Genomic DNA, 72089 nt, shown 5'->3' with positions numbered 1-72089 from the left:
TCCTCTTCTGCACATCTTCCAGAGCCCTTCCACCCTTGGCTCCCGCTGAATGCCTTCTTCTCTGTATTAAACACTCACCATGCTGAATCACTACCATTTATTTTTCTTCTCCTTCTTTCCTGCTAGATCAATTTTGGGGGAAAGAAATGGGCCTCATTCTTTCAACACTTGGCATGGGGCCTGTGCAGCACACAGTAGGCGTGCTAGGGAATCAGTTGTGTGGATCACATAGAGAGTAAAAGGAATGCAAGAAATTGACCTCAGTCCTACAGCTTCAGTAAAGAGAATGCTAGTTTCTGCAATATATGTGACTATTGGAAAATGATTATGCAAGAGGTTTCGTGTTTTTTTTTAAGAGGGTGATGAGAACTTGCAAATGAGAGAGCTTTCTTTCAAGTTCACACTTAGGGTGCTAAACACTCATTGCAAGAGAGAGAGAGAGCCAGAAGACTGCTGAGTCTTAGGCAAATTCTGCAGGACTTGCACACACTGTTTTCACAGATCCTGAAACCCCTAGCTTTTGTTGAAGACAAAATCCTAAATCCTATTTTGGGGACTTCGGTAGTAAGTGCTCAATAAATGCTGATCTGATTTGCAGTGGATTCTGGATAGCAAAATGCATCTCACATTTTAGACTAATTGAGCTGAATGACTGATCATACTTAAACTAATAGCTCTAGAGCTAAAGGAAATCGATGGGTGGAAAGCAGCCGAGTGCACATTCCAGACCTTGTTCCACCCTCCCTGCCGGCCTGCTTCTGGGTCCTTCCCAGCTTTGGGGTATGTCCACGGTCTTTGGACCCTCAGAATGTAGACGGGGGACCGGTTGAGGATTATTCCCCTCCTCCTGTGTCTTACAAACGTCTGCACGGTCATGAGAAGGCTGGAAAGAAGAAGCGAGAGCCAGGACGCAGTCCCAGCCTCTCATCTCCATTTGTGGCAAATTATGACATTACGTTACCCAAGGGAGCCAAGAAACTTTTATTGTTCTTAATACACCAAGATTTAAAAAAAAAAAAATACTAAAAATGAAAAGGCCTTAGCAGTGGACAAGTATCAGCTCGCCCCGGCTCCATACAAGAAAACAGAAGAGCGAGCACAGGAAAAGATCACGCGTGGGGGGGGGGGGGGGTAAAGCAAACGCCCTGGGGAACAACTCGCTCACTCAGAGTCAAAGCCAGGTACCTGGGTAACCAGCGAGGCTCGGGCGGGGGCCGGGGTCGGGTGGGTCGGGTGGCCCAGGTCCCGGCCCCCCTCCAGGACTTGCCGGAACCGGCCCCGCGGGCTCCTGCCCACTCCACTTTTCAAACTTGCGGTTATTTTTAGATGACCCAAGCCGGAGCCTTCCCAGCCCAGGGCCGGAGCTCGGGCTTGACACCAAAGGGGGATGGGGTCGGTGTTCGCCTGGGGGTCTCCAAGCCGCGGTCTTGGGGGGGGTGGAAGCGCCCTCCCGCAGGCACCTGCTGCCACTCCGACACCCCAACCTCGGCCCCTTTGGAAAGGGGAAGGGGCGTCCCCAGACCAGCACCTCCCACGGGGGGCGCAGAGGACCCGACTCCACGGCCGGCAGGAGCGCTGCCCGCGGCCTCCCGCCCCTGCCGCCCCAGCCCCGCCGCGGTCCCCAGCGCCCGCGCTCGGTCCGGGCGGGACGGGGTGCGGGCGCAGCGGGGCCCGGCACGGTTACGTAACTGACCTGCGGGGCGTCCGCCCGAGCCGAGCCGCGGAAGGAAGGCGGGATGGGGCGGAGGTGGAGGAGCGACCGGGAGTCCGGGGATCCGAGGGTCCGAGGCTCTGGGGGTCGGGCCGGCTCACCTGTCCGCGCGGGGCGGGCGCGGGCGCAGGGCGGGCGCGGGGCCCGCGGGCCCGGGCGTGGGGTGCGCCGCGCCCCGCCTCCGCTGCCCCGCTCGCCGGGCGGTGGTCGGAGGTCCGGGTGCGGCGGTCCGAGTTCCCTGCCCGCGGCTCTGCCACCTCCTCCACGCGGGACAAAGCGGCTCTGGGGAGGGGCCGAGCCCGGCTCGGAACCGCGGCGATGGGCGCGCCCCCGGCTCCGACTCACCGGCCAACCGCCAATCAGACCCTGGGAAACCCGGCCCGGCCCGCCGCGGCCCACCTCCTCCCCGCCGGCGCCCGCGGTCCCGGGGACCCCACCCTGGCCTCGCCCAGATGTCAGCCCCAGCTGGGGACCCCTGGGATTCTGGCCCCATCCCCCAGATGTCAGCACGGAGGGAGCTGGGGACCCCTGGGTCCCCACCCACACCCCAGATGTCAGCCCGGAGCTGGGGACCCCGGGATCCTGGCCCCACACCCCCAGATGTGAGCCCGGAGCTGGGGACCCCGGGATCCTGGCCCCATCCCCCAGATGTGAACCTGGAGCTGGGGACCCCGGGATCCTGGCCCTACACCCCCAGATGTGAGCCCGGACCTGGGGACCTCTGGGTCTCCCCCACACCCCTTTTGTCAGCCCGGAGCTGGGAATCCCCGTTGGGGACCAGGCACATAGGCCTGTCCACAGCAGCCACTGTCTCCTGCTGGAGAAATTCCGGGGTTCAGTTCTGGTGGGCGCTTTGGGGGAGGGGGGCTGGGCTAGGTAGGAAGCGGATCCTGAAGCGGGGCTGGGTGGGGAGCGCCCACAAACACTGTAAGAGCTGAGTCGGGCAGAGAAGCAAACCGTGGGTAGGGAACAGGCAGACCCGCCTCCTCCCAGGTGACGGCCCCCACCCGGCTCGGACCCTGGCAGGGGTGGTGTGCGGGCCTGGCATCGCTCTGTGGGCGCAGGGGTGGGGCGCTGGCGCCCTCCGCGTGGACCCCGTGCCCGGCTCTGCCGGGGCCGCAGGTGCCCGGCCGGGCTTAGCTAGGACTGGTTGGTGGCATGGGACGGGGCGGGATGGGGAGGGACGTGGCGTGGGGGTCTGGAGCCGCGTGAAGGATGGAGCAGGTACCTAGTGCATGGCTGAGTCTGTGGCTCCTGAACCTTAACCCGGGGCGCTGGCCTCGCGGGAGGGAAGGGCCCTGGCTCCCGGGTGGCACAGCGTGGACAGCGGGAGCCTCCTCGAAGGTCGAGGGAGGGGTGGGAGCCGCAGGGCCCCCGCGTGGCTCACACATCAATACTCAATTTGCGTGGAAACAACGTGAAGCACTAAGGTTATTCTTGATTTGCTCAGAGGAAATGCAAGTGCACACACGCGCGCACACACACGCACACACGCGCACAGGCCTTGGCTCTAATTAATTTGCATTAACACGCCCATGGGGTTAGATAATTTTCAAAGTTGAAAATTACTTTAAAGTTTCCTATTGATGCAGAAAGTCCCTAAGTATTTGTTGATTTAAGCGAATCAACTATTTGGGGTAGAATTGTTTAAAAGAGCATCCTTACATTAAGTGGTCTCTCTCTCTTTCTCTCTCTCTCGCTTCTCTCTCTCTCTCTCTCTCTCTCTCTCTCTCTCTCTCTCTCTCTCTCTCTCTCACACGCGACGCCAGTACTGGGACTTGAACTCAGGGCCTGGGTCCTGCACCTTAGCTTTTTTGCGCAAGAATGGTGCTCTGCCACTTGAGCCACAGCTTCACCTCTGGCTTTTTGGTGGTTAAGGAAGATAAGAGTCTTACTACTTTCCTGGTCAGACTGGCTTTGAACTGTGACCCTCGGATGAGAATATACAGGAAGTATCAGAAGAGGAAAAATGCCTAGATTGGGGTGGCAGGAAAATGACCACTAACACATGCAAACGACATGGTGTGTATGTGCCAGGCATTGTGCAAAGGGTTTTACATGTGTTACCTTGTTCCAGCCTCGTGTTAAACTGTATTTTTCCAAGCTTCCAAGACTTCCGCAATGACCGTACCACTTCTATAACCCCAAAATATTATTCTATGGAAATATAGATTCACAAAAGCCAGACTCTATTCAGATAAGAAAAATTTCAAGTTGGTGAAGATCCTAGAAACCATTGAAGTGAGATTTCATGTAAAGGATAGAGAGAGGAGACTGGACGAGCCACGCAAGATTGCTGTCTCCATACAGTAGGAGGTGGAGGGACAAGGAATGGAACTTGGTTTCTGGCTACGAGGGAAAAAGAACATAAATCCAAGTCAACAAAAAGATAGATGAGTTGTATTTTGTTTTGTCTGTTGTTTCTTGTTGTGCTGTGGTTGTCTAGAGTAGACATAAGGATTTTCTATAGCTCATAGTCTAGAAAATTAGACCACTAGGTAGATGGTTGAAGAGACAGAACATTCTAAATCTCCAAATGTTATTGCATGCTTTCTACAATAATAAATGAAAGCAAGATACATTTGAAGGGAGCCCTTGGGGACCAATTATAGGACCTTTAACAGCCAACAAGTAATTCCATGTGATGCAGAGACACGGGTCATGTGACGCAGACACAGGTCCCCCGGGGAGGAGGAGCCACCTCCAGAATCTACACCAAGTGACTGAACCCGTGGCACCTTCTAGTGAAGCCCATGACTCGTTGGTGTGGGTTTTAGAGGAGCACCAATTTCCTGGGACCATCACAATCTGCCAGATGGGAATGCAGATCTCTAAGGGTTTGACAAAGTGACAGAGATGCTGATAAACTGCTTCACGCTAAGGTGTGAATAGCTTCTCCACTGAAGTCTTCAGGCAACATCTCCGCTTGAGTTGAGCTGGGCTCTTCCTAGCTGGGAGCTGGGAGACTCCATCTATTCCTATCTATCCTCCAGTTTCTCTTCTTGGCTGGTGTGAGCCTCTGCTTTCAGTCTTGCTCACCACGCACAGGAAGATGGTCCCAAGAGTTAAGTTCTTGGTTCCTTTCTGTATCGATGACTGAGAAATCCTGGGTGTCACCTGGGAGATTCTGAGGCATGCCAGAGTTTGAGGCCAAGGAAAGTCCTCCGATTGTCCCCCATTTAACGGATGGGAAAACTGAGGCATGGAAAAGGTTAACCAACTCCTAAGCTGGTAAGGGGTAGCCTTGGACTTTGATAGAGGGTATCTATCTCCAGGGTACAGTAGCCAATATACTCCACTGCTTATCTCTCTGCTGCTTTGGTCTCTGGAGGCCCTGGTCATCCAAATCCATAAATATGCCAGGCAAGGTAAAGGTATTTTTCTACCACTTTCTTTTCTGATGACGCATACGTGTCTTATCTTTCTGTCCCTCATTTCCGCTGCCTACATAACAATGAGCAAACGTTGCTTCATGATGGAAGAATGATTGAACACATCGACCAGTGAATCATCAGTAAGTGTCTAGGATCAGAACTAACTTGACTAGAATTTTCTGGAGATCTTAATAAAAACAAAACTACAGATTTATGGAATCCTGTCCATCTAACTTAATGAAAGTCTCCAGGACAGCCATCTGGAAATCTATATTTTGAAAAGTGAAAACAGGAGTTAAGAACAGGGGTTTGACAAAAAAAAAAAAAAAATGGGTCCAACTTGACAGTTTCTATCCACATAGAAGACCTGCCTTTAAAAAAACGTTTAATTGGGCTGAGAAGGTGGCTCAGTGGTAGAGTGGTTGCCTTGCATGCATGAGGCCAGGGTTTGATTCCTCAGCACCACATAAGCAGAAAAAGCCAGAAGTGGTGCTGTGGCTCAAGTGGTAGAGCACTTGCCTTGAGCTAAAGAGCTGGGGGACAGCGCCCAGACCCACAGTTCAAGCCCCACGACCAACAAAAAAAGTGTTTAATTATTACTAAATAGTTGGGCAAGGGAGTTTCCATTCAACCTGTCAGTTTCTATCCTCAAATCCTGTCCATAGGGGAACTGTACAGCCAATCCTTCCCAGAAGAAAGCCTGGGTGCCCATCAGATTTCAGGTACATTATGGGATATTTTTGAATCAAATCAATGTAAGAAAGGCCTGCAGTTGGTCCCAGCAAGCAGTACATGGAAAGTATTTTCCTCTGAGCACAGGCAGTTCCTCAGCATGTAAGTGGGTCATATTCCAAAAATGCATTTGTAAGTTGAGTTGTTTGCAGCTCAGAAAACACTTTCCCACAGAAGTAATATTAGAAAAGAGGGTTCTATTTCTCTGCCAAAACACAAAACCTGATTTAGAACACTCCGAAATAGCCTTTCAGATGGGCTCCTCGGACATGCCTGGGAAATATGGCTGCAACCCACCCGACCAGGGGTTATGGGAGCCTGATGGGTTCCCAGTGAGGCCGGCCCAGGCTGGGCCGGGCTGGGCTGGGCTGGGCTGGGCCAGATCAGGGCTGTACTTGGCCCTCATCCCTTCATCCACACACTTGGGAGTGCTTCCAGCAGGGCTCATGTATACCATTCCCATTCTGCTCTTGTTGGATCAGGATGGTCTTTGTCTTATGATGCACCTAGTGAAAACCATTATTCAGGACTCAACTCCAGAATCACAAGGACTAGTTCTGTCTTTCTCTTCTCATTCCAAGGAGGATGATTCCATGGCTTCTCCACTGAAGATCAGGCTTGGTCTAAACTTCTTTGAGTAAAATCCATGGCAAGATAGATAGTGTGCAGACAAACCCATAACCTACATAGTGCTGACATGAAGGTTTCATAGTAATACTTTTCATTAATATGTGTTGGAGACTCAGGTATTTTCACCAGTACTCTTGCTCTATATCTCATGTATTGCTCATCGACAACTTGTACCATTAACTTAAGGAGCATTAAAAAGGTCATAACAGACAATCTTATGGCCCTGTACATAAATACTTCTTTCAGAAAAAGTAGGACACTAGCTTGATGAGCTTGCGTTGCCCCTGTCTTCTCCCCTGGACGCTGTGTCCAGGTGGTGAAGGAGTTTGGCACGCTTGGAGAATGCATAATGAATGCATACATGGATATTGTGTTGAGCTCTTTTGGCAAACTATTAGGCGCCACCTCTTAGTGCTCTGATGCCCTAGAAAAGCAAAGTCATCCAACAAAATGAGCCCCGGGAAACTGACACTGGAAAGGCATGGCAGAGGACATTAAGGGGATGGGTATACAGAGAAGAGAGGAAAGATGATATTCAAAGCATATCCAATGAAAGCAGGAAAGTGGAGGAGCGGATGGGGAAGAACCATGAAAGGAGAGACATCAATCTAGATGCATTGTTCTTGCAAACTGATTTGTTCAATGATAACCGCATTCAACAACTACTTAATGATAATAAAAACATCGTTGAAAGTGATCTGCAGAGAAGATCCTTGCTGAGGAAAACCAATAAACTCAGTCTCTAAATGTTTTAGCACATGAGTGGGGTTATGCACATGTCCATATTTACCAATAATCACAATGACAAACTTACAACAGTGAATCACTCTATGTTCTAACAGGAATTTCCAAATGAACACTGGTTCTGTAGACCGTGGCACTGAATGGTAAAAATGCGAGTTCAAAGAATCATAATTTGTATGGGGCATTTGGGGATGTTATCTGTTGTTGTTCATGGCTCGTATTTTTTTTTTTTTTGACATTTTCTCCATTGGTATCCCACAGGAGCCGGAGTGGCTGTGGCTGAAACATATCCAGGCCATACTTGTGCCGGGGACATGCCAACCTGCCATTCGAGCCTCTCTCTGGTTCTCTGCCAGTTCACCTTCACACTTTCTTTCACCACCTCTGCTCTTCTAGCATAAGACTCCTCGGGCAGAGGTATACTATGGGGAAAAATGATGACCAACCAGAGTCACTTATTTATATCCTGGACTTGGACCTGGTTCTCCAGTACATGAGAGAGGAAGGGAGTTGAGACTATGTGTGAGAACCTTCCATTCCAATTTAGCAGAAGCCACACAGCCTCCACACACTTCCCTTCTTCTATTCATAATGAGTGGATGGAAAAGTGCAAGCCCCTCCGAATAAGACTGGAAGGAATAGTAGATATTCTAGGCTGGACTTTCACCATGCCACATTAGTAAAACAGATCACCTACTAATCCTCCTGCAGCTTATCCTAAAGTATCATATTTACAGATAACATAGTGAAAGTCTGCCTGGGTTTAATCATGATTCTTCCCGGCTAAGTGGCCCCAACACCTCCGGCCTTGGTTTCCTGTGTATAAAATGGACCTAAAAATAGTTTCTACAAACTGGACCCTGGCGGCTCACGTCTGTAATCCTAGCGACTCAAGAGACTGAGATCTGAAGACTGTGGTTCAAAGCCAGTGTGAGCAGAAAGAATCTGGGCGACTCTTACCTCCAATTAACCACAAAAAGCCAGAAGTAGAGCTATGGCCCAACTGACAGAGCACCAGCCTTGAACAAAAGGGCTCCAAAAAAAGTACCTACCTCAGAAGAGCTTTCATAAGGACCAAATTGGGTAATAGATCAATATATATATATATATATATATATATATTATACATGATGGGATATATATATACATATATATATGAATCTGAAACAAAGTAAGTCCAGTAAATGTGACTGTTTGTAAGATGGTTGTTATATAAGAATATAATCATATTTTGTATACGATTCCTCTCCTACCACATTTAGACATATAAAGCAATAAGAGATCTTCTAAGTCGGCACTAAGTCAGCATGATGTTGTACCATCAATTGCATCCTGGAACACATAGTGGACACTCGGTTGCATCTGAAGAAAGCCTACAGTTTGGTTAATTCAGAACCCACAAAAGTTACATAAAAATGCTAAAGCTGGAAAAGCTGACCGAGGAGCTTTGAGGAACTCTCTGTACCATTTTGCAACTTTTTCAGCAAATCTTAAGATGATTCCAAACTTTTAAAAAAATGCTATTTTAAAAGTGCCACATGTCGTTCTTGAGCAGGAATGGATTACAAAGCCATGCTAGAGATCGTGGAAAACAAGAAGGAAGAAGAAATACATCTAACCGGAGATCAGAACACCGACTGACAGTAAACTGGCCAGAATCTAGTCCGCATCTCAACAGTGACGGAATAAACACTCCAGCCAGTCTTACATGAAGACCCGTGACAGCAATGTGTGTTCTTTTTCTCTGTGATTCAATCCTTTGGTTAGTTCACTTTCACATTTCCTGTCTCCTCAGATGCTCATTCCACCTGTTTGGTGGTGTAATTCCCTCCATCTTCAAGGAGTTGATTCCTGACTAAGGCAGATTAAACTTTCTTAAATTGTTATCAGGTTTTTTTTTCTTTGTTGGTCGTGGGGCTTGAACTATGGGCTTGGATGCTGTCCCTCAGCTCTTCAGCTCAAGGCAAGTGCTCTACCACTTGAGCTACAGCGCCACTTCCAGTTTTCTAGTGGTTTATTGGAGATAAGAGTCTCATGGATTTTCCTGCCAAGGCTGGCTTTGAACCAAGATGCTCAGATCTCAGCCTCCTGAGTAGCTAGGATTACAGGCGTGAACCACCGGTGCCCAGCTAGGGTTTTTTATTTTTTAAAATGAAAGCTGGTCTTAGGGCTTGAACTCAGGGTCTGAGTGCTATCCCTGAGCTTTTGTGCTCAAAGCTAGAGCTCTACTACTTGAGCCACAGCTTTACTTTCAGCTTTTTTGCAGGTTAATTGACCCTGGCTGGCTTCAGACCTAGACTAGTGAACATTTAGTCTATTGTAATAATAAAATAAGATGATGTCATAAGCACCCCTGGTTATAATGGGCAGATTTTATTACAGTTTTCAGGGGAAATTATTCATTACTTATATACAGTGGCAACCACAGACACTTCCTCAGTTCTCAGGTACTCATTTTGCTAGTCATTTTGGAGCTGTCAGGACTGTGTTTACCAAACAGAGAGGATATTTAGCATCCCCCCCCCCCCTCCCATGAGAGAAACTAGACCAGATGAGGGTTAACACACAGCGCCTGTGAAGCCAGCTTCCCTGCATTGACCTCCTGGCCCACCAGCTCCCTAATCAGTGAGATGCCAGGAAACAACCTGAACACTGCTCACTGCCTCTGTTCCCATCTGTAAACGTGAACAGCAGCACTGGCTCCCAGAGAGGTCGGCACATGCAAGTCACGAGCACTGCACTTGGCAATGAGCTGGCTGCAATAGACAAGAGCCAACACTTCTACAAGTGCCTATCTTCCCATTCAACTATTTTTTGTCCATCTAATTGTTTTTTTAAAAAACATATTAATTGGGCTGGGTGCCAGTGGCTCACGCCTGTCATCCTAGCTACTTGAGGCTGAGATCTGAGCATCATGGTTCAAAGCCAGCCCAGGCAGGAAAGTCCATGAGACTCTTACCTGCAATTAACCACCAGAAAACCAGAAGTGGCGCTGTGACTCAAGTGGTAGAACGCTTGCCCTGAGATGAAGAGCTGAGGGACAGCGCCCAGGCCCAGAGTTCAAGCCCTACCACCAACCCCCCCCCCAAAAAAAATATTCATTGGGTCTGCAAAACACCCTCACATAGCCTGTGGCACTGCTTGGCTTTAGGGCTAGGCAAAGCTGTGGCTGGGTAACTGTTTGGATGTTGGCACAGCAAGGTTGTACCCCTCTGTGTTCAGAAAAAGGTTGCCAGTAGATCACTTAGGAGAAAATCTCTAGTAAGGGAAAACAGCTCCAAGAAGGCTGAGTTGAGAATTCTGTTTCCCACATATTTGAAAAGTCACAAAGCATACAAGCTTTTAAATAATTAATTATTAAAATCCAATAGCACTCCAAAAAGATATTTGTTTGGGTGCCAACATGTCTTGAGAACAAAACAGGGTCAGATGGGAAAGAAGTTTCCCTGGGTAAAACCTCCCTCCCTGCCTTCCTCTTTTTATATTAAATATTTTAAAATTGTTATTATCAAGGTGAGGGAAGAGGGTTTATGGTTTCATAAGTCATGAGTCCATTTCTCTTTGGACAATGTCAACCCTTCTTTCCCCCCCCCCCCCACCCTGCTTTTTCCCTCCCATCCCGATCCACAAGTTGGATAGTTCATTTTCAACATAGGGTCTAGTGAGTACCACGGCTGCATTTGTTCACCCTTTGTCCCTCCATTTCTGTGCCACCTATATCCCCCAAAGAAAGATAAAAGCAAAAAGGAAAAGAAAAAAAAAACTCCCCCGGAGTCCTTCCTTCTTGAGGCCGGAGTGTTTCCTTGTGTCTCTGTCTTGCAGAATAGCAGAGATCTCCTGGCCTACTCACCACTTTTCATTTACTCATTTTCACACTCTTTTTTTATTTATTCTCATTCAATGAACATTTTAAAAATGGCTATTACATCCTAATGCAGTTGACACGGATAGTTTGAAGCATCTACTGATGATTAAAACCAAGTATAATGCTATCACACAGCGACAATTTCCTATAAGGTATTTGAACACACATCACGATTAATCTTATCATCTGTTTTATTTCACAGAAGTTTTATTTTCAACATTAGGGCTATGGAAAATAAATATCATAGAGGTCAAAGCAATTTTCCCCCAAGCTGATAGGGCTGGTTATGTGCTAGGTTTGAATGTGAATCATTCCAAGTACAAATACTGGGCACTTTGACATCTTGGGAGCAGGTTTTACATCCTGAGAGTAGGAAAAAGAGGCTGCAGTTTGAAACAGGTCTTATAGTAAATGCTAGTTTTGAAGTTGATAGACATAAAAACATAACTGAAGCAAGATTCTATGGTGGGAATGCAAACAATCTACAGAGAACAGGAAGAAGAAAAGTGAGCTGAGAAGGAAAAGGACAAGTCAGGAAACCACCGGAAAGGGGAGGATACCTACGCAAGGATCTCTGGAGTTATCTCAGGTCATCACACATTAGTATTGGTTGTTATGTAATATAAGAAACATGGGAGCCAGGTGTCGGTGGCTCACGCCTGTAATCCTTGCTTCTCAGGAGGCTGAGATCTGAGGATGGTGGTTCAAAGCCAGCTCTGGCAGTAAACTCCATGAGACTTATCACCAATTAACCACCAGAAATGGAGAGAAAACCACAGGTAAGATAGAAGGGTATATGCCAGAGGAACCACACTAGTAGGAACTCAAGGACCCAGGAATGTCCCAAGATGTGAATCTTCTGGCCAACGTAAATTGGATGCTTAATAAAATTCTGCCTCTACAATATTTCTTGGAGGGAAAAACATTTGTTTCCTATGTTTTAAAGCCTTCATGCTGAAAGAATAAGTACTCAGGAAGTGCATAATAACTGTCATCTCTAAGGGGCAATCAAAACTGCGTTGCTGCTGCTCAGTTCCCAGCCTCCTTCCACCCTTTATCACCCTTGATGGGACTCTGTTGGAATTTCAGCTTACCACTCTCAGTATTTCCTAAAGAATCAACTTCAGATCATACTACATAGAGGGATTATGGATGATTGTTTTAAAAAATGTTTACCTAATTACATCGTGAACCTCCTCTACTAGTTTTAGGTACTGTGTTTAAAGTGTAAGAAAATGTAGATGTTATTTGTAAAACGATCAATCCCAGAGATATGGAAGGAGGAGCTGTGGCCGGGCAGGAATCCTATGAAAAGATCTGGGGTTTTTGTTGAAGGCAGGCTCCATGTGAGCCAAGATCATGACATGGCATCCAGAAAACAAAACAAAACGAAATCCTAACAGATCGCTGGGGTCCAGGACCTCACAGTGCTCTGCATGGGTCAGGCCTCATCTGGGACACAAGCCACATTTTATGGGAGAAAATAATAAGCTAGAAAATCACCAAGATAGAGAAGTCTCCAGGTCCAGTTAATACGAAGAGCCACGGGGAGAAAACATCCACTTTAATCTGGACTTTAGAAAACCCAGAGTCCTGTGATTGCTCCCTACTGGGGTTGGAAAGATGGAATATGGTCAGGATGGTAGCAGCTTATCTAGCATGGGGCGGGGGGAGAAGTACCACTGAGAATGTCATGGAAGGGACCTCCTCTTTGACATAAAAGGGGGACTTGATACTGTCAGTTCATTCAAGAATGGGTTGCCTTGTGCATTGGATAGCTCTGGCAAGGACATCCCCCACGATAGCCCATCTCATGCGAAAGTGTGGGCCAGACAACCTCATTGCACCTCCCAGCTGGAGTCTCCTCTCTTCCCCTGACGAGGCTCAGAACTTTGGACAGCTTATCCAAGCAGAACTCGCTGCAGCAAGGACAGGAAAAGCGAATGCCAGTCAGCCCTCAGGAAGATAAGGAGCAGGACTGCCAAGGCGTGGGCCCAAGATGGTGGACAGTGCCCAGCACTCACCTCCTCCTCCACAAAGAAGAATCAGCAGTAACAATCAGCAAGCAGCGTGTAGCTTCACACTGGGGTGAGAAACAAGACAGGCCAGGACTTGTAAGATGCAGAGACCAGGGACAACAGCATGGAAAGAGGAAGGAAGGACACACTCCGGCATCTTCCACACCACACCACAACCTCGGGAGGAGGAGTCTGCAAGTTTCACAATGGCCCCTTTAGACCTGCAGCCTGTGGTCTGCACAGTAGCTCTGCTTGGGAAAGGATCACATCCGCTCATCTTTAGGCAGCAGCGAGGAAGCCGTGGCCAGACGCCATCTTGAGAAAGGAGGAAGTATCTGAGGCGTGGAATGCTCTCGGGGGAAGAAACCCCTGTATGGGGAGTAAAGGCATGTTCATTTCGTATTAGATGTTTTTATTGCCTTATGTTTGAATTAGCATATGTTTGTAATATGAAAGAAGTCTTATTGCGACATTTCAGTTCATGTACTCAGTGCAGTTTGAACAAAACAGACCTTCCTTGTTGACTCAGGTTTATAATAAATTTTAAAAAATTGGCTGGCTTATAGGGTTTGGTGTTTTTTTTTTTAACATTCTAAACTTCGTTTATACAGGGAAGGATTTTTCAAAGGTCAAATTTCTACTGTTGTAATCACCTTTATATATCTAAGATCAGTATTATTCCAGTTCCATAAACAAGCTTAAAATAGGAGTTGATAATACCATCAGATTTCAAAAGGGGAAGAGCTTCACATTTCTGTATGTGTACAGCCAAATGCATTTTTTCTCAAGCAAGGTCAGTAGTTTTGAAGATAAACTTTGGATAATACTTAGCATTTTATGGAATGGGATTAAGCAATTCACCAGGGATGGCTCTTCTTTTTGAGTTTTAAAAAATGAAGCTAGAAGTATACACATTTACAAGAAAACTAGCTTAGAAATATGAAGTAAAAATAGCATACTATCACATATTAAAATCCCATTATTAGATTAATGCATATTTTACATGTATGCCTAGGATATGATCTATATGTTTTTAGATAGTTTTCAAGAAGAATTCGATGTGTGTGCCCAGGTTGGCCGGAACCACAATCTCCCTGTTTATACTTTCCATGTGGCTAGGATGACAGGCATGCACCACCATACCCAGCCCTCACTGGGTCTCCCGCACTTTTTGCCTTGAACTGTGATACTCACCTGATCTTTGTTTTCTAAAAATCTAGGACTGCAGGCATGAGCTGCCATGCCAGGTCTATCATCGACTTCTTCCCATAGCTTTTTCATTCTTCCTGGAACAGAAAAGCCTTCTCAATAATAAACATCATGTTTTCTGGATTTCTTACTGTTCCAGTGGGGCCTGGCACATTTGCAGTCTACAGAGTATTGTAAGAGCCATTTTTCAGCTGATGTACTGATGAAAGAATAAACTTTGGGGGGAGGGAGGGTGGCAGAGGGGAGCAGCCAGGAACTGTATCTAATATAGTGTCAGCAGCAGGTATAGAAAAGACCAACCAGAAGAATCAGCGCTTCAACCTCATGATTTTTGTGACTCAAACAAGGGACTTTTGCCTCTACCTAGTTGTCCCTCTCCAAACCCTCCTGGAGGAATTTTGGAGAGACTACCATAATGAGTTTCTCACTAAAGACTTAAGAAAGCAAACTAACAAAGAAGTAGCATGGGAGTATGATACCTGAATGCCTTACAAAATCAGATAAGAGGGGAAAAAACATTATGGATTCTGGTCTATGAGAGTATCAGAAAACTGGATGATGGCTGGGCACCAGTGGCTCACACCTGTAATCCTAGCTACTCAGGAGGCTAAGATCTGAGGTTCAAGGTTCAAAGCCAGCCCGGGCAGGAAAGTCCTTGAGACTCTTATCTCCAATAAACCACTAGAAAACTGGAAGTGGTGCTCTGGCTCAAGAAGTAGAGTGCTCGCCTTGAGCTGAAGAACTGAGGAAAGCACCCAGGCCCAGAGTTCAAGCCTCACGACTGACCAAAAAACAAAACAAAACAAAACAAAACAAAACTGGATGATGTCTCAGAAACAATCTGTGGAGCCATCACTTTATAGAATTGATTTGCCCAAGGGGGATAAATGGCAGAAGACTGGGACTCCAGTCTCTGGACTCTTACATACAGAATTCTTCCTCTCCTGGTTGTCATTTGCCTTTTTCCCACTATTCCAATGAAATAGAATGCATGAAGTAATTGTCTATGTGTTCTATTAGAAAGCAAAGCATCCTGGAAGAAGCAAGCGTAAGGAATGGAATGCCATGCACCTCTAATTCCCATGGTGTACTGCATTCCCCTCTTCATGCCAGGAGTATGGCTCCACCTTTATATTCCACAGCACGAAAGTCAACATTGAGATGAAAGCTAAACAAATCAAACCAGGAGAACGGACCATGAATTCAACTTGGAGTTAGTATTAGGAATTACTCACAAGGCTTACAACACTGTGGCATGGTGTTACGCTGTACAAGAGGGCTTAAAATCCTTCCTGGATATTCTGTAAGGCCGAAAAGGTTATTTTGTGAAACAGTGTTCTGAAATGATGCTCTTAATCAGTTATTACTGAAGTTAGAGTGCTGCTTCATTGGATTGTGTGTGGTCCACTGGCAATAGTGTGATCATCTAAGACTCAGCCAGGCTGAATTTCCTTCAGGATGCTGTGGTGGAAACAGAAGTTGGAGGCGGGCCGCAGCTTTTATGATACAGCTGGTGTCATGAGTTCCACCATTATTCATTGAGATTTTCTATACCTTTTAGGGCATTTTAGGAAGCTAAGGAAAAGACTCTTTTACTAGCTAGAGACTGTTGTTAGCTTTGTAGGAGGAAGAACAACAAAGTTATCTCGAAAAGCCCTGCTCAGAATGTTGTAGCTCCTACACCCCACTGACTGAATAGCTCATTTCACACCCATATAACAGGACACTCATTTTACTTCTCCACTAATCGAGTCAATAAATCAGCACTTCATGAGTCATCATGTAGGAGAAAACAGCAAACATTCTGTTTTTTTCCTAGTCGCCACGGGGGACTGAGAAGATTTACGAGAAAGAACACTCAGTCCTCAAGTAAACATTGGAGAAAGGGCAAGAACGACACCCTCTTTCAGACCCTGTTCAGCGCCTGACTCTTCCCAAACCAGCAAGTGACGATTACTGTCCTCCTTTACAGAGGAGAGGGCTGACGTTGGGAGAGTTTGAGTAATTTGCTGAAAATCACCTCCATTAAGGGATGGAATCATATGAGTGAAGGTCATGTTCAAAGCTCTGAAGTTTATTCTACCGCTTATCTTACATCTGTGTCATATGTACACACACACACACACACACACACACAGTGGTCTGCTTGAATGTGCTCATGCTCACTAATTAAGACCAGCTATACCCCACTGTTACCACAGGACAAACCCCCCCAGTAATTGAAAAGATTATGAACTAGTTTCATCAGGTCAATGGGTTTGGTTAATGTGAGTAATGTGATTATATTTATATACAATTTTTATGTTTCTGGAAAGTTTGTATGAATACCTCATTTTGGAATTACAAGGCTGATGACCAAAATATTATCTTTTTCTTTTCCCCTTTGTACAAGGCTTCTTTGTTGCTCTCACAGTAGTTTCTAAGCTGTGTGTTGATGTTATTAACTATACACAGAGAGGGAAATAATAAACATAAAATACAAATTTAAAAATAACTCCAGAAAATAGGACAAATTCTTTAAGACATTTCTTGTTAAGTGCCAACAATAAAAAGCTGCCGTATTCATTTACTCGTTCACTTATTCTTCATATGGTAAATATGCATTGAATGAATGAAGTATCATTGTTACTTAGAATATGCACAACCAAGGTTACAGAAATAGCTTATGCAAGACATTTAATGAGAGAGATGGTTCCAAATATAAGCACAGTAGATCAGAAATCAAATTGTAAATCCTTTCCTACCACTCTTTTTGTCCACTTGTGATATTAATATCATCCAACCATTACTAATATAGGAAAAAGCCAAAAGCATCACAAAATGATTAAACCTCATGGGAACTTTGGGTCCAACTTTATAATTCTGTGAATTCTCTAAATGATTCTTTACCTTTCTGCCCTCTTCCCAAGCTCTGGGAAATGCGTGTCATTACCTCTGAAAGGCCTTATCGGGCTGTAAGCAGTTACCTGCCCATCTCCAACGCAGCCCACTTCTGTGTTCCTGACATCCACTGTTTCTGGTGAATGACTGTAAGTGGTATATTTCATTACAGGGATGCTGCAAAGAAGAGATAAAGCCAACAAAGGAGCCAAAGGAAATCAGAAAAGAAAAGAGGAAGATTAGAAAAATAGAAGCAAATTCAACATGAGCTAAACTTAGAAATCATTTGGAGTTTCATTGTTCAAGTTATAAAATATGGCTTCTGTACCAGGAGTAGAATTTCTGTCAACGAACCCGACGGGAGGTCACATCAAGTCTCTTCTGTCCTGTGTGTCAGGTGGTTGGCACTATGGAAGGGACAATCAGTCCTGGATTCCAACCCTGACTTATTTAATGTGAGATAATGAGCCCTGGCATATTGCTTGGAGATTTCTGCTCAAGTAAACAGAATGAGTGAATTGCTATTGCTTTGAATGTCACATCATGTACTGTCAAATGAAATCCTGATTGAATCAAGTGTGGTCTAGTCTTTGAAAATACATTTCAAAGAATTTCTTGGAAGCTGACCAAAACATTCCAAGAACTGAAAAAGTGACAGTCTGAGTATAGATGAGTAAAAGAATAAGAAGTAAGGAAGAGAGGAGGAGAAAGATAAGAGGAGAAAAGGTAATGAAGAGGAGGAGGAACAAGAGGAAGAGGAGAAGCAGGAAAAGGAGGAGAGAATTCTCCTAGGCAGCTTTCTGAGTGAATCTGAGTTAAAGAATGTGGTGGGAAGCAATAAACCAGAGTTCTTTTGAAAAGAGAAAAAGGAGGAGGAGAAAAAGAGACAACAATAACAGAAGTAACAATTATCAAAAGAACAAGAATGTCCCTTTCAATTTTAGACAGCTATTTACCTTAACTAGCATTCAAGTTACATTTGCAAAACTCTAGGCATTTATGGAAGTTTCCTTCCTCCTGAAATACAGTTTTTCCCCAAAGGTTTCATTATTACAACCCAGTATCATTCCCACCACAATCTGTAAAAATAAACTGTAAAGACCGGAGTCAGTATTATTTTTCTCTAAGATACTGAAATCAAGCCTGCAGCTTATTCAGTAACTACCTTTCATCATTTATTATTTATTATTCTTATATTTTGCCAAAGTTTGCAAGTAAGCCTTCATTTCAATCTCCTCATGGAGGCCAAGTTTAGCTACATCTGTATCTAACTTCATTTTTCTCTGCTCTCTGATCCTCTCATCTAGGGTAAATTGGCTCTATCACCAGGCTAACGGTCCAATCCTGCTGATGGTAAATCAGTGCGATGGAGTTGTGGTAGGATACTGGCTAGAACCGAAGAGAAGAATGTGATGCTCACCATGTCGATCCTGAGCTAGGGTATATCATTCTTTGGTCAATGAAACAGGAGAAAAATGAAACCCAAGAAATAAGAAAGCTTCTAGTCACCCTATCCTCTAGATTACAAAAGGATTCTAATTGGAAGGAGAGAAACTATGAAGGAGAAATGATCAAGAAAATGTAGAGGATGAAGAAGAAAGAGGTGGTCCCTGTCAGGGACCAGGGTTGTCTTAGGCCTTGGAAATTTTCCTGAGTGCACAGAATACAAGATTTCCCCTTCAGTGGCAGTCAGCACAGGGCCTGCTTATCAATCAGCAACTGTGACGTTCCTTTGTCTTTGCCCTGTGTTTTGACTTCTGCCAGGTATGCCCTGTCTTACATAAGCAATCCCCTACCCTTGTCTTGGATAAGCAACATTCCACCCCAGCATGTCTAGCAGTCACAGCTAAGAACTTGTCATACGTAGGGCACATGCAGTATGGTAACAGCATGGTAACAGATGCCTTCAGACTTGGGATTTGCGCAAATTAAATAGACTGAGATTGAGATTTGCCCTGAGCTGGCACCATGACCTAACAGATCTGTGCTGTGCATGAACTCACTTCTCCATGGCTCAATCTGTTGGTCCAACAGTTGACTTCAGGTTTCTGTTTTCAGTACTGGGTCATTGGCTTGGCTTGTAGCCCTAGCGCCTGATCTGAGTTCACCAAGGTCTTTCCTAGTGAAGCCACCTCAGTTTTGCTTCCGCAATCCTCATCCACCTGCCAGACTTCCACTTCAACAGATGAATATTTTTCTTAGCATGGATGTTAGGCGAAATTCACCAACCTTGAGGAATTTACAAGTTTGCTTTTGTACGTTCTTCACCAAAGCAGAAGCCAAAACAGAAAGGAACAGAAATGGAAGCTGTTGCAGTTTTACCATGTAAAACCTGTTTTTATCAAACTACAAGGCAGCAATTCCCATGCTTTCTCCCACCCCCATCCTGGCTTTGGCTTGAACTATTGCTTGTGTTATTACTAATATGCACCAAGTAGAAACCTGGCAACAATCAAACATGCTGTATTAAGTACAAAATTATTTTCTGAGGCTTGAGACAAAACTCTTAAAGAATCATAAATAAAACATAAAAATATGAGCGATATATAAAGATATTTCACTACATTCCACTTAGGGATGGATAAGCAACAGCAAATCATATCGAATACATTTGTAATCTGGTCTAAATTAATTTTGTTTCATTTCACTTGATGGTGGCATTTGCTCTTTAAACTGAGAAAGTTCCATTTATGTTTCTTCATGGCATGGTAACAGAAGGAATTTTCAAGTGACATTCAAGTTTATTTAAGCCCAACCCAAAGGACAACACAACATTTTAAGTTGGGTTACACGAGGTTCACATCTTCATGACAACGGTGTGAGAATGTATGGAGATGCTGCTGAGAGGGGCAGCCCTGCTCTGTAGTATATTAGGAACTAAAGCTTTGTCCACCTTGGCCTCTACCACCCTGCAGGGTCTCAGAGCCATTCCCTGAATTACCGAGTCCAATGGCAGAGGGAGGAAGAAGACAGACTGGTACAAAAGGCATTCTTTATGCTAGGCCTGGAAATCATTTGCATACTTTTTGTCCACCTTGCATTGACCAAAACCCAGTCACATGGCCACACAGAATCGCAAAGGACTCTGGGAAATGTTATGCCGCCATCTTGGTAAAAGGACAAGGGAATGGGTTTGGTGAAAAGCAATCCTTGCTCTGCAAAAGGAAATCAGAGACAGGAGTAAGAGTACGAAAGGAGAAGTGTACACAGGGTCTGCAATGCTCACTTTTGTCTTTCCAGACCTGAAGAAACATCTAAAGGAAATGAAGGTACGGCAGCATTTCCTCTGGGGCATGGAAGGAATGCACCTGGCTCTCTCCAGCTGCTCTTCGATTTTGACAGTAGCAGTTATTTCAGTATCTGTTGGTTTAATAATGTTCATGCTGCATTGTTTTCTTAATTTTTCATGTCAAAGTTTATGTATCTAACTGTACGATGAGGGGGAGACCATATTTCACAGTATCCCATGAACACGTGTGCATGTGTATGCGAGTGTGTGCTGATGAACACGTGTGCATGTGTGTGCGAGTATGTGCTGATGGAAATAATAGATGATTATTGAAGCAGAGGCAGGCCAAAACAGGGCTGAAATATTGCAGTAAGAGTAATCATTCATAGAAATTATTTGCCTGGAAGAGTTTATGGGAGGTTCAATGGACCACCTCTTCCCAACTGTCCTACCAGGGAGTCGGAACACTAGTGATTACCCACCCACTGGTGGCTGTTTTGTTGAAAAAACATCCAGATCTTGTAACGTGTGCTGTCCTGCATCTCTTACATATCATTTTGAAAATTGTTCCTGGGGGGGGGTGGCAAATGGGATGTTGATGAAATTCAGGAGATATTTTCTTTCTTTTATTGGGGGGGGGTCAGGTCGTGGGGCCTGAACTCTGGGCCTGGGCGCTGTCTCTCAGCTCTTCAGCTCAAGGCTAGCGCTCTACCACTGAGCCACCTTCTCAGCCCTCAGGAGATATTTTCAAAGTGAGATCACTGTAGAGTTTGAACAACACTACTAACAAGTTACACACAAAGTGAATGCTTTTCATTACAAACTCTCCTGGCTCTGATATTTTATTCCTCCCAATAAAGAAAGTGATAGGAAGTAAGGAAACATTTAGAGCAAAGAGATTCTAAAGTGAAAACTTAAAATGCACCCAGTCAGCCTCCTGGTGAATAGCACTGCTCCCATGATTTTGAGAAAGACTCAGATGTTGGAGTTTATGAATTACTGGTTGCCTACTTTGTGTTTGGAGCTTTGGTGTGACTTCCATTTCTTCTGATAGAGAAATGAATTGAAAAACTATATGGGGGGAGAGATGGGAGGGCAGGGATGGAGGCAACAATGCTTCATAAGAATGTACTCATGGGCTGGGAAGGTGGCTCAGTGGTAGAGCACTTGCCTTGCATGCCTGAGGCCCTGGGTTCGATTCCTCAGCACCACATAAGCAAAAAGAAAAAAGCCGGAAGTGGCGCTGTGGCTCAAGTGGTAGAGTGCTAGCCTTGAGCTGAAGAGCTGAGGGACAGCGCCCAGGCCCAGAGTTCAGGCCCCACAACCGGACCCAAAAAAAAAAAAAAAAAAAAAAGAATGTACTCATTACCTTGCTCATGTAATTGTAATCTTTCTGTACGGTATTTTCACAATAAGAAAACTTATTAATAAAAAAATTATATAGGCATTATAAAGCAAGAGTCCCTAGTTTCTTACCTAAAGCCATTCAACAAAACCTTGTAAACTATTTCAGAATGATTATCCTTATGACTCAATGTGTTACATTTCTTGGACCTGAGCACCTAAACCATTGTTTCCTTATTGAGTATGGTCCCTATCTGTTCTTGAAAGAAGAAAAGGGAAGCATGGAAAGTTTTTGCACTGTGACAAACACAAAGTAATGCTTAATATTAACTTATAATCATTATTATCTAACCCATGGCATCACTATATCCAGGCATGGTTACTTTCAGAATAGTCTAATATAGCAATTTAATTGTTATGTTTGTTCTTTCCTTTGCTGCTCTAGGAGAATGGAATGTAACTATTTCTATCATTTCCTGGAAATATTTTAGGTTTAAGCTATTTCTGACCTTATAATTTAGTTTGGATGGAGGCACTATGAGCCATTAGGACCATCTCTTAAAGAGCAAGGTGAATTGAGCATCACAAACACCACACTGAGGCTTTGTGAAGCAGAGAATGAAGAGAGGTTCTTCCCCCACCAGAAAGCCTAGCAAGTTCAGGGGGAAGTGGTTGAGCCCGGGAGACCTGAGGCCTGCAGGGTCTAGGAGATGCGAGGTGCAGGGAAATCTGCAAAGGAGGAAAGCAGGAAACCCAGTGTGGGCAGGCGTGCCGTGCCGAGGGAGGCCCAGCCACCACGGGGAGTCACAAGCAGCAAAAAGCCCAGGGGCCCATTCGGGACACCTCTCCCCTTTGCCAGGTACCAGATTCCATCCCTAATTCTATGCCGCAAAAGATGGGAGGGGTCCCTGGGGGTGAATTACACAGAGAATTTTCACCTGGCCCCTAAGAAGAGGCGCTTGGAATAAGTAATGGTGATGTTCTGTAGAGAACTCAGCAAGTTGTATTTTTTGCAGTTTATTCTGTCCCGTGTTCTAAGACTCCCATAACGCCACTTACTCTTCACAGTAGTGTGTTTAGCAGCTGTATTGATGTCTGTCTGGTTAACATGCCAAACACTTCAACCATTCAACAAGTAAGAAACAACTGACGCAATCATGATCACCCTGGATTTAAAACACTTGCAATCGTGAATTTCAAGTATTCAAATACGGTATTACTAACCACAGCTGCCATATGGGACATTGAACGTAGAACATATTCATCTTACCATTGACAGAAATTGTCCTTTGACAAACATGGCTCCACTTCCCCAAGCTCCTGGACCTGGACAACAGCAACCAGTATTCTCTGAGACTGCAAATGTTAAACCTTCTTCCCCAGGACCAATTTTCTTCCCCTCAGGCACCAAAACAGTAGGCAACTACATGAGACCCATTGAGTTGTGGTAATTCATCACAGCAAAAGGGGAAGCAAATATACACATTCGCTGTTCCCACAGCTACTTTGACAGTGAAAACGGATACCTCTCTGTTGCTGGGAATTCCACCAGACATGCTCCCCACCAAGGAACCACACTGCAAGTCTCCTGGGACCGCCCACAGGTCCTATGCCTATAGAAGGAAGGCATCAGCCTTCTTGGCTAGGAAAACTTCTGCATAATAGAAAATCGTGTATTGAAAATGGCAGCTGCACGAAATCCCTTCACAAATGTTCCCACAGCCTAACAGGTTTATTAAATAACTCATCATAGACAATTTGACTTGGATCGCTTGGAATTCATTCACATTGTGTATTATAACCGTCTCAGCACTATTTGATCCGTCTTTCATTCTGAAGCCACCTCTAAATTGACAAGAAAACTTTTAACAACACACCACAGACACACACACACACACACACACACACACACACACACACACACACACACACACACACACACTCCTCAAAACTTTCCTCATTAAAACCACCAAAGAGTAAGAGGACTCCACATGATTAGAATACATTATATGCATGCACAAAACATATCACACTGAGAACCCTTTGTGCAATTAAAATATGCTGAATTTTTAAGATCTTGGTTTCCTGGTTCCTTTATTACCTCTAGTCTTAATATCCACATACTGGTAAGAATTTTAAACTTTAGCAACTTTATTTTACTGAAAACCTAAATAGTAAGCAATTTTGAACTCTGCTGTTGGCATTTTTCATGTTTCCCAGAAGTGCTGACTTTGTAATTAACACACCCAACTCATTTAGCTACTTTATGCCATATAAATACAAGAGGTCAAAATACATAAACTCAATAAGCTTGAAAATTAGTCTAATAGTTTACGTTAGTTAGAAACGGGCCAGACATCTAATGAATATCTACTGTATAATTTCACATTAAGATCTCTTTGGCTGAAAGATTCTTGAAACAGAGTTCATTTACAAGTGTTTTATCTTTACCTAATTTACCTATTTTCAAACACTTATTTCTTTTCTTTTTGCAAACAACAGTGAGCTCAGTTTCTATTAAGCAGCCTAGTTCTTTTTATTTTTATTGAGCTCAGTACCTGCTACTTTTACTCACTGGCTAGTGCTCTACCAACCGAATCACACCTAAAACCCCTCAAGCAGCTTAATCTGAACTGGGGCTTCTGAGAGACTAGCCACAGGTCCTCCTCAGAACTCCCTGTCTGTTTTTCTCTAGGACTCTTGTGGGACCCAGAACAGATAGAAAGCATAGGGCCTGGCTTGGTCCCTGACTCACACAGCTGGTGCAAAGCCCAGGACAGAATAGGCAGCTGTGAAAATGATGCTTACAAGATCCAACCCTTTCCAGCGTGGTCAGCAGCCAGCTGGGTGAGAGAAGATACAGGGGTCTTAGCCAAGCAAGGCCCCTCCATAGCTAGGTGCCATAGCACAGGTGCCAAAAAAAACCATACCTGTCCTAGGCCTTGCTTTGTCCACCCACCCAGGCCCCAGAGCCTCAAAACCAAAGCTACAAACTCACTTGACTCATTCAGGGCTTGGCGAAGCTTCATCTCATAGACAAATCACGCAAATATCAAAAACATTACGGAGGTAAACTGACTAAAAAGCCAAAGCTGAAAGCCAAACACATTTCCCTTTCTCCATCTTTTCATCTCCTACCTGACAGGCACCAGAGAATTCCCTCTTGTTGTGCATTTCTGCTCCTAAGCTAGACCCCTGGTTTCACGGCATCCGAGGAGACAGGGAGCTCGTTTACATGGTAGATACAGGACGGAATAAAAGTTTGTGTTGTAATTAACAGCTGACTCAAGCATTTATATATACATTTTTAGTTTACTGGATTAAATTACTGGATGGCATAGGTTTCCTGGATCCACCTGTAGATAATCACCCAATTCTCATTAAGATTCTCCCTTCGTCATTTGTTTGTTGTTGTGTTTGTACTAAGTCCCCAAGAGTACAAAGCAATGGGGAAAGAGTATACAGTATCTGTGAATTTCCAAAAACAGTCATCACCAATTACAGCCTTCCTGCCCACCCAGTCAGGTGTCAGAGATGTGCAACCGGATCCAAATTCAGTTCCTTACCAGATGCAGTTGGATCCTGGTTCCATTCCAGGTTCTGCTAAGACTTGCGGTGGTCATAAGCTCTCGCCCCGTGCAATGAACCCTGGACTTGGGAAACCAGAAAGGTGAAAGATGAAAAGATCAGGTGAAAAGTGGGATGATGCAAAGCCCAGCCCTGCCAGGAGGAATGGTCCTCCAACCCTCTGCTCCAGGAAGGAGACAGAGGGACCCCCAAGGGAGGGGGTAGCGGTGCCCACTCTCTCCCTTCCCCAGGGGAGCCTGGGCTCATCTGCACTTTCTTTCCGGCCCCTTTCATACACTTGTTACAACTGTTAGAAGAAACAAAATTACAAACCCAATTTTATAGATCTTAATTGGCTTTCAGTGGCGGGGCTAGGATTGTGTGGCATTCTGACCCCAAAATACCCAGAATGCAGCACCTCCCCTCAGGGGCAGATTGTGTTTGTAGCCAAAAACAGAAAGAAAAAAACAAAGGAAAAAAGAAAGTGTCATAGAAAAAAATAGAAGTGAGGTGCTGGGCCTGATTGGTTACAGCTTGCACCTGTTTCATTTAAACATGGCTTAAATAATTGGCCTCTTACGGCTGGATGAATTTCAGCTTCTTGTTACAGGAGACTACAGGCAGTTTACCCACGTCAGGTTACAGTTCATTATGTGTGGAGAAACCTTGAAGGAACACTTAATATACACAGGAAGGCAGCTTTAGGCCACACTTCAGTCATGGCCGCCGCTTGCTTTGAAGACAGAATGAATCTGTGTATTTCTCTGTGGATCTGACCCCGAAGGGAGCCTGAGATGACGTGAGCAGAGCAAGGAAGGGGGGCAGATGGAACCCTGTGCCCCAGCCCCTCAGCCCACCCTCGGCCAGGGGACACAGCACATCCCGGCAGGCTCAGCCTCACCTCTCACTGACTGCTGTAGCTTCTCTGAGGATGGAAACCTGCTAGGTCCACACACATTTACCTGAGAAGTGCTGCGTGCATCTGCAGGTGGAATTCGCTGCTCAGTGGAGAACAGGAGCTTGTCAGCATGGGCTCAGCCACAGATGCTGCACATGATCAATGGCTGGAGGTCTGAAGATACCTTTCAGGTGGTGCCAGGCAAGTCGAAATAACATAATCTCTGGGGCTTATTTTCTCCTTCCTTCTCTCATTGCTGTGGCCTGGCGGTATCCACCAAAGAAGCTATCTATCTTTCTGTACACAAGTCTGTAGCAGGCTCTGCGTTCAGGAAATTCCAGTTAATACATGAGGATGTATTGTCTTATAGATGATATAGAGCCTCAGGCTAAGAAAATAAAAAGAATGTGGGACTTGCATGGATAGTGCTCAGAAGTATGTATCATTCCAAAGATCTACAGATCTCCTGTGTTTCCATTCTTTGTTAAAGTGTAGACTTGTCAGCTACCCTTCATCCTTACAAAGCAAGAAAAGGCAGGTAAACAGTAACTGCATAGCTGTAATCCCACTGAAGTGGATATTACATACAAACAGTGCTTCATGGTGGGCTCTGGCTGTCTGGGAAGTCACACCTTCCTTTGAATTATAGCTGCTGTATTTAGTAGGAGCTTTAGTGTGTTTTACAAATCTCAAAGCTGTTGGGGGCATTTTCTAAATTACTTTCTTAGTCCCCTTCAACAATGAGATCCCCAATCCTGCTAAGCTGAGCTATGAGCTATTAGCCAAGCAGCCAAGTCAATATATCATATGGAAAAGTTCAGAACCTTATGAGCACTTCATTTTCTCCTAGGGAGTCATTTGTATGTTGGTAGGAAAGAGATGACTCAAGTCCGGTCCTCTGAGATAAAAGCTCAGAGGACATCATGCATGTACCAGCTCACTGTGAATGAAGGAATATATTTCATAGTTGGAACTCTTAAGAGATTAAATTAAGTCATTTGCCTTGACCCTGTGTTATATAGTGTTTCTACACATTGGCAAAAATATTATTTCTGTCAAACTATAATTATAAATACTTTTGAGTTGAGAGCGTCTGCCTTAATTAAAATACAAATCAATATACCAATCAGCATACATTTATTAAATATTCTCTTTAGAGAAGAGGCTGTCCTGGTGGTAAGGAAGTGTGGGCACAAATGTCAGACATGATCTCTGGCCTTACAGGCCTTAGCAAATCATCATTTTATTCATGCTTTTAACATCAGACACGATTGCAATGAAACATTCTAGTAACAGAGACCAAGAACCCCAATCCCGAGTTGAAGAATCACATTTAAAATGTAGAAAACCATTAGAAATGATCATTTCATGTTTAGCATCTGAGATATTATGCTCTTTTCAAAACAATTTAATTACATTGCTTTTACAGTGAATTTGTGAACTAAGAATTTCACAGATAACCTGTTACAAGATGGTCTGGTCTAGCACAGTCCTGTATGAAACCAAATTTCACCTGCTTAACTTCTGCTTTATCCTGTAATCGGGCCTCTGCGTCAGTGGGTGTGATGATGGATTCCTGGTCTTGAAGCCATGAGGCACGTGGACCCCTTGGGTGTTTCAGGTCAGGGTGCTGCAGAGTTACAGGTGGCGCGGCATTGCTCCTCCAGAGGCCCAGGACCCCAGGACCCCAGTGACATCAGATCCTCTTCCTATACTCAATTCGACACTGCCCTTCAGGCTTGGGGACACCTACCAGATGGAGATCACTCTGGAAACAAGAAATGCAGAAGAAATATACAAATGAAGAGATGTAAGCCAAGAGCGTTAGACCTAACTAGCCTAGATTCTCTGAAAGGTGCAGATTGGGGGTTTTGAATGCTGGAATGTCCCACAACATTGAGAATCGACTTTAGTCCTGCACACAAAGAGCAGAAAAGGAGGGAAATGCATTGTTCTAACAACAATCTCCTTGCTACACCTCCCAAACCTATGGTCTGGCCTGCCTACTGTGCTTCACATTATCTGGCTAAAGACATTAAGTAAATCTCTTTCTACCTGTCTGAGACACACTTTTCATAATCAATTTTTTGTGGCGTTCTCAATGGTACATGTATGGTACAGATCTTAGATGCACTCAGCTATCACAATTACAAGGTACTTGTGGTCATGGTTTTCCAAAGTGACATTTTTGTGGATTCTTTATGTGGCTTATCTCCCTAATTAGGACAGGTCTGAACATTATGTGTGTGGATGAAGGGAGGTCAGCATATTGGTAAGAATACAGAAAGATTTCTGACACTTAGGGATTTCAAAAGGACAAGCAATCTATTCAAACAGCCTGAAGACCTGGAGTTAACGAGGAATCAGAAGGTAGATACAGTTTGGGTTTTGAAGTGTGGGCCCAGGAGGTCACTGAGTGTACTCCAGAGCAAAGAGATTCCTGAGGGTTTTGACAGAACGAATTGTAAGGTTCCTAGATCCTTTTAAAACTGTGCCCACTGGGGCTGGGAAGTTGGCTCAGTGGTAGAGCGCTTGCCTTGCACGCCTGAGGCCCTGGGTTCGATTCCTCAGCACCACATAAGTAAAAAGAAAAAAAGCCGGAAGTGGTGCTGTGGCTCAAGTGGTAGAGCACTAGCCTTGAGCTGAAGAGCTGAGGGACAGTGCTCAGGCGCAGAGTTCAGGCCCCATGACTGGACCCAAAAAAAAAAAAAAAAACAACCAAAAAACAAAAAAAACTGTGCCCATCACTTAAACCTCGGGGTTTAATGTGTCTTCAATATGGAAGTCATGCTGAGATCCAAAACTCTGAACTCACCTGTTTTGGTAATGGGTCCAGGAGATAACAGTCATATTTATATAGCATTAAAATAAGGCATATTTCAATCTCTAACAGAGCGAACCACCTGAAAGTAGACAATGTACAACATCAGAATATATCCAGAAAGTATACATACATCAGAGCAAATACGCTATTTCTCATAATCATTTACTATTAAAAAACCACAGGGTACGACATCACCATTTTCTTTCTTAATACCACATATTCCAGAGGGCCACTGTGATGGCTGGACTGCTTCAGATATCTAAAATGCTTAGCCAGGGAAAGCAGTCAAAACAAAAACAAAACCTGGAAGTTTAAGACCTGTGCTTTTGAACACTGTAGCTATCAGCTACATGTGGCTATTTCAACTCAAACCTTTAAAGAATTTTAAAAAATGAGAAAGTTCAATTTCTCAGTTACAGATTTCAAATGTCGGATAGTCCCACGTGGCTACCAGCTACCATAAAGAATGTATTTCAAGCATTTCCATGATTGCAGAAAGTTCTACTGAATCCGGCCCCAGTTCAGAAATACTTGTCTGTATGTTGTAGAAGCTCCGAATCCATTCTTTCCTGTCTCAGGAATCTCCATTCACACAGTGAGAACAAAAGAGGGTGTTCTTCGGAGAGGATGGCAAGGCCTCAATCGCCACGTGCACACGATCATATAAAATGATATGTATCAAAATGGACGCCAAGATATGGAAGCAAGACATTTTTTATTGTACCATCTGCAGTTCTTCTTTCTTCTCCTTTTTCTGTTTCTTTTGTTTACTCCTTTCTGTCACTGTTTTTAGTGTCTGTACCCTTTGTCTTGTATATAAGTTTATCTGATTTAGGGAGGGGAAGGGGAAGCACAGAAAATGTTGGGACAAGGATGAGCCAATTCAGCAGTGAAATCCACTAGACACTATGTTGGAAATTAACTATACAAACTCAGAGGGAGGGGTCTTAGGAGGGGAAAAACTGGGAGAGAATGAGGGAGGGAATGACACTGTTTAAAAGGAAATGTACGCATTATATGACTTATGTAACTGTAACCTTTCTGTACATCATCTTTACAATAAAATTTAAAAAAGAGATTTTCCAACCTTTTGAAATCATGTATTCCCTGCTGACGAAATATTTGCACACATCATACATACAATATGTTGATTTTTCATTTATTTGAAATTAGGTAAGCATATGTAAGTCTGTTCTCTTCTTTCTAAGATACAAATGGAAACTTACAAGAACTGAAAAAAAGGTGAATGTGATGACATTATCTTTCCTTTGATCACACTGGGCAGGCAAACCCTTTAGGGAATCATAGACCTTAATGAGTACAGTTAGTGCAATGGGCCAGAAAACTGGAAGTCATCACTGAGAGAATCCTGAGCACCTCCCTGTTTAAGTGGGCACCAAGTCTTCCATTAATATAAAATGTAGTCAGACATTTTATCAAATGTTATAAAACATTTTATACGCAGCCTAGGCAAAAAGTGAGACCAACCTCAATTTAAAAAAATGCTGGGGTGGGTGGGTGGGTGATGAGGTCCAGGCAGGCTCAGACAAAATCAAACCCAAACAACCCAAGCAGAAAGGACTGCGGGCATGTCTCTAGTAGAGCACTTGGTAGTCAACTAGGTGGCCCTGATTTCAAACCCCAGTATCACAAACAAATAAAACCTTTTATGCAGAAAAGTACATATTGAAAGAATCTCAGAGGAAAAACATTTCCATTACCAGATGGAATGCACATCTTCCTAATTTTAGGCTCTATAGTATTCTTGAAAAATGACAGAAATAGGAGCGAGGTGTGTGCACAGAGGGATGGAGAGCTTACCAAGCAAGCACCAGGCCCAGTGTCACCAGCCCCCCCAGGCACGCACACGCGTGCGCATGCACGCGCACGCACGCACACACACACGAGCACACACAAGACTCTCCTTAGAGATCAAGTTTAAAAGTCTGACTTTTCATCAATTAGTGAGCTTTTAATATTTTTCTTCTTCTATTTTTAATGCTATTTATTAAGTATATGTTTATTAAGTATATGCTAGGGTTAGTATTAACATGATGTTTTGGTATCTTAGATAAGGAGAAAAGATAAATTAATAATGCAGTAATAATAACATGCTAAAATCTTAGGGCCTCCCAACTCAAATATATGCATATTCTAGTAGAATTATCTCAATTATCCACAAAAGTTATTATTTTGGCAATGACAAAAGTAAAAATAGTTTGTTAAGCTTTTACTAGGTTGCCCAATTTTCTTCAAAAGCATAAAGTGCCAGAAATTGTTCATCTGTGACATTAAAAGCTCTAATGTCAAAGAAAAGTGCCTCATAAATCTGTATTTTTATAGAAGAGCTGCAGAAGCAAGCTGAGCTATGTTCATGCTAAGCATGTTTTTTAATGCTTCAAATATCAAAACAATGACAATAACAAGGCATGTTATTTCTAACAGATTTTTTACATTTACAAGAACAACATCCACACATAAAATTCACTGAACTATAAACACGTTGAAGATTTCTTAAGTCCTCAGAGCTCACATGTTTTCCCCTCTTGTAAATACTTATTAGAAGAACACTGGGCAGGCAATGAGAATCCAGAGTCCTGTAAAGCACTTGGCACGGAATGAACAAATGAGCCACTGAAGGTAAGAATATAAGGTACCGGGGGAAACAACACACAACAGAATTCTAGTCTGGAAAAAGCACAGTGACTGGACTGTGGGAAGGTGAAACTTGAGCTAGACCTCGAGGGAAGGGCAGGCTTTAAGCAGCCATGTTGAGGGAGGGGTGTGGACGCTCTAATTAGGGGGCAGTAGAGAACCCTGGAGGGAGGGCACTCCAGGGAGGGCATTCCGAGGTGTTGTAACAAGGTGAGCTGGAGTTTGGGGCTGAAGAGTTTGATGGGCAGGCGACAGTCATTTGTAAGAAGTGATTGTGGGCAAGGCCAACATGGGCTGGCACATTGCTCCTGTTTCCTAGAGCCAGAGCTCTGTAATGTATTCTTCTGGTTGCTATCTGCTGCAGCTTATGAAAACAGAACAATCCTGCTCTGGCATTTAGAGAAGGCTGCACACAGCACCGTGTCCCTGGGAACATGCATTGAAGTATGGCCATTCCTGCTCAAGAGAAGGCCCTTTCCCCACAGCCTCATCCTCCTAAGAAATCCTTTAAGAAGATAAAAACAATCAGGCAGCAGGAGGCAAAGCCATCTAGACCCACGGCAGCTCTGCAGCTTTAGTGTGCATCAGAATTCCCTGGAGGGCTTGGGACGGCGTACCTCCCTGAACCATGTCACCCGAGTTCTCTATGTGAGAGGCCTGGGCATAGAAGAATCGTGCAGGTGTGGTCACTTAAGTTTTATGGTTGAAGTAATTTTACTACCGTTAAATGATTTACCATAACGACAGAAAAGCATGCTGAGTTTAGTTACACATTTGGCTACATGTTGGCAGATATTTCCATTAAATGTGATACGGTCGAATGTGCTCACGTTTACAATTAGCATCCATTCACTTCTGCCTGAAGAACTCCAATTCAACATTTCTGGTCACATAGGTCTATAGTTGGTGAGCTCCCCCAGGTCTTCTTTGACTTTCAGAGGTGTGACCTCACCTCCATTTCTGAAGGACAGTCCCGGCAGGTAAAGTATTTCATTACTTTGAATCTGTCATCCTGTTCCCACCTAATGTCTGCAAGATGAGTGCTGAAAAAATATGCCACTGGTTCCCTTGTGTGGGACCTGACACTTTCCTTTCACACTATTAGATTTTGTGTCATTGCCATTTGATAATTTGGCTATACTATATCTTGGGGGGAAATCCTCTTTTGGTGAAACCATTTTATAGGCTTGGGTGTACACCTGTCCCCAAAGTTTGGGAAGTTTCCTTTAAATAACTGCCCCCCCATTCTCTCTACCTTCTCTTGTCACTATCAAATATATGCATATGTATGAAATATGTCTAGTATTTGTATGTATATATGCACATGTATCTACAAATGTATATACATACAGCATATACATATTTGCGTGGAAATTCTAGTATATACTAGATACATGTATTTAGAGATCTGTGTCTATAGAGACTATATCATATATGTGCATATATATGCATATCCACAATGCATATAAATGTACACACATATGGATAGATTAGGTAGGTAGATATATAGATATCTAATGTATAGTGGCCTTTGCATCTCGTGGGTTTTCTTTGTTCTTTCCTTTTTTCTCCTGAGACTAAACAGTTTCACAGGACCTGTTTTCTAGTTCACACCGGTTTTCCTGTTTGGCTAAATCCACTGTTGAGACTATTTTATTTCTCACTCCACATGTCCGTCTCTGTTAGTGTTCTCCTCCTAGTCAGGTAGTTACTCTGATTGGCGAGGCTGACTTGCCTTTGAGTTCTCTTGTATCTTATTGAGCTCCCTTAGGACAATTACTTGAAATTATTTTTTAGGAAACTCATAGATCTTGATTTAATTTCTTTGGGGTTGATTATTGAAAATTTCTGTGTGTGTGTTTTTTTTTGGTGGTGTCATGTTTCCTTGTTTTTGTTTTCATGTTCTCATGGCCTTGCAATGATACCTATACATTTGACAACGCTATCCTCGCTTTCAAAACTTACAGACTGACTTTAAGGAAAATTAAAGAAAATAAACTGCTTTTTTTCAGTACTGTTGTTTTATCTCAGGGCCTTGTGCTTGATAACGAATACTCTAATGATCGGGCCACTCTCTAATCTTTTTTTTTGCATTATTTACTTTCAAAGAAGGGCTGCCTTTTGTCCAGAATGACTCGGACTGTAATTTCACTTAAACTTCCTGTGTAGCTGAGATGACAAGTGTGTGCTCCTGCATCAGACTTTTTGTCAGCTGTCATCAAGTCTTGGGAACTTTGTGACTCAAACCACAATCAGCTTCCAGAGTAGCTAACACCTCAAGTTGCGACTACCACACCAGGCTATGAATTATTCTGTAAAGCTAACAAATCCAAGAGCTGGGGCTGGCCTCGGGCAGAACTCTCCTCAGCAATTTCCTTCTGTTGCTTCATTCCATGTTATAAACTTCATTCTAACATGGCTCTTAAAAGAATCTCAAAATAGCTACCACTAGTTTCTGGGTCTAAGTGCCTCTTTAGTCACATCCTAGAGGAAATGACTATTTTTGACCCAGAAAAATCTCAATAGAAACCCTGGTAGTTAATTGTCCTGCTTAAAACATCTGCCAACACCTAAACCTACTATTATGGAGAAAGAGGGAGTGGAGTGGGTTGGGGAGCAGTAGCCCACCTCACCAGAGCTGAGCTGGGGGAAGGTAGCAGCCCACAGTCCATGGATCCCCAGGTAAAAATCACAACTACTAGAAAATGAGAAGGCATTAGGTGATTGGCAAATAATAGCCAATGGGCAAATGTATGCTTTCCATTTCAGTCCTCTTTGGTAAGGAATGAAACCTGTGTGAACAGAAGACATACCCAACCTGTTAAAGAGAAGACACTCAAATGGATGAAGTGAGAAAGTTCACGGTACTGGCATTGGAGAAAAGAGGACACCCCGCCAGAAGTACACCAATACCCTGTCCAGCTGAACCTGGACACTGTCCCCCAGCTCTTCCCCTCAAGGCTAGTGCTCTACCACTTGAGCCACCTTCCCAGCCCCTGTCCAGCTATTCTATGCCCCACAGAGAGTCTGGGGAGCTGTTTTGTAAATAAAAGGAGAAAGGATGCTTTCTGAAATTTTGCTCGGAATAGAACATGTTTAGTTGGAAACATATTTTAGAGGCACTTTCAACTGAATATCAAAAAACCAAAATCATCACTCTTGAATTGCTTCTTCTGTTCTTGACAGACTCAAATCTTAGCCTCATAATGAAATGTCAAAATGAAATGGCCAGGAAAATAATGACTGCAATTTCACCAATGGTTTCTGTGCTCTTTTGAGTGAGTCATTGCTCCCTAGCAAAGCAGTAAGAAGAGAGAGGCATGGCTTAAAATTAATACAGGATTCGGGCAGCCTGTCTAAGAGTCGTGGAATTAAACCACATTCACCCTTCAGCCACTCTCATTCCTAACCCTTTAAATAGACCTTTTCAAGGACGTGTATATACTTAGTAAGAATGTAAGAACATATTTCTACAAGTAAACATGTTCATTTAGAAAACGGAGTTGCGGAAGGCATCCAGTGCATGAAACACATTTCTCAGAATAAATTGGATTTTTACTCTGTCATTTAAATCCATGGGGATTTGACTCAGCTCACTCCTCCAAAGCAATTGGCTATTTATAATTTCAAAAGGGAGAAAGCCACTGATAGCTTTTCTCAAAGACAAGCCTGTGGGGTGGTGGCCATGTAAGATATCTCCACCCAAACACCATGATCTGTAACACAAAACAAATGTGCTTGGACTATCACACACTCCAGATACAGGCCTCCATATTAACATAGGGTAACATCGTCCTCCAGTGAGCACTCGACTTCTTTTCTGTCTTTGAAGTTGATATTACATCTCAGGAAGATGTGCCTTCTTTTGTGCTACTTATCCAGTCCAAGATGGTTTCCAGGCCCCAACCCTCCATATGGCTAGGGGCAGTATTTTGCATATGAGTCACCTGGCTTTCTCATGCGCCCTCTTGTGTTAAGGAGGTTCTCTTTCCCTGTTGCTTTGTCTGATCTCTCCAACCACAATCCAAGCTATTAAAGTTTGCTTTGTGCCTTTGACTCTTCCCCCATTTTAACAAAGTTCCAATATGACCTCCCTCAGGGAAGGGGGTTAATCTGATTTACTTTGTAATACCACTCCTAGAACTCTACCTTGACATGTTGCTTACATTCAACACAGTTATTAAATCAAAGAGTAAACATATCGTATATACTTGGTCCTCAAGAATATTTGCTTGCTGAAACAAGCAAATATAGAACAAAATGACTTACAGAAAAACAGAATACACTATTAATTTAATAGTTGTAGTCATTCTTTTTAATTAATTTTCTAACCATTGTGCAATTTTGTTAATAAATTGATATAGTCTATGACTTTGTAGCCAAGCGATGCCCTAGGCGATATCACGAGTGTGCGCGCGCGCACGCGCACACACACACACACACACACACACACACACACACACACACAGTTTCTATTCTCAAGGAACCTTGATTCACTTTTACTTCTCCAATGTTACAACCTTACTTTTACCATACTGTCTTCTTATCCAAGCATTATTTTCCTTTATAAGTCAGTAAATCTTGCTGAAGATCGGGGCTATTATTTCACACTGGAATTCAGCCCACATCAACTCCACAAGCACATAGCAAAGTAAGCACTCCCTTACAGGGATCCGACATAAACCCAGCTGTGGGCTTTGAGGCCACTCTAGGGAGATGGGCTCCAGGAAACACACCCTTTTGTGCCCCGTCATTGGTTCTCAGATATTCTTTAACTGGAAACCTCCTATTTGTTCTCCTCTATTTCGGCATCATAGTTGAAGATGAGACTGTCCATTCTGAACCGTTATGAAGAAGTCCAATAATTCATGCTGCTTTCTCCTGGTTGTTTTCCAGTAAAGCCCTAGATGTCTACAGCCATAGACTTACTGGAAACAGGGCAGGGCCTCACAAAGGCTCCTCCTACAAACCTCTTTTAGCGACCCCTCTGTTAGGAAAAGGAAGTACAGTTCTTCCATTCTGATTTTAGTTGGCAGCCAATGGCAGTACACAGTATAGACTCTGCTAAACCAGCAGAGCCGGTTTCCTTCTCTAAGTGTCTCTTACACAAGCCCCGTGGCCTGCCTCAATTCCAGGGGTGACAGCTGCAAGGCCATACGATTGCGTGTTCCTTGATCAAGTCTGAGTCTGGGCTATATTACAAACAACTTCGTCTGACTCATTGAGTTTTTGGTACATGAGAAAATAAGTTGGCTCTTGCTACACCAATTAGAAATGGGTGTAATTTTCTGGTGTTTATATTAGGATTTGTGGGATTAACTTTCTTAGTGGAAAGATCTATCTTGGAATATGTGGTCCAAATGAACTCATGCACTTCTCCAGTGTTCATTTTAGCTCTCTTGAACAAAGAAAATGTTGTATGAGTTGTCTGTTTAAAATAGGTGACAGAGAAATTAAGAATGGATTGAAACAGAAATGAAATGGGAAACTTGAGGTAATGAGGCATTCTACATAAGTCAGATATATTCAGCCCTCACATGTGTCCCAAAGATTTGGGGTTTGTGATCTACGTTTTAACATACTTCAGCCTCAGAGTTCGTAACCGGAAATATAGTATCCCAATGTCAAACTCTCTCCTGCTGCTGATTCATCTGTTTCCACCATCTTCAGCCACTTGGATTCAAAGCTACAGTTTACCTCCAATCTTTTTCCTTAATTGATCCTGATTTTTAGTATCTTATGTCTCTCATGTCTTTTAACATAACTTTACAACTAGAATGGCCTTCTACAACAATCGATTCTGCTCTAAACCATTTAATACTGTATTATTAAGATCTTGCGATCTGTGCACAAATGATAAACTGGTATTAAAGTGCCGTCTCAACTGAGCGAATGCCCCTTTTCAGTCTATCTGCAATCTGCCCTGGGCCTCAGTAAAACCACAAGTCCCTAAGCCACATATTCTGTGGTTGATGACCATTGGTGCATTCTCTTTACTACATGGTTTTTAAGCTTAACGTCCATTTTCCCCATGAAGTCACTGAGGATCGGCCTGACCAGCTACACTTTTTCTACTCCAAGCTCTCGGTGCAGTGCTTGGTCCCTGAGTTCCTTCTAGTTATGTTTGGATTCTCTGTCCTCTTTGCTCCCTCTAAGTTGACATCTTACAAGAACTGATGATATGAATTACTCCTGTCCTAAGCCTGTGGAGTTCCCAGGATATAACCCTGAGAATAGAATTTCTATAAAAAAACAACAACATAACTATTGATTAGGTCACAGTGCCAATATTAGTTAAAATGTTGGCATACCAATACCCTAATATACGAAAAGGAGGAATAGAATGTGTGCCTGCAGTCACAATAGTAAACATGAACTGAGATTACTATTCTAAAGATGAATATGATTCACTTTTTAAATTAAGAAATTATCATTTGTGAAGTATAAGGAAATTTGTGTGTATGTGTGTGTGTGTGTGTGTGAGAGAGAGAGAGAGAGAGAGAGAGAGAGGACACTGGTGACTCAACTGAAGGCCTTTGCACTGCTCAGCTCTTTTGGCCTACTTGAGCCACAACTCCAATCTGCCCTTGTTTTGCTGTTTAGTTCAAAATGGACTTTTCTTCCCAGGTTGGCCTTGAACTATAAACCTGTGCATGGCCATCACCTGAGCTCCTCTGAACTGTGATCCTCAGAACTCAGCTTCTGGAGTAGTTAGGACTGTACCAGAATTTTTAAGGTTTTATAAATCATTTCATTGATCATTTCAACCAGTCTCATTTGCTGAATGAGATTCTGTTGTAATAGGCATCAACCTGCTCCAATGGGATCTTTTCAAAGAAGAAATGAGATTTGTTTAGTGAAGATTGTAAACTCTAGGAAGTGGGGACCACATCCCTTCTCCCATGTGCTCCTTCTGATACTGGTAGAGGGCCTGGCACCAAGGACATGCTCAAATTCTTTTCTCTGCTTGAGAAACAACATGAACAAAGCTTCCATTGAGTAATAGACCTCTGCCCTTGAACAGGACATCACTCTGAAGAGGCTCCTGGCTGCCAGATTGATTTAACCGAGCAGGTATAAAGAGCCTGAGAGTGAGGTGTAGCTATGGTCAAGTCAGACATGCCCACTATAACCCCAGCAGCCGTCTACGCTAACTCTGTAATTGAAAAACATGAATTGACCTTTGCTTTTAAAAAGCAAGTAATTGCCTGGAGCTGTGGCTCATGCCTATAATCCTAGCTCCCCAGGAGGCTGAGATCTGAAGCTCATGGTTCCAAGCCAATCCAGGCAGGAAAGTCCATGAGACTCCTATCTCCAATTAACCACTAGAAAACAGAAATGGCACTGTGACTCAAAATGGTAGGGTGCTAGCCTTGAGCATAAGAGCTCAGGGACAGTGCCCAGGCCCCAAGTTCAAGCCCCACGACTGATCCAAAAAAAAAAAAAAAAAAAAGTAAGTAGCAACCAAACCATGTCTAATGACCCATTTTTGGTAACTGAGTATTTAAACTACAGAAGGCCTGATTTTCTCCAGCATCTACAGGCTCAGTATTTCCTTGGATGAGGTCTCTTCTCACAAAGTGCCCCCAACACAACTGATTATCACATGAACTCTGCTCTCCCCACACACCCCTGTAGTTTAACAGCAGGGAAAAGGCAGGCTAAGCCTTGCCTTCCTCTGTGAGATACCATCTCTCTGCCCGATCTGGGGGAGTGTGGTCCCATCTTTCTGACCTTCCAGGACACTGGAACTTCCCGCCTCCAAATCCAATGAACCCGTCCAAGAAAGCATGCTTCTCTAAATTTGCCTTTCTCCAACGTTCCTGTGGGAAGAAAACATTTTTTCCCCTAATCAGCCTTTTAGAAATGAGCTTTACTTTATTTCTAGCTAATCCTTGCATATAAAGTTGCAAGGTTGTTGATAATTTTTTTCCAACCTGTTATTAATATCAGGCACAATTATAGTTTGGGAACATGAATTTATAAATAAAAATGCATAAAGATAATTTTGCTAAGTGGTAAATGTAAACGGTAAGGTAAATCAACCACAGAATTAACCTATGGAGAGGAAGCATATTTATAATAAGGTCTCAGGCTCCATCATAAAATTACTCTTGGTAATAAACTTAATAGTAAGACATAGACAGCGGAGCCTATTTGAGAAAGGGTAGGTTTTAAAGTGAGTACATCCAGATGCCAGTGGTGATTGTTTTATTCAAAGACAGAGAATGAACAAAGTTAACTCTAATGATTCTTTTCAACCCAACTTTAAGGCCAAATTCCTAATAAAATGAAATTGCAAGTCATCAGTTTACTTTTTTTTTTGTATTCACCTTGGAGGAAAACAGAAACAGAAATTGCCAGAGGAATACAAAATAAGTCTCCTATAAAAACCATGCCTTCCCTGAAATTAAACCAGAACTTTCTTCCAAATTAGGGCTATGTTCTACCTGATGTATGAAGGCTGTGCTGTTTGTCTTGGAAATCTAAGCTGCACACTGCAGCCAACTTTGTTCAAAGTTACCTGATTAATATGGGTCCTTAGTGAGATAGTCCTAGTTAATTCACTAATTCAGACTCCTGGAAAAAAATCAAAAGAAACAATTATGTGCATTGAAGAAGATCACTTACGGGTTTGAACAGCTCGGGTTCAGGGAAATACTTTGGATTTCTATGTAGCCAAAACGGAGACACCATCAAGAGGTCCCCAGGAGGGATGGTGAAATTCTATAATAGAAAAACCAGTTCCGAGTCATTGGTTTGAAATCTTGGGAAAAGTTTCCTTTGACAAATCATTTCTATTGCCAACTGGAGCAATGACTGGTTTATCCTCCTGATTTTTAGTTACCTGCTCATGCCTGCCTGGCAAGAGAGGGGAATATTAGATAAGTGTGAAAATTTCCAGAACTAGTGACATCTTTTCTGATGCAGCTCTGATGCTAGGTGTTGGGGTTTTCAGCAAGCGTTCTGGACAGAAGCCATGATGGATCTCTACTACCTCACAGAGCGGGAATCTCTAGGTCCAAGGCAGGGGCAGGGGCACTGAGGAAGAGGACAGTGGTGTTGTGTCCCCGGGGACCCCATAACAGTATCGAGGGAGCAGGAATATTGAAGCAGGAAGACCTTAAAGACAACCAGTTAGGAAGTTGAGAGGTGGGGAGAAGCCAATGCTATATGTTCATTTGTTTGGGTTTGAGCTTGGGGGTCTCAGTGACTAGCAGCAGGCCTGACACCATCCTTCCCAGGAGAGCCAGAGAGCATCAGCTCCCATACTAGGAAGAGTGAGGTCTCCCCAGGCACTCTCCGATGGAGAAAGAGACTGGTGGGATCCAAGTCCTGTCCATTGTGGCTCTGTGAGGGCTGGTTACCTCTAAAGTCACCACAGAGATCTCTGATATATGTGTGAGGGTAGAGATGGAAGACAACTCTGGGAAGCTCTCCCTCAGCTCCACTTCAGTTGCTGGTGATCTGTGATCATGACTTAAAGGCTTTGGCCTGCTGCAGCCCACATCCCCCCAGACTATCAGGGAAAAAGCTGCTCCAAGCAGGAGCCTCAGGGACAGAACCAACAGGGGGACGACAACAGGGAAGTCCCCTGCTGCAGACCTGTGAACAGCAGAAAGGGCCGTCCAATCAAAGAAACGCTCAGAGCAGGCAAGCCCTCGCCAGGCACAGTCTAAACAGGCCTGACTTTATTTATATAACGAATGAAAAGTGGGATCAAGAGGGAGACCAAACACTGGCTGCACCAGAAACACGGATCACTAGCACAGGGAAGCTCCGGCCGCTCTGCATGGTAAAACTGTAAAGACTTGACTGTGGTCAGCCTATGTCTCACGGGCGCTATGAGGCAAGAGAGCTTCACCTGCTCCTGTGGAGCTGGGCTTCTCATGGATGTCAGGGCTCCTTGTTGCAACTCAGGAAGGTGCCAAGGAATGTGGGAACAGAAAAAGCCTAAGGCAAAACATCTGTAGGAGGAGGCCCAGAGTATATGACTTCTCCTCCTAGCTCTTGACCACAAGCCAACTTGGTCTAGGTTGTTTAAAAACAGTTTAAAAGACAGAGTATTTTTTTTAGGAAGTGGGTATTCAAAAGGGGTGAGGTGAGCTCAAGGGGAAAGGGACAGGAGGAATGAAGAGGAGAAGAGGAGGAAAATGCAGGCCAGAGTCCCAATGTACAGCCTACAAAATTAATGAGAGAGAGGGAGGGGGTGGGATGGGGAATGACATTGATCAGGATATCTTGTGTTCTCAAACTGCTTTGTTAAATGTCCTTTGTACCATTATTTAAAGATAATAATAATAATAATAATGAAGTTTACTCCCCCTGATTCCCCTCCCCCCCCCCCCACCAAATTAGAAAAATCTCAAAGCATATTCTTTGAACCATACATTTTCCCAATCTCTGCCCAAGCAGGTGGGATAACAGGAAGAAGCTGATTCCTTGAAAATGAAATCAAGAATTTACCATAATGTTAACCGGCTTCACTACTTTTCTAGCAAGGACACCAGGGGCTCTTAAACGAATGGCTTCCAAGACACACCACTTAATGAGAGGGAGTCTCTTTAATTCATCCTCTGTGACTTTCATCTTATCTTTACCTGTAAAGAGAACCATTTTAATGAATAAAGAAAACATGGACTAAAGAGGTCAGCAAGTGGTTTCCCTGGGTGCTCACTGACAGAGTTAAACGTTCCAATGGTGGACAGGACTACGCTGCTCTAGCCTCCACTTGCTTCTTTCCTGTGACATCCCTAACTATCAGATGGCCAAGGCAGTCCCTGTGAAGAAGGTGTGTAATTCCCCTAATCTCATTCTACCAAACAGCAACAATAAAAGCAACAAAAATCTGGCATCAAGAACACAACAGGTACCCAGTTAGAATGGCTATAATCAAGAACTCTAATAACAACAGATGCTGGAGGGGATGTGGACAGAAGGGAACCTTACTTCATTGTTGGTGGGAGTGTAAACTTGTTCAACCACTTTGGAAAGCAGTGTGGAGGTTCCTCAAAAGACTCCACATAGAGCTCCCCTATCACCCAGCAATCCCAGTTTTGGGCATTTACCCAAATGCTCACAAACAAGACCACACTAAAGCTACCAGCACGACTATGTTTATTACAGCATTATTTACCATAGCTAAGATATGGAACCAACCCAGGTGCCCCTCAGTAGATGAATGGATCAAGAAAATATGGTATATATACACAATGGAATTCTATGCCTCCATCAGAAAGAATGACCCTGTCCCATTTGTTAGGAAATGGAAAGACTTGGAAAAAATTATATTATGTGAAGTAAGCCAGGTCCAAAGAAACATAGGTCCCATGGTTTCCCTTATTTGCAAAAATTAGTATATGTCTGAGTCAAGCAGAAAAGGTCAGATAAGTTGATGTTAGGGAAATGAACTCTAAGATATGTATTCAAATGTTTTTTTTCTTTCATGGGATTGTTTCTAACACATTTATAAGATGATTTCTTTGTTGCTTTGTATGTCCCTCCCCCACAGTATAACCCCTGCTTTCACTGTATTTGATGTTGGTATAATTTGTGGAGGGGAAGGGAAAAAACAAATTGTTTAAATAGGGATACAGGTGGACCCATTGCAACAATGAGATGTACAAGTTGTTATGTGGAAAATGAACTTTACAACTTTGCGGGGGGGGGGGGGGGAGGAGGGTTGGGAGGGCGGGAGGAGGATGGGAAGGGATGGGAAGGGGAAACAAAGGAGGAAGCTACAATGCTTGATAAGAAATGTACTCATTATCTTGCCCATGTAATTGTAACCCCTCTGTACAGTATTTTCACAATAAAAAAAAAAGAACACAACAGGAAAAAGTGTGAAAAGATACATGATGATATACTATATTTTCCATTCTTATTCCTGTATGGGTTTTCTTTGATATCTGTAGGCTGGGGGGGGGGGGGGGGGGGAGAACAGTTGGTTTTTTGAGGCAGTGTCACTATGTAGAATAGTTGCCTGAAACACAATCCTTCAGTCTCTGCCTTTTGAGTGTTGGGATTATAGACACATGCCACCTCACCTAGGTTTGTTTTGTTTTGAAATTTTTTTAATTGCCAAGATTTCAGAAAGGAGCTAAATTACATTAGGTGTATAGCCACAAATGTCCTATTTGCATCTGATTGGAGCCTCCATGTATTGTTCACCTAGTATTAGACGGTAGATACGGGCATGGATTGGCAAAGTATACCCAACCTGCTAAATTAAGTCACAGTGTACTTGTAAATATTTGCTTTCCAATAAGAGCATTTCTTTTTGTTATTTTTATGTGTCTGTTTTTGCGTTACAATGGCACAGTGAAATTGCTGAGAACGTGCATTGCATAGTCTAACATGTTTACTATCTTGCCTTGTACAACACATCAAGTTTACCCATTATCCGGAGGCATAAGAAGGATGAACTGCTGGGTTTGTTCCTCTGTGCCTTCCACTGCTCAAAAATCAGACTGTATTTACAGTATTTGCATTTTATAAGAGCTTTACATTCTGAGTGATTTTCACTGCTTGTGTCATATAATCAAGTCAAGCATGCTTCTCATAGCCACTCTGTATAATGTGGTTATTTTACAAGAAAACTATAGACTACTTCTCAAGGGAAAAAAATCTTTGTTTATAATACAAGCACTATAATGATCTTCAAGTTATATTCACACACTAAGCATGCACAGAGATGCACATAAGTGAAGAAAATCAGTTTCCCAATGTGAATTCTTTTTTTTTTCCAAAAGAGAGCTAAGAAAATGCTGCAGTCTGCTTTTCTTCTCCTCCCCTACGTCCCTTAGCCAATACTCCGTTCCTTCCCTTTATAACAGCAGATTTTGCTTCTCAGCCATCCTGGTTTTAATCTGCTGCATTTTCCCCAGAGGTAAGACATCTCTTGGGTACCACATTAAAGAGCAATTAGATAACACATGGTACCTAAGGGAGAAGCTCTTGAAAGCCAAATCAAAAACAAAAACAAAAAAACAACCAAGCACAAGAACGAAATACTGAATGCAGAAAGCAGACATGTCTTATTTGGTCTACTTATCTACTAGTCTTGCTCACCAACCACATATCTGTTTCCATATTTGTCCACATCTCTGACAAATTAGAATTCAAAATGGAGATCCACACATATGAATGTGTTTATTTGAACTGAAAACAAATTAGATAGCTCTAGATAGCTAAAACTATTTGGCCAGAGCAGCCATTTTTCATAACTGAACAAACTAAACCTGTCATTTTACCTTTTCTATATGCTAAGTAAGCAAGGCACCAGTGGCTCATTCCTGTAATCCTAGCTACTCAAAAGGCTGAGGTCCAGCACATTGGAGTCTGAAGCCAACCAAGACGGAAAGGTCTATGAGACTCCATCTCTGTCTATCCATCTATAGAACAAGAAAGAAAAAAAGGGAAAAATACTTTGCAGCTAGAAGGGACTTAAAAAATTGGTCCCCCATTCCTCCCATTCCTCCTTCACCAGTGACCTGCCATAGTCTAGGCCTCGTTATTTTCCTACAGCTACAGTAAATTAAAATGAGGGGGGGAAAAGAGGAATATTTACTGAAGACTTCTGGAAATCAGGCGTGAGGCTCAGACTAGAGCCGGCCAGAGCCCTTGACAAATGGATGCCACAAATAAGTTAGTGCTAACCTAGATCATAAATCTTGCTTTTCAAAAAACATAAAAACAAACAAAAAAAGTAACAAAAATAACACCCAACTTTCTCTATTTTGTCTCCATGTAGAGAACCTATATTAGAGCATCATTCATTTTAGCTAAAGGGTACAGAGAATAAGTACTTTTCTACTTGGGATCAATAGGATTATATAGTAAATATTAAGTATTCTTGTTAAACCAATTGTAAAGCACCAAACACTTTGCACTATATCAAACAAGCCAGAAACGAAAGCTTGTTTTTAGTTGAAAATATTTAAAACTATGACCTACACGTGTATGAGAGACATAGTATGAACTTAGAAAATAAAGTGTTTCGATCAAACATTTTTAATTTGTCAAATCCCAGTGGGATGTGGGAAAAATAAAATAGTACACTTGGACCAAAGAAAAATAAGGGAAATATACCAAGTTTTCAAACACCTCTAGGATAAAGCCTTTTTATGAGAACTCTGAGAAATGGCTCCAGCCCCACACTGCGCATATTTTGCTGCACATCTGTGGTTTGTTCTCGCAGAGCTGTGATCTAAATTTAGAAGGCTGCATTGGAAGAATGCCAAGGTAATCATCGGAAGGGCAAGACCCTACCCATGACCAGGATAGCTACAGAACGCGGGCTCAGAAAGAAGCCATGGGTGTTCTGAGGTAAAATTTAGAAACCATCTGTTTAACTTGGCATAAATGCAATAAATCCAAACCTTAGGAGATCTGAAACCAAAGTAAACAAAGGATGATCCTTATATCCAGAAATACCAAAAAATAGTTGGGATTACACAGTCATAATGACACACATAGCTTAAGGCAGGAGCTACAGATTATGTTTAGGAAGCATATGAAGAAGATATTGAAGCTTTATTATTTCAGCCATGAATTCACTCAATATCACTTTGTTTGTGTATCAGTCCTGGGGCTACAACTCTGGGCTTGGGCACAGTTCCTGACCAGTTTTGCTCAAAACTAGAACTCTATCACTTGAACCACAGCTCCACTTCCAGGTGTTTTTTTTTTTTTGGTAGTTAATTAAAGTGAAGGTTCTCACAGACCTTCCTACGTAGGCTGGCTTTGAACCACAATCCTCAGATCTCAGCTTGAGTAGCTAGGATCACAAGTATGAGCCACCAGTGCCTCCTCTATTTTGATACATTAGATGCTACTACTCCAAACTTGGATACGGTAGGAGGTGGGACCAGAGTACCACTAATTGACTCCTCATCTAATGTCACAGATTTGTACATCCTTTCCTTTATACCTGGTAGCTAATCCAGTCTCTGAGAGGTTAATGTGTCCAAGGAGACAAGCTTCCAAGCGACAGTGCATCTAGCACGCCTGCACCTGTGTGTCAGGTGCAGGCTGACAGACTGCACACCGGCTAAGACGCCACACTGTTCCTCCCAAGGGGAGAAAGGAAGAACAACACGGTCACTGCCTCACAGGTTCCTGGACACAAAACCACACGTACATATACGTAAGTATGAATTAAGTTTCTGAGGAGAGGGTTTACACTTCAGTGAATTCGTTCTCTTGTCTGTGGCTGGAGTTTTAAGTAAGCCTGAAGTATGGGGAGGAGTCTCAGGCAGAAAAGAAAAGAACCACTTCCGAAGTTAATCACACAAACATGATTCCGTGGACTTAAGAAACATGAGTCAAATGGAATCACCAAAGGAAGTCCTACTTGGAGAAATGTCTGATCTGCTTTCTTCTTTAAGTCTTTCCAGCCCTTTTTTCTTATACACACAGACACACACATATATATGACCTTAATAAATCCGTCAAAGAAATCTATTGCCCCTGTGAAATCATCCTTGCTTTGGCAGAAAAATCGGGGAATAGTAGGCATCTGTGGAGTCATCCCTACCTTCGGAGACATTAATTCAAGGGCATAAATTGGGAAGTGACTGCAAATTGGTCTTCAAGAGTCAGGAAGCCCTGTGCTACCTGGAAATGAAAGGGAAGGGGGGATGGGAAAAGATGGGGACAAGCGACTGGTACGATCTCTCTCAGGTTTAAAAAGCACAGTCCACTGCTTCTTTCTTTACTTTTGGAAGCACAGATCCTCCTTCCTGTTTGTTCTGTCAGGAGGTGAGCGTTTCTCCACAGAGCTTGTTCTTCCACATTCATAGGGAGGATTTGTTTAAAATATTTACAGTTGAAGTATATACAAAAGGTCACAGTGCCCTTGAAGAGCAAACTGGATAAAAATACATGAGATGACCTTTGGAAAACAAACACGCTGAGGTTATAACCTTCAGCAACAACTCCTTCCAGGGATGGTCCAGAAGTCTACTTCCTGAATGTTGTAATAACCATTTCTTTACAAAGTGCAGGCAAGTAATAAAAAGTTACTATTTATGCTGAATTCTCATTTCTAGAAAGCATACAACAGCTTTGAAAAATAGTGTATGTCTGTAACTTCCATACAAACACCTTAAAGTAGAAACAGACTGCTGTCAGAGAGTAAGAGCTAGAAGAGGTTTAGATTTATAGCTTATTGCTTATCAATCCCTCAAGGTAATCCCCTAAAAAAATGAGAGAAGAGACAAAGCTAAAATTAAGTAATAAATAAAAGGGAACAGGGTGGCTCTTACAGCCCTCTTTTCATCTGAGGAACTTTAATGATTTCAACATATGAAATGTTCAAGAAGTCCACTTTTTATATCATGTATCTGACTTTGTTGCAAAAATATCCCCAGATCCTTTTTTCTAAATGACTGTTTGCTTCTCATAAGAAACATATATTCATTAAGAAAGGTGAACACATCTCACAGGGAAGATAGTGAATAAACATTCCCTGGAAATCCTTCCATCTTCAGCGAGTTTTGTCTGTCAAGCAGTGCTGACATAGTGACTTGAGAATGGTCTGGTTACAGGTCGAAATGAAGGTTTGTCCACGTGTCTCCTTCAGGGGTAGAGTGATAAAACTCTTTACACGGTTGACTTAACTTTGAAAAGAAATGCAGTGAAACTGGTCTTTCAGACTTTCAAACCCATTTTAACTTTGGATGACGACCCTGGGGACCTTCTCTCTCCTCACACGTCCTGCATTCCCCCCAACTTCTGAGGACTGACATCTGATAGCAGGGGCTTATCACACCTTGAGATGCGGAGACTGGCAAGGAGAGCGAGAGAAGAAATGCCAAAATAATTAGTGAGTAAACAAGGTCACAGAGTGAAGCTGCTTAAGCAGAGGGCAAATCGTGAGGGAATTAATTGTTCAACAAAATGAACACGCAGGATTTCCCTTGTGTGGCAGCTGATGCTTTGGGCTGGTCCTTCCTCCAGTAGCAGAAACCACAGACCTGGGACATCAGCAAACCTCTACATCCTTCTTCACCTAGTAAGGAGTAAAGTCTTGATTTTTGTCACTTAAGACACAGAATAAAAACAGTCCTGGACATTTAAACTAGCTAGAAACCAAACAGATTTTAATACTAAAATGAATCCATGCATTAAAGGAAGATTCAAGCGGATTCCTGGAGATGAGATCTAGCTTGTTGCCTCATTCTGAGTCTTCTCAAATGTGAGGGAAAGATCAGTGGAGGAAGGGCCTCTCAGGGAAGCTCCAGAGATGAGGATAAAATGAAAACTGTAGTATGTTTCCAGCCTTCTTGAAAACAAGGCTTGTGCTAGCTAGCATTGGAGGCAAAGTATATGCTTTCCGTGTTGAGACTCGAAACCTTTCCAAAACTTGATGAAACGTCAGGATTCCATATTGCTTCCCTATTATTTCAGCTTTTTCTTTTCTTGTAAAGCACTGATGCAGCTTATTAGTATCCAGGTCGAGCTTATGGAAAATAAAAAATTCAAGAAGGAAGAAGTTGGGAAGGTGGCTCAGTAGTAGAGTGCTCGCCTTGCATGCATGAGGCCCTGGGTTCAATTCCTCGGTACCACATAAACAGAAAAGGCCGGAAGTGGCGCTGTGGTTCAAGTGATAGAATGCTAGCCTTGAGCTAAAGAACAGAGGGACAGCGCCCAGGCCCAGAGTTGAAGCCCCCCGCCCCCAACAGACCAAAAAAAAATCAAGAAGGGGAGAATGAGAGTAGATGAAAGACTATGAAGCAGTAGCTGGTACAGGGAAGTTAAGCATTAATTGATTGCTCTTCCTTATAAATGTTCTTGTATAGATTCTTTCTACTTACTGTTGGTTCCTACAATATTATTAACTTATTGCAAATACAGGTAAATTGGGATGTATTTCAAGAATGTGAAAGCTGGATAGAAATTTCCCCATTGTTTTTATTTTTGAAAGTAAACATTATAAATGTGGTTTTCTGGTGGCAATAAACAAAATGGTGGTACTGTATTTCCCAGTCCTACTCTCTCTCTCTCTCTCTCTATATATATATATATTTTTTGGTCAGTCATGGGGCTTGAACTCTGGGCCTGGGCGCTGTCCCTCAGCTCTTCAGCTCAAGGCTAGCAATCTACCACTTGAGCCACTTCCAGCTTTTTTCTGCTTATGTGGTGCTGAGGAATCGAACCCAGGGCCTCAGGCATGCAAGGCAAGCGCTCTACCACTGAGCCACCTTCCCGCCCCCTCTGTATTCTTTTGTCATAGTTGTTTTTCAGTAATATCTAATCTTACTAATTTATGTTTTTATATTTTTTTAAACCATAATTATTCTTCTACAAGAAAGCACGTCATTTTGGTAATTTATGTAAAAAAGCCTCATTAGAATTTTTTTATCATAATTACTTAAATGTATAGTAACTTTAAAGGAGTTGGCATTTTCCCAATAATAAAAGTTCCCACCCAGGAATGTGACTTTTTTTTTTTTTTTAATTAGGTGTTTTATTTTATTTTTATTTTTTGGTACCAGTCCTGAGGCTTGAATTGAGGGCCTAGTAGGCACTGTCCCTGAGCTTCTTTTGCTCAAAGCTGGAGCTCTACCACTTGAACCACAACTCCACTTCCAGATTTCTGCTGATTAATTGGAGCTAAGAGACACACAGATTTTCCTGCTTAGGCTGGCTTTGAACTGTGATCCTCAGATCTCAGCCTTAGTAGGTAGGATTACAGGAGTGAGCCAGTGGTGTCCAGCTTAGTTTGTTTCTTTTTTAAAGAGCGTTTAATAACATGATACTGTTTCCTCAATATAGGTTCTGCCCCAAACTACTACATTGATACAAGAAAAATACCAGTTAAATGAATAAAATGGAGAAGTATAAAGTGAAAAGAAAGTCCTAGGAAGTGGTTAAAAATACTTTTGGTGAATAACAATTGAGAGATGGTCCATGAACTTCAGAGATGGACACGGAGGCCTAGGGACCACAGGGAGAGCCCAGCTGCTGCAGGCACCCCCCACCCCCCCAGCCGGACGCCAGTGTTGTCCAAGCTCTGTGGTCATTTCTGAGCTTCCAACTCTAGTTCTTACAACTTTTCTGGAGACAGATAGGACTTTTGAGCATCTAAGGGACTTAGGATAACTTTTTTATTATCAAAAGATATACATTCCTATTGAAGAATTCTAAGCAATAACCTTTTAGAAGTGGGCTTGCTCCATTGCTTTGGACTGACATTCACAACAGAGAAAGTATGAAAGAGACAGTGATAAGGAGGGATTGATAGATAGCAGAGACTGCAACCTGGTTTATAAGAGGCTGTTACAACACACAAGTGAGAAGATGAACAGAAAGCCTGGCAGTCCCTCCCTCCTTCCACCACCCCTACAGGTGCCATAAAATGTACCCACAATTCCATTCTGTCATTTCAAAGGAAGTCCAGTGTCACTGTCAATCCTGTAAGATCCTCTTTTGAGAAAAATAATCTCATGTTATTTTCACAATTATTACTCTCCTATATTAAAAGAGAGGTTTTCAATTTCTCCATTCACCAGAAGATAAAACGGAACCTTCTTCTGAATTAATAACACATTTTTTTCCAAAAGAATAAAGGACATCATATAATTTATAATATATAAACAAGACAACAGTGGGCAAATGAAATGTAAAACAAATCTTGATCTAGAAGTCCCCCAATGTCACAGGCCAGTGTATTTATTGATTCTGAATGTTTTGTCTTGTGGTCTCCAGAGAGTTGACCAGACTAAGACTTTCTACTTCAGCATTTTCAAAATAGGAACAAAAATAGAAAAGATGATCCAATGCTTGCATAACTCTCAATGAAACACTCCGAGAAAAGAACAGTGTCTACATAAAAACGTAGAGAAGCCAGACTGGCGCGTGATAGGAAGGCCCAGAAGAGGCAGAGGTGACAAGGCCGGCTCCTGGCGTGCGCGGAGCCGTGAGGAAGGAAGGCCACGTGCCGCCGTGAGGGCGAGCTGACAGGGAGAAGGAGCAAAGTCACATCTGCCCTGGCGTCAGAGGAGATACACGTCCAGCGGACTTCACCTGCAAGAGCAGACAGTCAGGGGAAAAGGGAAGTCTGGAAACAGGAAACAAGGAGACCGTGAAAACAGGAAGGGATTGGGGTTGGAGGCATGGCTCGGTTGGTAGAGCATGAGCCAATGACCAAAATTCACCAGGTACCAAGTTCGAGTCCTGGTCTCGGACCTAAAGAAAAAAGGAAAGAAAAAGGAAGGACAGTGTGTGTGAAGGTCAAGAGCGAAGAAAAAGGCCTCAGCGGGGCAGAGGCCGTGGCGTGTTCTCCTCTTTAGATATCCTCTCACAGCCTGACACCTGTTTGTTAAAAATATGCTCACATCTTGCTCTGGAAAAAGGGACAAATCCTTTCAACATGAATAGCGCTGGTGACAGTGATGTTAGAGAATTCTGGGATCATGTCTGCTGGTTTTGACCTCCACCAGCTCTTGGTATACATACTTGCTTCTTTAGCTCCTGGCTACTTTCAAATCCTTGCCCTGATTCATCTACAGAGAGGGACCCAACTATGCGCTATTTTTTAGGTACATTTTATTTATTGTGTGGGTACTGGAGCTTGATGTCAGGACTTCACACTCCTGCTTGGCTTTTTCACTCAAGGCTAGTTCCCTACCACTTGAGCCATACTCCCACCTTTGTCTTTTTGCTGGATAAGAGTAACAGAGACTTTTCTGCCTGGGCTGATATAATCCTCAAATCTCATCCTTCTGAGTAGCTAGGATTATAGTCTTGAACCACCAGAACCTAGCTTATCTGTAGCTTCTAAACCCCTAAGTCTTCAACCACAGTAAGGGAAATGTTTTTTTGTCATATATCTTTGATGATAAACCTTGCCTGACTTCCAAACCCACAATACTGTTGTGATACAAATGTGCACCACATTACTTACATCCGAATCTCCCAATTCCAAAACTGTGTACTTGCTGGTCCACTGATGTAAGAGGGCCAATATATTAGGGAAAAACACTTTATGTATATATGTGTGTGTGTGTGTGTGTGTACATATACACACATGCACACACACACACATTCCTATATATGTGTAAGTTAGACAATAAGAACTCAACAGCCTCAGAGGTGCTTGACTATAATTAGGATTCTATCTAATCATTTTATATCCTGAAACACACAACAAATTACATTGCCATTTGAATGACTGATGTTGAGTTTCTGTCAAAGACAGGTATTTATGTTTGCAGTTATATTAATCAACTTTCCCTCACTATAATAAAACACCCACGTAATTCACATATAAAGAGGAAAGGACTATTTTGATTCAGAGTTTTGGAGGTTCAGGCCCAGCCTGGGCAGATCCACTGCTTTGGGCCTCTAATGGGTGTGGCCCATAGCATCGGCCGGGAAGAGCTGGCAGATCGAACTGCTTGCCTCAGCTGCAGCAGGCAGGTTCCTAGCTCCCCCAAGGACACACACCCCAACAACCCGAGGCCCTCCACCAACTCCTAAAGGTTCCATGAAACTCCAGCGTTATCATCCTGGGACCATGACTGAAGCATGGCATTTTGAGATAGTCCAGATCAAAACTCAAAAGCCTTCATGGCCAGCCTGGATTATGAGACATGTCATCAATTATGTAAATGTACTCTGTTTACTACCTGCTGAGCCGAACACAGACGCTATGTCCTCCTTGATGGCCCTGTGGATGTCAGGATGTGACAGGACAAACGCGAGGGTCCAAAATGCAATCTCAAAAAGAAAAGCATACAACAAAATTACTGACAAGCGCATAATTAGTATGAGACATAAACAAAAAATAAGGACAATGTTTTCATTAATCTTTAAAGTATGTTAGTAAGGAGCACCTTGGGAAACATCTAGATTTTAAGAAAAGAGGTGTTACGTACCTCTAAGAAGTTAAATTTATAGTTTCATTCTGTCAGTATAGGCTTACTATATTTTTTATATAGGTTAAAATAACTTCATTAAGGTAACAATAATGGGCTGTTCTTAAACTAATAAGCCAGATAAAATACTAATAATAAGCAAGGAAAATACTATGTAAGCAGGCACATATTCAATATTTAGAAGCAAAATTTTATGACAGGAATTTTAATTTCAAGCTAATGTATTTTTAAAAAATTAATTCTTAAAATACAGATGCATCAGAAAATTTTACTTTCTGCACATTAAAATGGTAATTTTAAATCCAGAAAAACCATACCTAAAATCTCATAAAGTGGAAGAGAATTCTACTTGAAAATAGACACATTTCATTCCTAAATACTATACTACATTTTCATATTCTTTCTCTATCAATATTATTTTATTATCTTTCTTTAATAGGGTATTGAAAGATAAAAGTATACAGCTATACATCTCAAGTAGATTTTTTTTTTTGCTTCTGTTCTTAGATTACACGTATATGCAACCTATATAAGATCATTAAAAAGCAGCAGTGGTTTGCTTCTCCGTTTCTATTACAGACATACATTGTGAAATCAGCCTTGAAATGACTCCGAAAACACTGGATGTAACTTCATCATGTTGCCTCATTTTTCTGTTTTATAAAGCAACAATACAACAATCCCAGCACTCCCCTCTGTGGTCAAAAGTGGTAGATCAATTGTTGGAGCACATTGGTTTACGTGGGCCAGAAGCAACCTGGTCATTGCTTTCCTCTAGCTGATGTGACATTGATAATGTCATGTTCACAGAGACAGATGAACAGGAGAACCAAGCCTCTGCTATCCAGAAGCCATCTTACTGGGACGTCGTCCAGAGACAGGACGATGCTTGCTGTCCTCCCTCCCGGCAGGGGGTGGAGGGGGGGTGGGGGGGGTAGGGAGGGCCTTTTCTCCTTCCATCCACACAGCTAACTAACTCCCTGCACTCCATACTCCGTTCATCTTATTCAGAGGAGCAGAGTTGTGCTGGGGAAAATCCTAGCCACAGGGGACAGACTTCATTTACACAAGAGGAGGACTCAGTTTCCTGTGCCAAATTGTACTTACACAGATTCGCTCAATTTGAGTGCTGATGTATGGCAAATTCGTAGGATTTGTTGAACTACAAATGGCTATGCTTTTTTTAAAAAGACAAAAAACAGATTTTTCCTGTAAAACAGTATTTTTCACTCTTCCAAAAGGTACCTTTTGAAAATTAAAAGTATATAGAAGAAAGTCGAGTGAATAAAATGTGTTATATAATACTAAATACGCAGGAGGAGTCTTTGCAGTTATGTAATCGTGTTTACTGTTTCTGTGATTACTAACTGGTATTTTTCGAGAGGAGAGGGGGCAGGACCCAAGCCTGTCTGTGATCTGTGCCCCATGAGCTTTGAGGCTGACTGCAAAGTTGGCAAGGGGAGCTAACGTGACCTGCGCCCCTCCCAGGGCATATCTCCCAGGGACTCCTCTGGTGGGCTTCAGCAGTTCTCTTAGCAGAACTGAGCTGTCATAAAAGCCAGGACAGTGAGCACAATGCCTTCCAGGACACCTTGGAAGAGTCAAGCATGTGGGAACCTGGGCAGTCTATTTTCACTATTTGTGTGTGTGTGTGTGTGTGTGTGTGTGTGTGTGCGCGTGCGCGCACGTGAGTGTGCGCGAGCTAGTCCTTGAACTCAGGGCCTTGGAGCGGTCTCCGAATTTTGTGCTCAAGGCTGGTGTTCTACCACTTGAGCCACAGCTCTGGTTCTGGATTTTGGGTAGTTAATTGGAGATAAGAGTCTCCTGGACTTCCCTGTACTGACTGGCTTTGATCTGCAAATCCTGAGATCTTTGTCTCCTGAGTAGCTGGGTGACCCACCGGCACCTGGCTTCTATTTACTCATAATGAGCTGCTGAAAGCAACCATGAGCTGCTGAAAGCAACCATGGGCCAGGGCCTGGCTCATGCCTTGTAATCCAAGCTACTCAGGAAAATGAGATGCGAGGATCACAGTTTGAAGCCATGCAGGGCACAACTCTGGGTGACTCTTATCTCCAGTTAACCACAGAAAAAGCTGGAAATGGAGCTGTGGCTTAAGTGGTAGAGTGCTAGACTTGAGCAAAATTTGCTCAAGGATGACATCCAGCCCCCAGAGTGCAAGCCCCAGGACCAGCAAATAAACAAAAAAGTAGGAAGTCATCAGCGATTGAGCCAGGGTAATCATTTGAAAACCAACGTTCCTGGACCACTGATGTGCCAGGTACTGTTAGGCATTCCCCATGTCTCCCAGTATATTCTTCACATCCATCTGCAGTAGCATGAGCCCCGTTTTACACATGAGGACACTGAGACTGGGTGGGGTTAAGTGACTAGCCCACGGTCTGCCAGTGCTGGAGACGGGCTTTGGATCTCGCTCGCTGGTCTGTCCGAGGACTCAGCTCACACATCAGTGCCAGTAAGAGCTGGCAAGACAGGACCTCCACTCATTGTCAGACACCGCTTTCTGAGATGGATGATTAACATCCTTTCAGACCAGTGCCAGGAACAAATTGCAAAGAACTGACTTGCTCTTTGTCGGTTCAATGGTGCTTTGTGTGCTTTTCTTCCAGGGGACCTATTTAATGAGATGTTGGAAATTAATGCTCTGACAAAAAGCGTCTGTTTTGTTGTTGTTTGGGGAGTTGTTTTGATGTTTGCTTGAATGCTTTGCTGTAGCTTAATCGGTTTCTAAGACCCATTATTTAGAAAAAATTCAGAGTAACCATGGTCTACAAAGCAGGAGAAGGAATTACACGGCTTTTACTGGATAATCCCAGATAAAATATATATTCTCACGAGAAGCACAACTTTGCAGCCAAGAAGCCCAAATTTCCAGCTCAGCCATCAGCCCAATAAATTTCACAATGGGTAAAAGGATGCTAGGAATTCAGGACTTGGAAATCCTTTAGTTGCTAAGGCCTTCAGAAAGATGATGGAAAATTGAGTGATACTGGAAACAGCTTCCTTATTTCTATTTGCAGGAAGAGAAGTGGAATATTTAATGGGAGATGGATTGAATGTCTTCCTGTTTGTAGATCACAAGGATTATCCTTGGACTTCAGATGACATAAGCGCAGCTTGCTTCCTCTGAACCTTCCTTCCGGGAAGCCGGAATAGATTGGACAGGTAGTGGTGGACAAATTGCATGGCTCTTACCTCCCGCTTCTAATCTACCTCATGATAGCTTTAAAAACAAAACAAAAACAAAGCAATTTTACAGCGTGCAGCCTGTACATTTGTAACAATATTACTAGGGAGGCTGAGACAAGAGGATCATGGGTTCAGGGTCTATTTGGACTATATAGGGAGACCTTGTCTCAAAAATAAATCATTAAAAACATCAGTTTCTCTGCTCACTTTACATATATTGTAAGTTCCAATATTAATCTATTCCAGCTTGCAGGACCAAGAAAACACAGGGAAAGAAATGGTGGTGGAGCACTGGAAGATGAGTTCTGGGGTGGGAGGAGGGGGTGGGGCTCATGCCCATGGTCACCAGCTGGGTTTGTGTTGTAGAACCATCACATAAAGTTTTTAGGAAAAAAAAGGGTACCATGTATTAGGAGTTACCTATGTCTGTCTGTCTGTCTCTGTCTTCTTCTCTTTCCTCTCTTTTTAACCACTAGATGCACAGAGTTCAAGCTACTACAATCAGACTCTATGCCTATGGCTGCAGAGGTCCAGATTTAAGCCTAATACTGTCTGTAAGGATCCATTTGCTTGCTCTCTTTCCCAGTAAAAAGCGAGGCCAGCAGGGCAGTGATGGCTCATGCCTGTAATCCTAGCTACTCAGGAGGCTGAGAGCTGAGGATCACGGTTCAAAGCCAGCCAGGAAAGTCCGTGAGAATCTTATCTCCAATTAACCACCAGAAAACTGGAAGTGGCGCTGTGGGTCAAGTGGTAGAACGCTAGTCTTGAGCTGAAGAGCTGAGGGTCAGCGCCCAGGCCCAGAGTTCAAGCCCCATGACCAACCAAAAAAAAAAAAAAAGCTGAGGCCAACCCTTACTCACCTGACCTCACCAACACTGACCTGTGCCCAGTGCCCAGGTCCCCTAAGCCCCCTGCAAAGGGCCGGCTTTGCCCTCAGCCTGTCACAGGCTACCTTTCAGAGGACTTACGGCAGTTCTGTCCTGCCTTCTTCAGAACCTGGTCAGAGCAACCTTGTTTATTATCTCACTACTTAATTCTTTTTCTTCCCCATAAGAAGTGTAAGAAGTGGAGAAAAGGGGGGAGTGAGAAGAAAAGAGAAGCAACACAAGTACATTAGAGACACACAGCCCGAACTTCATCATGTACTTACGGGAACAGCGTTAGAGAGAGAGGCCCACAGCATTAAGAGCGCATAGTTAGGAATTAGTTCACTTTTTTCCATTTCTATAACATCCTGTACAGCCTGCATTATCGTCTGTTTAAAGGGAATAAATATTGTCAAGCTACGGCCATGTGACAAAGATTGATATTCATAAATAAGAGAACACACATTTTTTCTTCACTTCAGAAGATATCCTTGTAAGTGCAAGACCCAAATTTCATACTCCAATACTACCAAAACGAGGACAGAATGCACGATTCTATTTCTGCCACTCCCTGGGCTTGTCATTTGAAGCATGCTAAAGGATCTCTACACTTGAGAGCTTGTTTGGCAGTCCTAGGGGGGAAGGGAAGCTACTCACACACCCACACCATTGAGAAAGGTTGTCTACTTTGACCTAGTACGCCTTGACTTCGTGCCAGGCTCTTGGGAAATGCACACGAACCAGGAGAGAGGGCGGGGCCCTGGCCTAGTCAGCCCTGGAAGATCCATGGGGCTGACAGATGTTGAGACCAGGAGCAGAAGACCAGGATCATATGGTAGCTCCACTTTTAGTCTTGTAAGGAACCTCTATACTGATTTCCAGAGTGGCTGTACTGTTTACTTTCCCATAAATAGTAGATAAATGTACCATTTTTCCACATTCTCACTAACATTTTTTTTTGTGTTATTCTTTAGCCATCAAGAGTGACTAAGGTACAATGGAATGTGAATGTAGTGTGTGTGTGTGTGTGTGTGTGTGTGTATGTGTATGAACTTGGGGCCTGGGCACTATCCCTTAGCTTTTTCATGCAAGGCTAGTATTCTACCACTTGAGCCCACAACAACACTTCCCACTTTTGGTGGTTCATCGGTCCTAGTCTTTTAGACTTTCCTGTCTGGGCTGGCTTTGAACCTCAATCATCAGATCTTAGCCTCCTGAGTTGCTAGGATTACAGGAAGGAGCCCACTGATACCTGGCTTGGAATGGGAACATATTTTGAGTTGCATTTCCTTTATGCATGAAGATGTTGAACATACTGGACATTTATATATTCCTTCATTTGAAACTGTTTGTTTCATTGTCCATATATGGACTGGGTTATTTCTCTTTGTTTTTAATTGCTTTTTTGTTTAATATATGCTTGATATTAATCCCTTGTCAGCTGAACAGCCAGCAGAGATTGTTTCCCATTCTTTTTCTTTTAATGTTTTTTATTGTAAAAATACTGTATAGAAGGGTTACAGTTACATGAGCAAGGTAATGAGTACATCTCCTATCAAGCATTAGGCTGTCTCTTCACTCTGGTAATGATTGTTTTTGCTCTGCAGTGGCTTTTTAATTTGATGTCACCCCATTTGTAAATTCTTTCTCTTATTTCCTATGCTATCAGAATTCTAGTCAGAAAGTCATTGCCTATTACTTATACCTTGAAGTGTTTCTTCTACATTTTCCTCAAGTAGTTTCAAAGTTTCAGTTCTTCCATGGAAGTTTTTGCTCTATTTTGAATTTATTTTTTAATAAGGTGAGAGGAAGGGATCAAGCTTCAGGCTTCCACATGTGGATATCCAGTTTTCCTACCATACCAACATACATAGTGCTGTTTTTGTTATTATGGCTCTGAAATGTAATCTGAAGTCAGGTATTGTAATACTTTCAGCTCTGATGTTTTTGCTCAAGGATTGCTTTGGCTATTTACTTTTTGTGGTATGTGTGTATATATGTTTGCGCATGCGCGTGTGCGTGTGCGTGTGTGTGCGTGCGTGTGTGTGTGTGTGTGTGTGTGCTCTCATGCAGATCACATTTTAAGAACTGTTTGGAAAAAATCTTCTTACGTGAACTAAGCCAGACCCAAAGAAACATAGGTCACATGGTCTCCCTCATTTGTAATAACTAGTATGTGTCTAGGATAGTTCTAGCACAGAATCACAATAGCTATGTACATATGGCCTTATAAAATGATGTTAATCAAAATGAATTACAAGACATGGAAACAAGAGGTTCTTTTTTTAAGTGTACTGTATACAGTTATTTCTTTTTTATTTATTTTTCCTTTGGTTTACTCCCTGTTGTCACTATTTTTATTTCAGTACCCTTTGTCTTGTATATGTTTATCTGATTTGGGGATGGGAAGGGGAATCTGAAATGGTGAGACCAAGGACAAGGTAAACCAATTCAAAGCAATACTCACAAGACACTGTGTTGGAAATGAATTTTATAACTGGGGGGGGGGGCAGTTGTGGAGGAAGGGAAAGCAGGAGAAAATGAGGGAGGGGCACTGTTTGACAAGAATTGTACTCATTTCCTTACTATGTAACTGTAAAACTTCCGTACATAACCTTTGCAATCAAAAATAATTAAAAAAAAAAAAGAAATGCTATTTTTTCAAGAACTATCACCCTTAGGAAAACGAAGCGAAACAAAATGTCTATCTCTAAAGCATGCATAACAAAAGCCTGGCCCTCATCTACCATGCAAACCATCAGCATTTGACAAAAAAAACAGCATCCAATAAATACATGCATTGTAGTAAAAAAATGTTTCCAGTAACTGAACTTGGTTACTATCTTCATCACACATATTTTAGCAGAAGAAGCTAAGGGATACTTGCCACAGAATTGTCTTTTTCAGACTTGTATGCTTTTATGTGTGTAATATTTTTCTCCAGGACTTCAAGAAGCCACTTCTTGGATTTTGACCAGTTTCTGCATGCAAAAAAACATATGTGTAGATATTAATTTAAACCCTGTTAGGAGTAACAAACCATGGTACTGAAAAGTGATTCTGGAATTACAGCATTTCTTCATTTTCAGGTAGAATTTCCATAAGAGGTCTGCCTTCTGAATTATTAGTCCATGAGGACGAGGAGAAATAAAACAAACATTTTTTACAAGTCAGTGTTTGAATTTCCATTTAGTTGACATTGAATTTTAAAAATCACTGCTTTCACTGTGGGCTGTTTCGAGTAACTGAGGCAGAAAAGCCATCACAGGGACCAACTGCTGGGTTAAGCCAGTTGCCACTGTATAGAAGGCCTAAGTATCTGTGTTTCTCCAAATTCCAGTGTTGAAATCCCTAGTCCCTAAGGTGATAGTATGGGGGTGAGGGGGGGGGCTTCATGGAGATGTCAGGATGATGGGAGGGGTAGTAGAGGGGATGTCCTCATCAAGGGGATTATGCCCTTGTTTCAGGACCTAGAGAAAGAAATACGACTGACCACACCTTGTTTCTCCTCAAAGAGGATGTGGCTACGAGTGGTCACACGTGATTTAGCAGAGATCCAAGCTACATCAATATGATTATAGCCCTAAATCTTCATCTAGTCTCTCTCCTCTTCCCTCCCCTCTCCTCTCCTCTCCTCCTGTTCCTCTTCCCCTCTTCCCTCCCCTCTTCTCCTCCCCTCTCTCTTCTACCCTTTCTCGTTCTTTCTTTTCCTTTCCTCTTGTCTCCTCTCTCCCCTCCCCATCCTCTTCTTTTCCCTCACCTCCTCTCCCCTTTCTTTCTCTCTGTATTTGCTCACCAAAAAAGGAAAAAGGAAGATGTTCGTGTTTCTCCATCAATTTGTACACATCCCTCAATAAAACAAAGATGTCACAGAACTAGGTGTAGTGATACATGTCTAACGTTCAGAAGTTGAAGTGGAAAGGTAGCAAATTCAAAGCCAGCCTGGACTGCATAGTAAAACTTTCACCCCCTACCCCAAGCCCCATCAAAAAGGAAAAGAAAAAGGAAATGCAGGTCATAGAAATAGCTTCTCTCCTCATTAACTACTGTTATTCCACTTTAAAAGGACGAGAGGGTGACCAAGTTGCCCAGAGAAAGCATCATCAAAGAATCAACTATAGAAAACAACTCTACCTCAGGAGCCATTCTGGCAACTGGGATCCATACTCAAAGCCTTCATCATATGTTTCAAAATGCTGGTAGAATTCTTGGAGTTCTCCTTTGTCTGTGGGAATCAAACCTTTATTAAAGACCGTATTCATTGTGGCTGGGTAAAGGAGATCCCTGCAAAGAGAGACACACACCATTAGTCAAACCCACTGGTCACAAAGGCACAAGATAGATGCAAAAGAGGGCGGTATTTAACAGTGATGTGCCAGGAGCAGACGGTGCATGACACATGCTTTCGATAAAGAATTTCAATATCTGCTATGGTCAAGATACAATAAGGGGATAACTGAAATGGTGCTCTTATTTATCTGAAGATTAAAGTCCCTTTGAAGCAAGCATATTAAACTCTTCAGGGAATAATTCATAAGTATTTCTTAGGAAAATAGTAACACCTCTGAGACTCCCGTGTCTTTGGGAGCAAAAAGTAAATACAGAACTGAGTCCATATTGACTACCGCACTTCCTAAGTGCTCAAAGGCTCCCACACATCTAAATTACTGGAGACTGAAAGAAGACCATTAATAATTTTTACTGTGTGTAAATAAAATGTGGCATATTTAGAACAACAATATTAAAGATAGTTGATTGTCACAAACGTTTAGCATTCCTTTAGCATCTCCGGAAGATTTTCTTATCTGTCCAGACATTTGCTTTACTTTATTGCAGATACTAGGCATGCTTTAGTAAAATTTTAAGTTCAGTTGGTATTTTTGTTTTGCATCACCTTCCCCAGACCTCTAATAAAATGTTCGGTCATTCTCTGTTGAGTCGTGATTGTCAAATTGTCTGTAGTGTCTCAGGATTACTCTGTGGCGGCAAAGCACTTCAAGAAATTCAATTTCCCAAATCTCTTTATGTACATAGATAATTTCCCTCATGGCTCCCATGGCCAGCCATTAACTCTTCCAGAAATCTCCTGAGAATAACCAACTCCTTCTTTGGCTCTTCTCCATCTCTCCTATCTCTTGGAACTTCCCTTCATAGCTGCCTTAAGTCTCACAAACATCTCCTGAGCACCTGTCACCTACTTAATGACTCTGTCCTCTCCTCTTTCTCCTCTGTCCTCTATGTCATTCAATCCTAATAGTCACAAATTCCATTGAATGGCAGATGTATGACAATTATTAGAAATAAGTTGATATGGAGAATGGCCAAGGAGCTGCAATAAAACATGTCTCCACGAGTATAATGCATGTCTTCATCCATGTCACCACTTCCATTACTCTCCTCCATCTCTCCCAACCCCTTCCATCCCCCCCAAGGTACCGATCCCATTTTTACAGATGTACATTGAGCTGTGACTGTGTTTGTCTACTACTCTCTTAATAGCCTAGATAGGCAGAAAATTATCCACCAATTCATTTTTGAAACCTAGCAGACTGGTTCAAATTTCTTCTTTTTTTAATTGAAAACTTCAAGATGAAATCATACTAAAGCATCTGTTTCCCTATTTACCTTACTAAGTTGTTGAGGTCCATAGTCCCATGAGAGCCTAAATTTCCGAGTTGCTCATGTAATTCATCTATCAGCTTCCCAGTAAACTGATGTATGTTGAATGGGCCCATTTTCCCTTTCATTGTAATATATAATTTTTCATGCAGGGTGAAAAAGATATTCTTTGGAACTGATGCTGTAAATAGAGAAAATTGTTTTCAAAATATGAAACAATTTCTTGAAATATACAGTCAATATGTCTATCGTTTGGTCAGTAGAGACTGTTAATCAAGGTCCTTTTGGTACATAAAATAATCCCTTGCAAATCAAAGTAGACAAGGACTCAACCCTCACTGTGAGACAGTAAAAGTCTAGCAATTGGTTTTAAGGGATGAGTTTGACAAAAGTTACTGCAGTAAAATAGTCAGCTGATCACAAAACGAGATGAACACAAATGACAATAAGACAGGGCTGGCTGACATCTTCTGTGCAGCACCTGAGCCATGCATTGACGCACAGGGATTTCAAGTTTTGTTTTGAAATTTCATTTAGTTATTTCTTTATTATTCTTTTTTAAAAACTGCACCCAATAAAAATGGCATGTTAACAAATTTATAAATAATAGAGACTTGTGTTTGTAGCCTGGGAAGAAGTGAAGCTCTGGGCAAGGGAAGCTGGCTCCTGGACAATCCAGCGGCCTCTGACTTAGATGGAGAATTTGTAAGAAGGTCGTCACCTTACAGGCTGGGGGGGGGGGGGGGGGGCAGAGGATATGTCAATAAAGGCTGTAATAATTAGCTAAGTAAGCAAAGGAATTCTATTTTCAGGAAGAAGGGTGACACATATAATTCAACATAGTATACACTGCTACAAAACAGAGTTTTGTTATAGATTCCTAAGTTTTTTAAAAGAAAAAAAAAAGAAATCAAAATGGGACCACTTATTCTGTCAAATGTCCAAATGAAATCTGAATTGTTAGGCTACTAATAATTTGGTTTTCAATGATCAAGACTTTATGAACTATTTTCTCGTACTAGTTCTACCTCAAGAATTGAAATAATCAGGATGTGAATTTTACCTAGAGCCACTTTTGGATTCTACTGGTTGAACTTCCAAGAACTATCTGAAAAGTTATTGTTACCTGTACAATAGACGTGTTTTTGTACTGCTAGTTCAAAGTTTACATGTTTGGAGTTTAGGAAGACATTAATTCCCTCTTCTTCAGTAACAAAAGTCATTCGGGTTCCCATTGCAAAGACAGTGAACACTGGTCCACACTGAAAAAAAAATACATAAACCCAGGTTACTACATTAAAAAATATTTCTAAACCATAGGTTATATTTAAGAATTTTTTCCCAAGAATATCAATGCCAAAGTTATAGCCAAGATAAAAATTATTATATCTGGTAATCATTAGAAATTTTTATTGCTTTCACCCATAAATTCTAATTTATTCTATCCTAATGTATCTATTAAAATACAGCTGTTATTTACTCACATCATCCCTTCTTACAGTATAAAATAATTATTAAGAAATAATCATTGCTGGGCACTGGTGGCTCACACCTATAATCCTATCAATCAAGGAGACTGAGATCTGAAGATCATGGTTTGAAGCCAGTCAGGCAGGAAAAGTCCCTGAGACTTTTATCTCCAAGTAAGCAAAAAATGCTGGAAGTGGAGCTGTGATTCAAGAGGTAAAGCACTAGCTTTGAGCAAAAGAGCTCAGGAACAATGCCCAGGCTCTGAGTTCAAGCCACCCGTACCAGTATGGAGGGGAGAGGGGGAAGAGGGAGGGAGAATGAAAGAATAATTATAGCAGGGGCCTTCTTTCTCTGCTATCATTAATTTTCCTTCTCTCTTAGATCATTCCCTGTAACCTATAGACATATTCTAGGGCTAGGTCAGAAGATCTATGACCTTTTTGGAGGAATAATCTATTATCTCCAACAATTTTTAATTTGGTTTAGCAAGATTTTCTTTCTTAAGTTTTCCTTCCTTCCCTCCCTTCCTCCCTTCCTTCCCCCCCTCCTTTCTTCCCTCCCTTCCTTCTTCCCTTCCCCCTCTCCCTCCTTCCCTACCACCCTCCCTTTCTTCCTTCCTTCTTTCTTCCCTCCCCCCTCCTTCCCTCTCTCTCTCTCTCTCTTTCACTTCCTCTAATACTGGAGTTTGAACTAATGGCCTTGAGCCTCCTAAGTTGGTGCTCTACCACTTGAGCCATACCTCCACTTCTGCTTTTTGCTGGTCACATTGGAGATAAAGTCTACAGAACTTTTCTGCCTACCTTGACCTTAAACTATGATCCTCCAGATGTCAGCTTCTGCATAGCTTGTATTAGAGGAAAGAGCCACGACTCCAGGCTTAGTTTAGTGCAATATCAAACACTGGTTCAAAATACTTTCATTGAATTGTAGATAATCATACATAATTTTAGTTAATTACTTATCTCTTATCTCTTACCGACAAATTCTGAAGTCAGAAGGCTAGAGATTTCAAAGCTTTGTGCTTTAAAGAAGTAGAAACCATGGCATCTTTTAGAAAAGGAATTAGGAGTTCTATAACAGATTGTTTTGCAAAGATGTTAAATAACATTTGACCAAAAAACTGTGATTCAAGCCCCAAGATGAGCGCACACACACACACACACACACACACACACACAAAGCCAAAGAACAATGTGAATAGTGGGATGCATTTTGCTTATAAATGATGAGAAATAAGATCTAGAGCTGCACTTGATGGCATAAGGTTAAAGAAACTATAAATACGACAGGAATTAGAGTGCTAGTGGACCACTGCACCGGGTCCCATTCCTAACCAAGTGCTGCTGGTCTAGTAGAAGGGAGAACGAGGTCAGGGGAATTTTTCACTGTAGCATTTTTATCTTCAAAATTTTAAAATTGCTAGGTACTAGATGGCTCATGCCTGTAATCCTAGCTGCTCAGGAGTCCTGAGATCTGAGAACCCCAGTTCAAAGCCAGCCTGCACAGGAAAGACTTTTGAGTCTCTTATTTCCAATGAACCACATGGAGCTGTGGCTCAAGTGGTAATGTAGTGGGGAGGGGCAGTGAGACCACTCAGTCCTCTGTGAAAATGTAAAAGATTTTATTGAGCGAAAAGTGCTGATGCGCCAGAACCGCACCTGGAGTTGGGATCCCAGGAAACGGCCCAGAGTGCCAGCCCACATCAGCTTTTAAACACTTGGGGCTAGGGCAGGGAAAGGGGGAGGCTGAGTGTTGGTTTTAGCCAATGATTGTTACAAGAAATGCACACCTTAAGTTTAAATTTCTGGCCAAGGTTTTGCTTGTGGGAAGCAGGAGAATAGAAAAAAGGGTGGTGATGGCCCGCTGGGTTAGGGCTCCCATTGCTCAGAAAACAGCAGAAGCAGAGTTACAGAGTGGCAGAGTTAGGGAGTTACAGAGTTACAATTGCAGTTACTAGCTAAAGTAATGAGTTACCAGGGAAGTCTTATCCACAGCACACTTACATTTATATCTTAAAAAATCATTCATTATCCATTTTACATAACTCAAGTCAAATATGGTAGTCCATCTTTATGTCCTCCACCATATCAGTAAAAATGCTAACCTTGAGCCAAAACAGCCAGGCCTGATCACAAGACCCTGAGTTCAAGCCCCAGAACAGGCACAAAACACAGAATTTTGAAAAATGCTATCAATGCATAACCCATTCAAAGATGAAACTTATGAAGGGAAGATTTTTGCAGTCATCAAAGTGTTCTCTTTCTTGCCTTCTCCAAGGGCAGAAGACACTAGAAGCGGTGCTCACAATGGAGATTTGGAAGTCGTTCCTTGAACATTTCCTATGCCATATGCAGTCTTGTCCGGCTGCCATTTATGAGCCACCCCTCAATCGAGGCTGCTAGATACAATCTGTTGTAACTACTGTTGAAAAAGTAGACTGATTCTCCCATCCAAATCTTTAAGGACTAGAGAGTCTTCAAAGATTACCTCCAGAGAAATGAAATTATGACCTACACAAACAGGACTCACTGAGAACATGCTGCCCCTTGTCCTATGCTTCTCTAAAACTGGCTCAAGAAAGCAGACTGGGAGCCGGGCGCTGGTGGCTCATGCCTGTAATCCTAGCTACTCAGGAGGCTGAGATCTGAGGATCACGGTTCAAAGCCAGCCCGGGCAGGAGAGACCGTGAGACTCCTATCTCCAATAAACCACCAGGAAACCGGAAGTGGCGCTGTAGCTCAAGTGGTAGAAGGCTCGCCTTGAGCTGAAGAGCTGAGGGACAGCTCAGGCCCAGAGTTCAAACCCCACGGCCGACAAAAAAAAAAAAAAGCAGACTGGGGATCAAGTGTAGTGGTTTCCATTGGTAATCCCAGCACTCAAGACTGAGACAGAAGACTGAAGGAGACCAATCTGGGCTACAGAGCTAGACCTTGAGTTAAAGCCAAAAGGAGACTTGCAGTGCTCTCTGTCTCTGTCTCTCCCTCCCCCCTCCCTCCACCTTCTCCCCTCTCTTCCTAACACTCTCTCTCTCTCTCTCTCTTTCTGTGTGTGTGTGTGTGTGTGTTTACAGAGAAAACTAGCCTAGTGTGAAGCCTAGCTTGGTGTGGTCATTACTGCCTGAGGCTTGAAGCACTCCTGTGGTTTTAGATATTGCCCTGATACCAAAGTTAGGGCCTGCTCATCCTTTCTTAGAATCCTATCCAGGGTAGTGGTAGAGGGAAGTCCAAACATTCTTAGCACTCAAAACATCAAACAATGAGCTGGAGTGTCAGAAAAAAAAAAAGATATTTAACTCTTTGCTCAACAGCATAATTTTTATCACGTACAAAAGCAACAGAACCCTCATATGATGAAGCATAGCCATTAAAAATGAGGTTCAGAAAAATACTTAATGGCATGGGGAAATTACTCACGTTACGTGTCAACGTTAGGAGCACTCAAAGAGCTGTGACAGTATCATTCCACCTTTGTGGTGCACATTTGTAAGTGCATAGAGACAACCAAAATAACACACCTGTGAATTCCACAACATTTTATTTCTCGAGAGAGATTCTCAGTTGCTCTCGCTTTCATCTGAGTTCTCATTAGGGTTCTCCACTTTTTTTTCCTAACCAAATTGGGATCAGAGATTTTGCAAGAAAATAGTCAACAATGCTTTTAAGACTACTAGATATGTAACCAGATAAGAACCTACATGGAGAGAGAGATCAGCATAGAACATACTGAAATATGACATATAATGATGATGATGATAACATCACACAAATTTATTAAAGCATCCAAATCTTGGTGGCTAACCCTTACTCATAACTGAACAAAAGCTAAAGAGTTAAAAGGGTTCTCTAAAATGATGACCTTTATTGAAAGATGCTTTAAGGACAAAAAAAAATGTTACAACGATTTCTACACTCTTGAGGGTATAATGTGGGGTGGGGGGGGGGAGAGAGGTATCATCTATAACAATCAAAAAAAAAATCCCTAAATAAGTCAAGATGGAATCTGCGAGAATTTCTCTAAAATCCTGCAGTTGGCTCCAACTGAATATGTATTACTCATTTCTCAGAAATTAAAATCTTACTAAACGTCTGTCTTTCCATGTATTCCTAACAATGAGTTAATATGTAGACGTTTAACCCATATGCAGTGAAACCAGAAGAGGTCGGTCTTTCGAGAGTAACACCAGATTTGTTACACCCAAGTCCCTTCTTCATGTGTGCATAAAACAATAGACAGACTGAAAAGAACCCCAGAGACAAGGCAACAAGGGACCTCTTCTTAATGTGTCATTTGCAGATGACTCTGTAGTCCTTACCTCAGATATGGTGTGTACACTTGCACATCTGAGGGAAGATGGGGGTGGGGGGAGGAGAAGGGGTGAAAAAATGCAGCACAGGGGCCCATCAGCTGCAGTGGACATTTGAGGAAAATGAACTGAGCAACTCAAGGAGGTGGCAATGGGAGGGAGGGAATGAGAGAGAAAGAGGGAGCAGCTGACACCAAGCCAAAGGGAAGAAATGCACCCCCTCACCACCTGGAGAGGAAGGAAGAGTCTGGTGAAAGTTCGTGGAGTGCATCCACTTTGCAGATGGAAGCTGATGTCGACTGTCCCTGGGGAGGTGAAAATGCGTTGGTGACTTTGATGAAGAACGATGCCACCATGTTGAGAAACATTTGTAACCACTTCATCTCAATAAATAGTTGCAAAAGAAAAGACTATATATATATAATAGATAGGTATGATAGATATAATATATATAATTATATATATATAATAGACATATAACAGATATAATATACTAGATATATACTAGACATATAATAGATATAAATATAATAGATATATGTAATAGAAATAATAGATATATAATAGAACAGATAAAATAAATATATAATAGATATAATAGATAATAGATATATATATAATAGAAATAAAAGATATAATAGATATATAATAGACATTATAATAGATATACTAGATATATAATAGACATAATAGATATAAGTAATGGATATGATAGATATATATATAATATATAATAGACAAATATACTAGAAATAATAGATGGATATAATATAGATATAACAGATGGATATAATATAGATATAATAGATATATGTAATAGACATAATAGATATATAATAGATATAATGGATATAAGATATACAATAGATAGAAATAAAAGATATAATAGACATATATAATAGATATAATAGGTAATAGGTATATAATACATACACTAGATATATACTAGATATATAATAGATATAAATATAATAGATATCTATAATAGAAATAATAGATATATAATAGAATAGATATATAATACACATATATAATAGATATATAATAGACATCATAGATATATGTAATGGATATAATAGATATATGTAGTAGATATAATAGATATAAGATATCTAATAGAAATAAAAGATATAAGACATATATAACAGATACAATAGATAGTAGGTATATATAATAGATATATTAGACATATATAATAGATATATAATAAACATAGATATATGTAATGGATATATATAATAGATATATGATAGACATATATAATATAGATATAACAGATGGATATAATATAGATATAATAGGTATATGTAGACACTGAGAATCCCACGACCGCAAAGCAGCGCTGCCGTGGGAAGCTGGCGGGAGGAGCGAGGCAGGCGCGGCGGCCGCGGCGTGGAGTCGGCTCGCGTGGCCCTCCGGACGCGATCCCCGGCCCCCGCCCCGCGCCGCCCCTACCTGCGCTCGCGCGCGCTCCACGAACTGGAGCGGCGCTCGGCCCAGCTCGGCTGCGGCTCCGACCCAGGGCAGCCAGCCCCGGACGCACGGGGGGCCGCGCGGGCGCCCGCGCCCGAGCACCCAGCCCAGCACCGCGCACGCGAGCGCCAGCACGGCCGCCACGGCGGCGGAGAGCAGCTCCATGCCGCCGGAGACGCTGGGGAAAGCCCCGCGGCCCGGGCCCTGCCGCCGCCGCCGCCGCGGGTTCGGGATCAGCCGCCGGGCGTCCCGATCCTGCGGCCACAACTTTCGCCGCGACTTCTCTCGCGTACTTGGAGCTCCTCTTCCCCGCCCCGACTTTTAAGCGACTTCGGCATCCTCGCTTCCAAGTCTCCGCCCCACCCCACACCTCTCTCGAGAATGTTTGCCGACTACGCAAAAAGAGAAAAAGAAGTCCCGGGCTGAGCGGGGCGGGCGGAAGCGCTCGCACACGGTTGCCATGGAGACGGGGCGTGGCGAGGCCACGGGCATCTCTCTGCGGACCAATCGGCGCCATCGCCGCGCCTGAAGGACTACATTTCCCAGAAGCCTCTTGGACTCGGCTTTGTGTCTGGGCTGCGGTGTGCGGGGCGGCGGGGCCCCGCTCGGTGTCTCGGGTGCGCGGAGCCCAGCGCGGGAGATGGGTCCTCTGCGGGCGCTGGCGGGCTGAGGAGGGACCGCCTTCGCTGAGCGGCGCCGGCGAGAACGGGGGTGCATTTGCGGTCCGGACCTGCCGCTGGATGTCGGTCCCGGAGGAGGAGGGGGCGCGGCCGCCGCTCGCGCAGCGATGGCCGCGGGCCAGCAAGTTCCTCCTGTCGGGCTGCGCGGCCACCGTGGCCGAGCTAGGTACCCGCCGTCCCCGCGAGGGCCGCGGCGCGGTGTGGCGCCCGGAGGGAGTGATGGGCGGGCCGTGGGACCAGGCCGGGCCCCGAGCATCCCGGAGGGCCGCGCGGGCGTGCGGGCTGCAGAGCCGGGCCAGGCCCGCCTCGGGGGCCTCCCCCAGCCCCCTGCCCCGGCGGGAGGCCTGGGCCGGCCGCGGCCAGGCGGGCCTTGCCGGGGCAGGGATGCGCTCTCGAGCCCCAATGGGGTACTTTTGAGGAGCTTCCTGAGCTGCCCCTCCGCCCGCCCGAGGCATCATCCCTGCCCCGCTTTTGCCAGTAGCCGGCGGGGAGGGGGGAGGGGTTGGGGGAGGGGGAGGCGCTTGGACTCGACCTGGGCGCCTGTCCCTTAACCTTTTCGCCCGAGGTGGGGCTCTACCACTTGAGCCACAGCTCCACTTGCGGCCATTTGGTGGTTATTTGGAGTTAATGTGCTAGTGATCACCTCCTAAGAGCTTGGAAGAAGAGTCTTCCTGAATGAGTCAGAGACCACCTAGCAGGCTTGAGGAGGCCTATGCCTGAGGAGGTGGCATTTCTTCCAATAATTGCACCGGGAGAGTGCGTGGTCTCTGTGAGACTTTAACTTTGTGCTTTCACTTACCCTTATTTTCTCCCCCCCATTAAAACAATTAAAAAGTAACAGCCCTGATGTGTTAGTCATTTGAAAACAGCCCTGTCATAACACAAATCTATTTTGTATTTCTAG

At 43.0% G+C, this 72089-nt stretch overlaps 3 protein-coding genes across 5 annotated transcripts in view; 1 reads left to right on the top strand and 2 right to left on the bottom strand.

Moving 5' to 3' along the window:
- Positions 1-1780, bottom strand: part of Rcan2 (regulator of calcineurin 2) — a 157487-nt gene extending 155707 nt beyond the window's left edge. The window contains exon 1 of the mRNA XM_042671918.1: positions 1694-1780. The gene's annotated coding sequence lies outside the window, so the exon portion shown is untranslated. The remainder of the gene's footprint in view (positions 1-1693) is intronic.
- Positions 1781-27321: 25541 nt separating this feature from the next.
- LOC122101567 (24-hydroxycholesterol 7-alpha-hydroxylase) lies at positions 27322-64457 on the bottom strand. Its single transcript, XM_042671929.1, has 10 exons — positions 64386-64457; positions 61775-61924; positions 60528-60621; positions 57925-58029; positions 53316-53406; positions 42148-42281; positions 40312-40407; positions 39415-39503; positions 29017-29104; positions 27322-27969 (listed from the first exon to the last, which is right to left on the bottom strand). The coding sequence occupies exons 2-10, from the start codon at positions 61900-61902 to the stop codon at positions 27898-27900; spliced, it is 897 nt and encodes a 298-aa protein (XP_042527863.1). The 5' UTR covers positions 61903-61924; positions 64386-64457; the 3' UTR covers positions 27322-27897.
- A 6653-nt stretch (positions 64458-71110) lies between these two features.
- Positions 71111-72089, top strand: part of Slc25a27 (solute carrier family 25 member 27) — a 16736-nt gene continuing 15757 nt past the window's right edge. For all 3 annotated transcript variants that reach the window (XM_042672111.1, XM_042672109.1, XM_042672108.1), the window contains exon 1: positions 71111-71351. In XM_042672111.1, coding sequence (XP_042528045.1) covers positions 71246-71351 — 106 coding nt within the window. In that variant the 5' untranslated portion in view covers positions 71111-71245. The remainder of the gene's footprint in view (positions 71352-72089) is intronic.

This window comes from Dipodomys spectabilis, unplaced genomic scaffold (assembly GCF_019054845.1).
Source record: "Dipodomys spectabilis isolate Male_0828 unplaced genomic scaffold, ASM1905484v1 ptg000669l, whole genome shotgun sequence".
NCBI classification, from domain to species: Eukaryota; Metazoa; Chordata; class Mammalia; order Rodentia; family Heteromyidae; genus Dipodomys; species Dipodomys spectabilis.
This window is presented reverse-complemented; position numbering and strand designations above follow the sequence as displayed.

Coding starts and splice junctions, on each gene's coding strand:
- LOC122101567 (XM_042671929.1), bottom strand. CDS start 61,902: ATGAATACGGTCTTTAATAAAGGTTTGATTCCCACAGACAAAGGAGAA. Junction 60,622..61,774: donor TTGCCAGAATGGCTCCTGAG/GTAGAGTTGTTT, acceptor TTTTGCATGCAG/AAACTGGTCAAAATCCAAGA. Junction 42,282..53,315: donor GTCTGTGTTCGGCTCAGCAG/GTAGTAAACAGA, acceptor TTCTCTTTACAG/GTAAAGATAAGATGAAAGTC.